Here is a 72,089-nt window from a genome sequence, read left to right as displayed (position 1 = left end):
GTTCAAATATACACACCTATGGCTACTGAAATGTAAGGTATATCAAATGTTATTTTGGTGTATTAAAATGCATCGTTGTTTTAGAATTTCCGAACGAAAGGGCTGGTAGACTAGGCTATAGGTGCTTTTACCATGTAGACATCTACCTTGTCTGATTTGTGGAACTATTACCTACAACCCTTTGGAGGTGAATAAAGAATGTAATTGGGGAAGTTGATGTGAGCGATTGTATGGAGACTAGAGCTCATAGTGCTGTAGACGCCAGGCTGGCATAGCCTGGGCATCTGAATTCTCGTTTGTGCATGAATGTGCGTGCATGGAGGGCGGGACTTATGGTTGTATATGTTCAAAATCTGCCGGCCGTTTTGCGAATTCCGTACCCAACCTTTAAATACCGGTCTCCACACATCCTTTGCCTGAAACCCGTGACGGTCTTCTTCAGGTTGGCAAAGAACGCTTCAACGTTGTTCTTGTTGAAGCTTGCCAGCCTGTGCTGGCTGGTGTCCTCTGGACGACGGAGGGAGAGGCTGCCACTCCGCTCCAGGAAGCCAGTGAACCAGTCCTTGCCCGCCATTTTCTTGGTTGCCCACGGTCCAGGGAAAGGGCAACCAAAGTGGACAGCCAACTCGTAGGCAAATTTTCGGACCTGAAGGGGTCATAAAAGGGTTTTTTTTTACTTAAATTGTTGTAAATGGAGTCTGTAAAATATAGCTATCTTATTGTGTGTGTGTATGCTATTTATTCACAAGAACAATAACAGGAACAGCACCCTGCATGTGAATGGTTGTGTGAACAGCGGACAAACAGTTGGTTCATTTTTTTGGTAGGGACAAATTTACTCTCTCAAAAATATTGGTATGGACATTTCCATCCGAAAACCTTTGTCATTTGTTCCTGTCCTTTTTCCAAACACTGACCTAATAGATGGCTGCCGCCGCAGGTATTCCTTTAACTTGCCCTCCTGCTCGAAGTTACTCTATTATGAGGGTTGTAGCCGGGGGCCTGCCTCTATTCCCTCCTCTGCTCTTCGCTTTAGGTAGCGTGCCAATGTTGAATGGCTAATGTTGTTCCCCATTGCTGCCTGTGGTAACTTCCCTGCAAGCCCTGGCATACACCTCTCCTGGAAGCTGCCCACGGTTTGTTTTCCTTCGTCTTACTCTCAGCATTCTCTCTCACTGTTGAATATCTGTGGATTCATGTCGTTAACACGTTTTGTTCATTAAAAAGATGTGTTTATTTAAAATACATGTTGTTCATTGCAAAACAGTTAATTTGGTGAATTATACAGATATTGATCGTGCAGTGTGACCACAATTACGCACGGTGGCGTGAGTGACATTCAAGACAGCTGTACCAATCGCCCCTTCAGCCACTACTGACCCTTAAACCTGTTTTGCCTCTTAACTTCAAAACTATGACATTGCACAATTTAGGACCTGTTTAAGTACGAATTCATCTGTTGTTTGACCATATTAATATTGCATGACACAAAAAATATAACTTTTGATCACAAAAAAACTACCGCACGTAGGCCCGTGTGGAGAAGAAGGTATGGGTGGGAACTCTATACGCCTCTCAGAGAAGGATACATGAGGGCAGCTTTGCTCTGCTAAGGCAAAAGACCTTAACTCGCCGGAGTGTGAGTGTGTGTTATTTTAATGTCCTGACAATTGAGTTATAGGTATAACATTGTCATTTTCACATTTTATAGTGTATACCTCTATTAATCTATCTACCAAAAATTGACCTTTGACCCTTCTTACAGAAGTTACTGTATTCTTCCTCAGCATTGCTTACAAAATAATAATCGGTCATGACAAGGCAAAATACCTTAACTTCTATATTGCATAGGCTACTCTCTGTGACAGGCATCAACATTAAGAATTGAGAGTGTTGTGATGTTTTAATACTGATAAAGCATGCATTTCTGTTTTAATGTGAGCCACTTATTAGGGTCAGACTCATTGGCTTGTTAATTTGGATTTAACCTAGAACAGCATAGGCTATTTCAAAATCATCCCTTGTAGCAGCATCTTAATGTTGAAAGCTAGTCTGCTGAAAACATAGTAGGCATTTGCAATTATCCTATCAGGAATATAACACATTTTGATGATGTGTAGGCTAGGTTTTTTAGAAAAGTATACTGATACATTTCAGGATAGTATGGAAACGTAGAACCAAATTCAGAAGATGGAGTTTTGATAAGCCGACAGCATATTTTAAAAACTCGTGGTGGATTTCATGGATTTACGTCGTATGGATTTCAACAAAAGGGTTCAACAGGATCAACCAGCATTCAACAAACGGTAGGCTCTAAATTATACATTCGTGCTGCTAGTCTGTGTGTGTTTGTGGAAGGTATTGTTGCGATTCCAACCAATTCGCGTAGTGTTCTGTCGATTGAATGTCATTGGCAGGCGAGGACTAGCCTGAGAAGTGCTATTTCAGTTGAATAGAAGAATAGAATAGAATATATACTTTTTTGATCCCATGAGGGAAATTAGTTTCTCTACATTTAACACACATAGCACACACGGTGAGGTGAATCACACACTAACCCAGAGCATTGAGCTGCCTGCCCAACCAGCGGCGCTTGGGGAGCAGTGAGGGGTTAGGTGCCTTGCTCAAGGGCACTTCAGCCGTGGTGGACTGGTCGGGGATCGAACCGGCAACCCTCCGGTTACAAGCCCGACGCCCTAACCAGTACACCACGGCTGCCCTAGCCTGTGAATTAAGATATCATACAAGCCATGCTCTAACGCACTGCTTGTAACTGAATAAGTTGTTGATTATGGCTTGCAAAGTTGTTTGAGAAGTAGCCAACGATTTGCATCGTTAGCTAAATGCTACCGCTAGTTAGGCTACCAAACGTCAAGTTGATGGTCGGTCAGAACAAGGCAGCGTCCCGTAACTCTGCACCGTAACTTCATTCGAGTGTTCAGGGGCAGCGTGAAAGGAAGCCAGAAAGCAGTATCTGACGTTACAGGCTTCTACCACAGTTTCCCCTTGGCTTTTTGAAGTTCAGGACTCAGGAGCAGCGTGAAAGGAAGCCAGAAAGCAGTATCTGACGTTACGGGCTTCTACCACAGTTTCCCCTTGGCTTTTTGAAGTTACAGCAAAACATAATCTTATTTCACCCCAAAAACAACCGAATTAAAACTTGATGTTTGTCCACATGATAAAACGGATGTTTATTAACCCAAACATTTAAGTTACGGGCTTTTTCCGTAGTGCGGCAGAGCAGAGCTCCTCTTCAGAACCAGATAATCACCTCACTCCCCGCTCTGAGTCCATCTCTTATTCAGTATGACTATGTGCAGCTTTTATGACCTTAGGAAAGCCTTTGCCTAATGTTGTTCAGCCTGAAGCACTCGGCCAACTGCAAGAGGAGGTTCGAGTTTACCAAATAGATGTTGACCTGCTACCTCTGGCCAAGACCTATGTTGAAGACAACAGCAGAGTGGATGTGGACTGGTGGAGTCAGGTGGCACTTTTGAAAACTACAGAAAGAAGTGTGAGGTACCCAACCCTGATAAAACTTGTGAAAGCCCTTCTTTCAGTTTTCACAAGCCCCCTGGTGGAGGGATCCTTTAACCTAATGAACGACATCCTGGAGGCAGACAGGTGTACGTTGACTGTGGAGCCTTGCCATTGTAAAGTCAACCATGAAAGCCAGGAACTGCACAGCCTCAACAATGTTGTCAGACCAGCCTTTGAGGAAATCCTGCCTTTCTTCTTATGAAACTTACCAAATACACCTGCGTAAAAGAAGGCAAGCGAACAGGCAGTGAAAGAGAAAAGGATGGGTGAGGTCATCACGATGCGTTCAACAGCAGTAGCAAACCGGATAGTGAACTGGGCCAAGAAAACAACAAGGCTAGCTAAAGCCTTCTCTACTGGACCATCCTCTGCCTCCACTGGACCATCTACCTCATCTTAACCAACCAGACAACCTCCACTACACCCTAACTCCACTGGAAAAGCTAGACCTTCTCCATTCACTGTGCCATCCACCTCTAGGCCTGGTAGACAATCTTCCTCTGCACTAGCCAGCACCTCATCAGGATCATCCAGGCAGCCCTCCTCCTCGGTGCCATCCACCTCCACCTCTAGGCCACCAACTTCCACATCTGGAGCAGCCACCTCCTCTTCTGGACAAGCCAGGTTATTTCTTCTCTTTTATGGTCCAGCCTCCTCTGCATCAGCCTCAACAGCCTCTATAAAAAGGAAGAGTTCTGATGACTCAAAACCCACTAAAAAGATGAAGAAATAGATTACTGTGTTTGTGTATTTCTGTTTTACTATATATCTAACAATTTGATTTAACTATCTAATTTGTTACTACTTCATGTAGAAGTTAATATTTTTAATGTTATTTATAGACTTGATTTTCTAACGTCTAGTAATGTCTTAGTATTTAATTTGCCACTATTTATTTTAAAGAAAATTCAAAGACGTTGATGTTAAGAATCATTGTCCTTTTTTGAATAGGGTACCTTAAATTAAATGGTTGCAAATAAATCTTATTCTTCAAATGCCTGCCTTCGAATTTCATCCTCACAACATGTCACCTTGTGATAGTATGTAATTTTGTAACCTGTCAAAGACAAAGATTAGCAGCAAAACTTGATATCAAAAGAAATTTTAAATGCTACATGTAGCATATTGTAGTGTGTTTGACTACTATTTAAGCAATATAGCACGAGTGGGAGTGGGTTGTTGCTGGATATATTCCCATGGGTGTTGTTCGGCCGTAGCCACGAGTCCGAGTGGCGCAGGCAACAACACCCGAGGGAATATCCAGCAACAACCCATGATCACGAGTGCTACTGTATATTGCTTTTACACAACAATTCACAAAATTCACTTTTATACACAAACTAAATCATCTGAAAACACCCGTTATTGTTTGAAAAATGTCTATTTCGACTTCGTTTTTACGCATCAAAAAGTTCCATCTTCAATAGACAGCGTTGCCACATAACAAATGAACATTCCAGATCCCTCTCCAACAGGTCTTTTACCTCGTTTCCACCGCAGTGGTTTTTTCATGTCTTCGTTGAAAGTTACAATATTGAATATTGCCTACATTGAACGTAAAACATGTAGCCTAATAATGTTTAAGAATGAAATGGTCCAAATTAATTATTATTACGATTAGGATTCTAGCTCTGATTTTGTTGCGAGGCTACAGCACTGAAGCGCCAATGCGTCATTCTCCACCATTTATTTAGTTATTGCGTTATCAGAAGCCATAGCCTACATCTTTCACTGTAAGGTTTGTATTTCATGCATTCGCCTTTAGCAAAAGCCCCAGCAGCAGCGGAGTGGCAATTGGGATCGTTATTTGTAAAAGTTTGACTGGACTGTGCGACTGCAGCCTTACTTTGACTTTGCTGCCCTTATAGTCGGCAAGCAGGTTGCCTAGTGGGATGCGTAGTATACGAGTTAAGCCTACCTTACACTGCCAGACTTTGCAAAGATTTGGAAAAGATTTTTGAAAAACTACCCTCTCACATCTAAAGACAATTCATTGAGTTTTTAGTCACAGTCTAGTCACAGGCCAGTCTCAGATTAGGATTTTGCAAAGACTGTGGGTCACTATTTACAAGACTGCTGCTAGATTCCTTCAAATTATTTCCATCGTGCAATAGGCTACACGTCATCATTCACAGGAAATCACATGATAGTCTACTCATATCAAAGTATTTTTTTCGCGTTTCTGCAGCATTGTTTGATGTGTGACATCACTAACAGATACTAAATAGAGTTGTTCTGTCACGTACAACAGCCGACTAATAAATTATAAGAATTCCTTCCTGTTTGATGTTCGCGCAAGGTTACTATTGGTTTTTAATGTTCACGTCACTATTTGCATGAGCCACGACTGAAAAGACTTCCGATAATATCAAACATGTTTGATATTGTCGTAACGGCAAAACTAGAAAAAGACTGCCTCCGACGGACTTAAAACCGCTAAGATTGGCACCTTACACTAAACGATTTAGATGACGGGAGCGCGCTGCGATTTCAGTACAACTCCCAAGATTTCCGCCCGATTTTGGAAATTTAGTCGCCGACTGTTAAAACAGACCAAAATCGTGCAATGTAAGCCAGCCTTTAGGTAGGCTACAGACTGGGCTAGATTTTAAATGAGTGACCGCAATGTGTAGCCTAATATACCACTGGTTGGTGTAGCCTACAAGCAGGTGTTCAGATTGGCTGTCTATCGGTCTTTTACAAGGATTTTCTTGGAGCAGATCTTCCACACAGTAGCCTAGTCAGTATGTCTCTTAGCTGTCCACTTTCATCAGGCAGCCTATATAATATTTAACTCATTCACTGCCTTTGACGTCTTTAAACGTCAATTTAGACACATACGTTGACTGCCATTGACGTCTTTAGACGTCAATTGCCTTTTTCAATGGGGAGGGCTCCTGGGTGGGCTTGGGAACGATCTGGCAGAGTTTCAGGCTTGTAAACAGACTGTACTAGCGATCCCAACCGCTAGATGGCAGCAGTGCCATTTGGATGATTAGTATCTGCCTATAGTGCACATGCAGACAGCATGCAACAAGCAAAGACACTGAAGATCGACCACAGTGGATCTAGTTTGCACGCGATGCAGGGAATAAATATGCTTACTTCTTACATCAAGGATGGAAAACACGTGAACGGTATGATCCATTTACATTGGATATTGCTATATAGACTAACAACAACTTTGCTAGTGCTAGCTTGCTAAGTCTACCGTCCTGTTCAGAGTCTTTAGCGACCATCAGAGTCCCTAGCAACCTTGACGAGACTGACGAGATAACAGTGCAATCGTGGTAGACATACTCCTGAATCGCTAACGTTAAAAAGTTGATTTTCACAAAAAGATCGTTTTCTCCATGTTTTGGTCAAATACAGGTGTTTTTAGCAAAACTAACCCATGTTCTACTGACGATTACTAACGAACGGAAAGCGATAGAAACAAACCGTTTTTTCCTGGTGAAAGAAGAGAGTCTACTCTTTCATTTGGTACCTTCGGTGTTTACATAGTCATAAAGCTCACCGTTCGGTGGATCTTGGAAAAACAGTCAAAATGCTGTAAAACGTCTGGCAGTATGGAGCGCTCTGCACTGAAAATCGCTGGCAGCCAATGAGTTAATAAAAACGAGTTCTTCCCTGCTTGCTGCCGTGTTGTCACTCACTACTATCACTATCATTCACTATTTGATAAATGCGCGTGCTGTGAGTAGGGAGGGAGGGCCGAGCCCATTCTACGGGAGGCCAGAGGGAAGCGTTAGCGGATGTTAAAGAGAAAACCGATTTTAATTCAAACAAGTTGACGTGAACTACACACTCGAGATAATCGATAAAATCGTTTATCGCCCAGCCCTACTCACTGCCATAATCTCCCTGGCTGCAAGACCTGCGTCGGACAGTTTCTGGATAGCTGTGGCCCACATGCTGTAATTTGTGTATCGAACTGATGTGCCTGCTTCCTGGCACAGCCGAGGAAGCATTTTGCCCAGTTGATTTATGCCGAGGGGGGTTGATGTGTACCAGAATGGGTCGGATGGTGAAAAGACCCTCTTTGGTTACATATACAATGCTGTCGCATCTGGGGGGATCTTGCTCAGGTATTCGCGAGGCGACAGGGCAGAGTAGATTGCCTGGATCCCCATACATCGCTCCCCGTAAGTTTTCTTTGGCCCTCTCCAACAGGTCTTTATGTTTTTTTGTGTCCTCGTTGAATGCCATTGTGAAATAAGGACAGCCGTTTTCATCCTGCTTTGAATTAGTTGAACGAGTCGGGTTTCAGGTGTCTATTGCCCTCACTCCCCCTGCGGCCGAAATGGAGCTGAATGTCGTACCACACCTTGTTTTAAAGAGTTCTGGGGGTTGCTGGATGGAGTGCAGCAGAGCCTCTGAGGATAGCTTGGTCCACTGATGATATTGGTGGGTGGTGTGTTGATGTGTCCCTTCCAGCCTTCCTCATTTGCTTAAGGACGCCTCTGAACACATTATTTGTAGCTGTGAACTCGACGTCCTGCATCAGATTGCATCAGATTCCAGATCCGTGAAAGGGGGGGTTATTTATGTAGCGATTGAGCCCTGCCCGAAGTCCAGCATAACTACTAATGCCATAGAGCTCACCTTTGGCTGTTCTTATGGTGGCGTAGGGGAGACTGGGTATGATTGTAACACTTTTTTTCATCAGCACCTAAACCCACCTTTTTTTTTAGCTACACGTCTGAAACTTTTAGGCAACATACCCACATTTGTCTACTACAACTGGCAACAATTTAAATTTCTACAACTACACCACACACTTGATTGTGAGATGACAAATACAAGGTGGTCCTTTGTTACAACCTTCCCCACTACTGGGGTAGGTTCTAACACATACTGGGGTAAGTTGTAACAGGTAGACAAAATGCACAAAAACTATGGGTACTCCAAGTGATATGCCACAACAACATTTTTATTTCAAATTAATGGCAGCAACAATATAATGTGTGTGAATATTGGGAGTGTATGTGCATATTGTGTGTGTTTGTGCATGCACACGAAGGCATTTGTGTGTGCATGTCTGTATGTGCACATTCATAGGAGTGTGTGTGTATGTAATTGAGAGTAAATTAACATAAACATATTTACCCCCCTTCCACAGAATTAACAAATTAAATCAGTCACAATTGTGACAAGAACAAACAAATTAAATGCATTCCTTATGTCACAATTGTGACGAGAACAAACAAATGAACTGCATCATATCCACTTTAAAGGAGAATTCCGGTGTGACATTGACCTTAACTGTATCGAAACATGTTTTGGTGTACTCATATGTGTTGAAGACGCACCTTTGCGCACCCCCCAGCATTCCGAACTCCGCCGGTTTCAGCCGAGCTTGCAGTAGGCTTGAATCTATTAGATTGGGCATAACGTACCCTAAGCAGCTAAATCGCCATTTTTAAACCATTAAAACGGTTCCAAGTAACTCCACACTGCATTGGTAGACTTCTGAGGGTCCTGACATTTAAAACGAGATACTGAGAACTTTGGAAATGCACAGCATTGCACGGCAGGTGAGCTGGAGAGGACCATGGAGGCAGGTGAGCTGGAGAGGAGCCGGGCGGCAGGTGATCGAGAGGAGCCAGGTGGAAGATCCGAGTGCCCACGGGGACCCAGGTTCGAGTCCGGCCTGCGGTCATTTCCCAGTCCCACCCCATCTGTCTCTCCCACCCTTCACTATCCTATACAAATAAAGGCAAAAAAGCCCCAAAAAATATACTTTAAAAAAAATTAAAAAAAGAAGATCCCCAGAGGGATCAGGACGATCTGTGATTTGAGAAGGTGCAAAGTCACAGTCCTGGAAAATGTTGCAATTGTAAGGCTATATGCCTGTGCACTGAAAGCCCGCCTGTATATTCCTCGGTGTTGCGGCTGTCAGAAGAACAATCTTCACGATGCCTGGGATGTCATAGAATAGATGGTAATCGTTTTGCTTGGATTCCCCCTCATCCAGTTGTCACAGGTAGGGGGCGCTAGAGCCACCCCTACTTTCACCATCTACCACTGGGGAGAACACCGTAGCCTTCAATAATGCAGTCGAGAAGCTGGGTATAAAGAAAATATATTTATTTAAATGTCAGGGTTAAGAGTCTTTATAAAAAGAGGTGGACTATGTCCAAAGAGCAGTCCCTCCACATGGCCACCAGGGGGTCACCCAGTCAAGTCTCCGTCTCAACTCAAGGAGCTCCGGTCCCAGTCTCTCACCCTGTCCGGTCGCTGTGAGCAAGGTCAAGGTCTTGGTAGCGGCCAGAGTGAGCCGATCCACCTAAGCCCATAAGGTAACAGGTTCACACATTAGAGCACAGCACATGCATAAACGTTTCCACCCACGCGTCATCACTGCACACAATACACTCCACACGATCACCACAAGGCTGTTACATCTGGAAGGGGCAGGAGGGAGCAAGACCTGCGGGCTGAGGCCTGGAGGCAGGGAATGGGTGGTGCTCATTAAAAGTCTTTAAATTATCACTACAAGTCACAGAGGGGCGATAGCAGTCAGTTATAGCAGGTTAGCTTCACGGTAACGGGGAACAATGGCAACTTCATGGGTCACGGGGAATAATAGCAGTTCAGTTCATCGGTGGCATAACCACGGCAGACACTTAGCTCTATGGGGAGAAGCTTGTTTCCCCCCTCGTAGCATCCATTCAATGGCGCAGGCTTTTCCGGCGTGGGCTTAACCCGGACTCGCTCGTCACTGGTGCAGGTCCCTGTAGAACATTTCCATCTTTGTCGTCGCGAATATCGCTCTGTTCCATTCTCTCCTGTGTGAACGTTTCCCCGACTGCCGTCTTGCAGCCGGGTTGGCTATGGCTCGTCACCGTTCCCCCTTCCCGTGTTCCCCCCGTGAAGACTTGCTGAGACTGAAGGTAGAGGCCATAAAAACCCCCAGCCTACCCCATGTGAGCCAATCGAATCAGCCCCTACACACCTGCACTCGTTAACCACCAACGAGTGCTGATTGAGTCAATCAGTGTGCTACCAATTACTAGAGTTCCCTCCCCCACTTTTCCCAGCTAATCCACCCCGTGACACAGTCATCACTTGCCCCATTTACCATCCTTTTAAATGGACCAAACACACTTCGATCAAGCAGTTGGAGTTTATGGCTGCAGTGTGGTGGGAATGTAAGAAGCACAATTCCCGGCCCCAGCCGTGGCGCAACTGGCTGGGGCACCTGGCGCCCCGTGGTCCTTTCCGGATCCCACCCCGACTCTCTCACCCATTCACTTCCTGTCTCTCTCTACTGTCCTGTCAAAAATAAAGGCACAAAAGCCCAAAAAAATATACTTTAAAAGAAGCACAATTCCCTGGCCTTTGCAGAACTCCACAGCTCTCACAGAGATGTGAGAGGAGTGGTTGTCAAGGAGGAGCGACACCTTTCTTTCTGGACTGACCTTTGTATGCTTCACAAAGTGAGCGAGGAATGATAGGAAGTCATCTTCCTGCATCCAGCCTGATGCATTAGCACTTCCTGCACTCCCAAATGGCCCGCCATGAACAAAGTTTTCTTTAAAATTCTTACGAGGGAACACAAAAAATGGGGGATGGTATTCCCCAGCGCTTGCACCGCATAAGCCACTGACACAAGTGTGCCCCTCTCCCCCGACGTCATGGCACCAACCTGCTTTACACCCCGGCGTGCTACAACTCGGGATGGTGCCTGGACTGTTGTCACACCGGTTTAGTCAACATTCCATATACCACTTCCATCAAAAGTGTTTTTATCCATCACCTCTGCCAGCCGATTGAAGAAGAGCTCCACATTAGTACGATTGAAACTGGTGGCCCTTGACAGGCTCGTTGCCTGTGGACTCCTGCACATCCATCATGCTCACCTCTCGTGGAGTTAAACCATAGTATATATCAGCTGCCTGGCTTATATATTCTGACAGAATCTCCTCCTGCTCTCTGTTGAAGACCTGGTTAGGACTGAAGTAACCTACACGAGGAAGGTCCCTCGATCCCTGCTCCTTCAACTCTTTGTATTTTCGCCAATATCTGCCTAAGGTGACATGGCAGATCCCATGGGATTTTGCCACTGCCCTGACCGACTTTCCTTTCTTAACTTCCACTGCTGCTCTTTTTAAAAGGCTGGCATCAACTCCACGGTTTGTTTTTCTCACCCAAGTTCTAGGCATTCTGTAGAATTATTAAAATTGCACATTTATCTCTTCTGCTTCCTATCCACGTTTGCTGGACAAATATTTTTTTTTATTATTACTTTATTGCAATCCTTTTGTCATTCATGCTGTACACATTCAAACAGTCTTTGCATTTATCCATACACATTGAATCAAATCATTCAAGGAATATTTTATGATTGCATTTTTTTTTTTTTTTTATAACAAAAAGGAAATAGGTAGGAAGTAAATAAATAATAATAATAGATAAACAAATAAATAATGGGGGGAAAAAAAGAGAAAAGAGAGTAATGTCCATGTGGTGTGTAGTGTGTATGTGTGTGTGTGTGTGTGTGTGTGCGTGCGTGCGTGCGTGTGCGTGTGCGTGTGTTGCATCCAGTATCTGTCACATCATGTTATTAAAATAATGTTCTATTTTGTTTATTTTTTCCTCAGGATATAATTTATTCCATTTGTCTAAGTTATCTCTTACTTTAAATGTGAGTTTTTCCATTTCTAAGACTTTTTTTAATTAAATTATGCCAATTATCTAAGTTTGGTGATTTGGGTTGTTTCCAGGACATTGTCACCTGTTTGAGGGCTGTTATCTGTACTATATTAAATATTTTTTTATCTATTAGTGCTATTTTTCCCAATATATTAATACCCAGGATATTTTCCCAGTCCAATATTTCTTTTCATTCTCTCTCTGACTTATGTTTTGAAGTATTTTGTATATTTTTGAAAGTCTCTCCTTTCCAGTGTGTCTTATTACAGTGCATGCAAATGCACTGTTCTGTTCTTCCTGGGCATCTTCTTCTTATTCTCCTAACCAGGTCCTATTCAGCTTCAACCGTTTAACGTAGAAACTTGGTTCAAACTTTGTTACGTAGGTCTTGAAAATAAGACTAAGTCTATGTATATTTCAGTTCTGTAAACTTGATACTTTTTGAAATATTAGCAAAATATTTTTCCCCATTGACTTTTCATAGACCTCTGAAGCTGCCCTTTTTGCCCATATAAGGAGATCCGGGAGTTAATTGAAGCCAACTGCCCATATATGGCAAGCTTTTTTGTAGGCGAACTTCAGAGGTCTATCGCACTGCACTGCTGATTAAGCTGATTTGCACCTGTGTCAAGAGCCAGATGCTCAAGGCCCTATCAAGTTTAATTGACAGCCAGTTAAATTGAACCTGCATTATCAGCTCTCTCTGTCTACCCATTCACTCATACACACACACACACACACACACACACCTGACTGCAGCACTTCATATATACCACACTTCTCCATGCACTCCACAACATTCTCACCTTAACCTAACTCTCCCATTTCACTGCATCATAGAAAGCCATGCTCCTTACATCCACTTACATCCACTCACACACACACACACGCACACTCACACACACTCACACTCAGAGGTGGAAAAGTCAAGCTTCAGAGAGTAAAAGTCCAGTCACATATTGGTTCTATCTGTGCACTTAAACACAGGTGATCTCACCAATTAGCTGCTCTGCCTGGCTGAAGAGTTACTACTGAGAATCAGCTGGTTGGTTGGACTTTTCCACCTCTGCCCCTAAGCCACATACATACAACACACTGCCCCCCCCCCCCCCCCCCCCTTCCCTCACCTTCCTCTGTCCACAACTGTTTGTAAATTTAAGTTTGTTTCACATTTTATCTTATGTCTTGCTTTTGCATGCACTGGTAATTTCCTCGAAATTACGTTTTCTAGTTTCAATTAAGTATTGCAACAAAGGATTCTCTGTTGCTCCTTGTGGATTTCCGTTGATATAACTCCTTATTTGTAGATACTTAAAGAAATGTTTTGAGTCTAAATTATATTTCACTGTAATACTATCATATGAATCCACTGTGTACTTTGTGAGCATTTGTGAGAACGTCACTAATCCTTTCTTAGCCCAGTCATCTAATATTTTATCTGTTTTACTTGGGATAAAATTTGGATCATGCTTAATTTCTCTAAGTAAAATGTATTCAGACGGTATGTTAATTACCTTACATAATCGTCTCCAATTCAATATTGTATTCTGAATGCAGAAATTGTCAGTATGTTGTTTCTGAACCTTCTGACAAACCTGTCCGCTGGACAAATCTTAAAGGAAAACTATGCAGGATCGGCGATTTCATCGTTTTTGCTCGTTTTATGCTTGCATATTTCTCTGCAGAGCTTCCCCTACAGCTTTAGCGTGTATATTTGACAAAACTCCTCAATTGGTCAGTCTGCTGTGCCTTTTCATGAGACTTTACGTGACACTTCCTGGAGTACACTCTTAGAAAAAAAGGTTCCACATGGAACCTAAAAACGTTCCATCCTTTGATACAAATAAGGCACCCTAAATGGTTCCAAATGGAACCTTTTACAAAGGTTCTATGAGATGAACCATCAGGGGTGCCATTATTTTACATTCTAATGGTTCTAAATGGAACCATAACTACCACTACTGGTGTGTTTTATTACTACCACTACTTATTATTATTATTATTATTATTATTATTATCAGTAGTAGTAGTATTATTACTTGTATTAGCTCATTATTATTCATATTCAGTCATTGTGCTAATTAATGAGAAATAGCATATAATGTGTACAAAATGTTAAGTAAGGGATAATCAACGACGCGCCGTGCGTTTATAGGAAAATAATGCACGTTCGAAGTGGTAATAAGGACCCGACGCCGCAGGCGGAGGGGACTTTACACTTCGATAAGTGCATTATTTTCCTATAAACGCACAGGGCGCGGAGTTGATTATCCCGCTTATACCACTGCTACTATCAGTTTCGTTTATATTGCCGCTGTCTTAGATACAACATTGCTGTTTTTACCGTTACATTCACATTGGCAAATTAATATTCAAGTGTAATAAGCCCAAAAGAAGGGAACTACTTCATAGCCGTGCGGTATATAGAAAAATAATGCACGTTCCAAATAGCGCATCACAATAGGAAATTTGACCAAGCAGTGGTATAAATACAAATAGACAACATCAATAAAAAAAATTGACACAACAGTCAAAATATCATTAAAGTACTGTATTCAGTATTTCTACATTAATTTGACATTTAATTAATATACATATTAATTGCTTTAGCATATTAATATCTTTTGTAATAACAAACATATTTACATTCATTTACATATTCATTGCAACATTTTCTCTACACGCAACACTGGAGTGGAGGGCTTAGACATAGACTTAGACAGGTTAAAGTGTCTCTCAAAGAACAGCAAAGTGTGGGTTTAGGGTAATGAACATCAAAAAGAAAATACAAACAAAAAATACATGCAAGGCCTAAGGAGGCATCAATGTCAGGGGAGGGGCCAATGACAAATTCCCCATCAATCTTTATGGAAACCATTACTTGGTTTCACATCGGATCATCATGGTTGGCGTCGGTGCTGGTGGTTCCTGAAGAGAATACATTATACTGTAACTTCCTTTTTTACTGCACTTTAAGTTTAATAACTCCAACATTTCATAAGAGGCAGTTAGAGAAAAAACTCTACTGTATTGTTGCTGGTGGCTCATGCCACTAGTTTAATGTCCTGTACACTGTCCCATGCCACTCATCTACTGTCTTGTGTACTGTGCTGTGACACTTGCCATTGATGCAAACCTAACCCTGAGCGTAACCCTAAACCTAACCTGACACTAGACAGTGCACAAGACAGTAGGCCAGTGACACGGGACAGTGCACAAGACAGCAATCGAGTGGTCCGCGCCAGCAGCAATTAGTATGATACACTCACAGTAGGTATGTCACATGATACAGTGGGTGAGAGCCACGGGAGAGTAGGCAAGTGTCAGAAGACAGTATGAGTGGTGCAGGACAGTAAGCCAGTGGTTCGAAACAGTACACTGGACAATAGGCATGTGGCACAAGACAGTTGATGAGTGGCGTGGGACAGGTCACAGGACAGTTGGTGAGTGGCCAGAGCCACTAGCAACAGTACAGTACCGTTATTGCTCCTACTGCTACTGGAGAGATTTAATTTAATGGAAGCAGACATCATAATATGGCTTACCTCATTGATGCAGTACAGGAATTTGTTGTTTTCTTTCATCAGTGTCGGCAGGAGCATCACGGCAGCATTGTTCAGCATACCTGAGAAACAACAATGAAAACATGACTTGCCATTAAATTAAAGCCAACTTTTTCCTTCAACTGATAATTCAATATTGATAGTTAGAATTTAAAAGATAATTCACTTACATTTTGATTGCAGCGGGTCTGCCTGCTCACCTGACTTTTGCCAGATCCTGTAGTTCGCTGTCTGCTTCACACAAGGATCTGGGACTTCTCGATAGGAGATGTATTTCTAAAGGCGGGTCCTTGTAAAACATCCTCGCATGTGATTCGATAAATCACTTGCCTGTTATCTTGAATGACGTGCTAGGCTTCTTCAAGCTCTTGCCAAACCCGGTCGGAAGAAGAGTAAAAACATCCTTGCCACCAATAAATGTCTTCAAAACTATTCTCTGTTAATCTTTTAAAGAATGAATACTCGATAGATTCGACAAAACGGTTGAAATAGCAGAATCAATGTCAGCACAAGACTCCTCGCTGCGTGCCGCCATTGTTATTTGAATCAAACACTCGCTTCGGCGCTCCTGATTGGTTGCTTATTTTTTGATCACTGGCCCAGGGGTTTGGATTGCCCTCGCGTCCAGACCTTTGTGTGGAGCTCAGCGAAACGCCTCTGGTGGAGCATGGCGGAACTACAAGGGTCTGGCGAGAGTCAGGCTATCTGCCTGCGACATTGTAGCTGTAAATGATTGCTTAAGTGGTCCTTTACAGGTCTCAATGATCTTTCCAGCAGCATTGTGCAGGTAACTGCTAAGCACAACGTCCAAGTCGTGGCCAAATCGTAACTTCATTTCGTGAAGTAGCTACAAAAAGGAGAGTACTTTTAATCTCAAAAGAAAAGTGATTAGCCAATCTCGACCATATTTCTTTACACAGATAGTTGTGCACTTGCTGATTAACCACTAAAAGTAACGGAATTTTCACATCTGTTCCTATCTTCAATGCTAAAACCAACTGTTGACTATGGTCATCAGCAAATGCAATTAAAAGTATTGGCTTACCAAACAAGGGATCCTTAGGAAAGGACACTGCTGTAATTAGGGTTGCCAACCGTTCCGTATAATACGGAATCGTCCCGTATTTGACACCTAAAAGTCTTGTTCCGTATTGAACTAATACGGAACGCTCTATGTTCCGTATTTTTGAGAAACTGCTCAATGCACACATACTACAATAAAAAAAACACATAAAACACACACAAAAAAACTCCCTGACACAACATGGAGCCTGCTGGTCCGCAAGGCATGGAGTGAGGTCCGGTGCTTCACATAATTAGCTGCGCAATTGATCTGGATCAAGCAACCGCGGCCCGACAGAAAAGAAAACAAAGTTTCTGCAATTAGGAGGAAATGCTGGCTAGGTTGATGTGATTAAACAGAGTCATACAAATAAGTGGTGGTATGAACGTTCATTGAATGCATGCGGTTGTGCGTTTGCGCGACAGAAACTGAAACTACACAATAACGTTGTTGGCAAAGCTCCGCTTCAATCTGGAAGACTATAAATTAGGCTACGTAACGACATTTAACAACGTGGATTCTTGCATCTTCCATGGAAACAGAGCAGAGACTGTACAATACATTGTTTAGCATTGAGTATTGTTTAGTCAAATTTGAATATAACATGGTCAAAAGATTGTATCTCCCGTTTGTATTCATAACCTGTATATTTAGAACATAGTTTTATTCCACCGTTGCGTCCGTTAACATCGCTAAAACTGTCTTTACCGTGGGACTACTTTCCGCCACATATCAACTTTCTACTTGCAGGACAAAACTGCCGTTACTAGTTCTAAATGGATAGTTGCTATGGCCAAAAGCCAGTCGTTAGTTCTAAATGGCTGGTTGCTACGGCCAAAAGCCAGTCGTTAGTTCTATCTCTGCCGTTGTCAAGCGGGCATTTCCCAGGATTCTGATTAACTTTAACTTTGAAAGATCGCTACTTTTATAGCCTACATGGCATCCAACTAGCTACAATCAACCTCTGTGATATGCTACAATGTTACTATGGTTCTGCACGTCTGTATTTCAGCTTGGATGCAACGTGACAGTTCATTTAAACTTCGCAACGAGTTTGGCGAATTAATATTCAAGTGTGATACGGGAACTACTTCGAAGGTAGCAGGTTATACGAAGTTAATGGCCACCCCATTAGCCAATCAGAGAAGAGAATTCCATTGTTGAGGGAGATAAGCCTATTTACGCGTTTACCATAGACAAAAGTTGGTATTATGTTCCTGGATCTTTACATTCAGGCATTCAAATGAAATTTCATTATAAAGCATATCATTTTTTTCTGCATTTGCCTACCAGAGTAGGCCTATGATGCTTGCATGAGGGAAACATCCCAAAACAATAGCACCCATATAATTGCTGTTGTTTTCAGAAGTATTTCTCATGCAACCATGCAAAAGCTATTGAACTGTTGTAAATATATCTTACATTATTAAAGCAGGCCTCTGATGTGCATAGGACATGTACACACATGCATAGCACTTTAAGAACTTTTAGCATTTCAAATATTGACTGCTTTGAAGTGAAGTGCATGTCTAACAATATAGCATAATAATAATTGTGATAATTGTAATCATAATGATAATTTGATGTGGGGTGGAGGTACGTGTAGGTGGGCCCCAATGACCCCCGCCCCCCCGCAGTATTTTTGTTCCGTATTTTATTTTCTCAGAGTTGGCAACCCTAGCTGTAATAGTTCTGGAGCTGTAGAGGTCTTATAGAGTTCAGTTCGTGCATGCAGTGTCCTTTCCATCCTCCACTTGATGTTCTCATAATTAGGTCTGTTGTTGTGTAGCTCTTGTGAGATGGCTTTGAAGTGCTCATCAATACTGTGACTATCCTCCGCCTCCATTGGTTCGGTTGAGAGCTTGGGAGAAGTGAATAAAAGGAAGAAATAACAGAAAGAAAATAAAATCAGTCTATAAAAAATAATTGCAATGGGAACATACTAAATGAAATAGTCTACAAAAGACGATTCTTGTTGACACCCTACTTGTCGTTTCCTATTGGGGCTTGGTCTGGTCACCCCTGCTGTTGTGTTCTGATGTTTTTGTCCATATTTCAACTTCATTTTTAGGACTTTGTCCATGTGTACAAGTGGTCTGCGCTCTTTTTTGAATTTGTTTTTCAGGCACTCCAAAAGGGTTCCCTTAGTTAAAAGGGGATATCAATAACATTGTTTTCAGTACAGTACATCTGCAATGAACCAAGCAAAGCAACAACAAGTACACCAACATAATAATAGTAATGATAAATAATACTAACAAATCCAGAGAGGCTTCCGTCCCTGATAAATGGATACCGCGTTATAAGTGCTCCCAGGACATCACTGTACATTTTATGGCTTGGATACCTGCATTGTGAGAGGAAATAAGATCAATCACATCTTTCCTGTTAGTAAGTAGTACTCTTAGTAATATTTTAATTGTAGTTGGATTTTTAATCCTCTTTTTATACGTCGGAAAAAATGAAAAACAAAAAAGTGAATTGTAAAAATGTATGTACATGCATGTTTTCATACAGCACTCACACAAAGGGATAACGGCCGACGAGGTGACCAGTTTAATGGAAATGGCGAGGTAGAGCCGAAGGACTCCACGAAGGGTTACCTCCACTGAGTCACTCTTTCCATCGAACTGGTCGCCTCAAGCTGTTATCTCCCATTTGTCTTTAGGTACAAATTAAATTAAAAGTATTTTTACGAATCATGTGCATGAACTACAGTAAACAAGGGGGTGGTGGTGGGAGGGGTTACAATGAAATACAGTACTTTGCTACAGTTGTTATTGTTACCATTCAATCTACTTCAAAGGTAGCCAGTTAAAAAGTAAATTGCCAATCACAAAAACGTACCATGTATAACGTGTCATGTCATCAAAAATGAGGGTAATCAGAGCTGTGCGAAGATGTGACTTGTCTTTCTTGTAAAACGCAGGGTCTTTTCTAACTAGTGCCTCTCTGACCTCTGGGCTGAATACAGGGAGAGTATATAAAGCAGGCCAGGCTGTTGTTGTGGGGATTGGAGTCAGAGTAGTTTGGGTTGGTGGGGGTACTGCAAGATTGTCATTTCTGAGAAAAACACACAGGCACACACACAGGCACACACACATACAAACAGACAGACAGATAATCAGACGGACTGGTGAAATTACCAGTAGGCCTACATTCATGGTATGATATGCATAAATGTAAATGTAGCAAATGTAAATGTAATGTAAATTTTAGACCTAGTGAATAATTGACTTTGACAAAAAACAAACAAACAAAAAAAACAAGCAGCACTAAATTCACTTTACAAGCAATGGAAGAATAATAATTATTTAAGTATATAATTGCTTTCAGAATGTGAATAGTACCTACCGTGTTGGAGGAAGGCTATTTTTTTATTTTTCCAATTCTGATATAAATTTCACTTGCTGTTTCAATCGGGGAAAGAGGCGCGCCACCATAGTTTCTGTCAAGCCCAGCAGTGTTTCTCCGTCGATTTCTTCATCTAATAAGGAACACAAGAAAAGGAAATTATATAAGCCCTATAAAGACAAAATGAAGATTAGAAAAACTAAGCCACCCAACATTTTTGCTTTACAGTTTTTTTCTGAATGCTTAAGCACTAATCGTGATTCTTGTAGCACAATTTCTAAACTGTTACCTTGGAAGATTTGCTTTGCTTCATGAAAGTACTGTGCTGTGGGAGGCTGAGAGGAGTCTGCTGCCAGGGAGGGAGGACTCAAGTCATCTCTTGGTGTGCTGATGATCTTGGCACTCCTCGGTTTAACAGTGGAGCTGAGACATCAGGAAGATGTAAAACGGGTAAGCAACACTTTTATTGACACTTATTATATGGCTCTCTAGAATGTTGAGGGAGCTCCCATTCACTATTGTAGAGAGGGGCTTACGATTACGGATGAAACTGATGAAACGTTGCAATACCGAGCACTACCACACAAAAAAGTGGGGGCGCTATGCATTCATACGTAAAATAAGGACGGAGGTATGAACATAGACATATACAGTACTTTCATGCCAGTACATGCCAGTAAGGACACCGCAAGCCAAATGTTGTGTTTGGTAATTGTATTTTATTACAAAATATTGATATGCCATAATTCACTTCATACAATCTTAGAATCAAACAAAAGTCCACAAGTGACTAAAAAGTAGTCTGCTTTTTTTTTTTATCCCGCAGATTGATTGACCCATACCCAACAGAGAACAGCAGAAAAACACACACATACCAGTCTAACAGCATGATGGCCAAAGGGGCCTTTGCACCTCCTCTCTTCCTTACAGGAAAAGGCACAAAGTACAGCACAATCTGCTCTTCACCAACTGCGCCGTCTCTCAGAAAGGCATTTGGGGGGAAACACAAATGAAACCTCTCAAGGGATGGGAGAGAGTTCATAACAGCATCAGCCAAGTGGCCAAGTGCCCCCAGAAGAGCAGCCAGCCTCTACACACAGGCAGGAGCAGTGGACTGTGGAGTGGGCTGTTATGGGACTGTTTGTCCCGCAAACCTGTTTCAGATGCGGATTGCTTTATGGCTGTGATGACAATTAAAGAGGAAACCTTAAATCATGACCAATCACTCTCCTCAAACAGAATAACATATCCAAAGACATCAGCCGAAATAGAGGAGGATAATACAATCCATCCCATTTGGAAAGTATTATTTCTTTTGTTTTATTCATGTAATTCTGACTGGTGCCAGTAGAGGATGCCATTCACTACCTGCTGGTTCAGGAGAAACTAACTTGAGCCTTGAGACTTCAGTGTTTCTGAACTGTGCTTTGTTGAAAGGGAACTTCCATTAGGAGACTCGGTTGCCCCCTTCCTGTATACATTTCATCAGAAAACACAGAGCTGTGGGACGAGCAAGACAGTTAGCCGCCAGCCAACAACCCAGTGCTGTGATCTGGTCTCTGAAACATGTGGCTTTGACCCCTAAATCCTAGCAGTAATGAAAACATATGTACAGTAGTGGCTTCAACTGAATGCTTCAGAAGTGGCACTGGAAATTTTCTGCAAGGGCCTGATACACATTGCATTTGGAGTCAAATCCCACTGGTTCTCATGTTGTCCATGCTTGTGACAGGCCTATGTGTTCCTCCCTGAGTCCGACACTATTCTACATGAGGGGTGGCTTCATGAGGCAGATGGAACAGTGGTATAATGGTTTATGTATACAAATGTGTTGTATTCTTTTCTCTTTGAAAGTCTGAAAGACATCACAAACATACACAAACACACAGAGATAAATTCTCTCTCTCTCTCGCTCTCACACACACACTCACTCAATGGCTCTACTCATGTGAGGTAATGCAGGGGAGATACAAACTACTACTCCATGGTCCCACCACACATGTGCAGATACACACTCACACCCTCTCTCTCTCACTCACACACACACACACACACACACACACACACACACACACACACACACACACACACACACACACACACACACACACACACACACACACACACACACACACACACACACACACACACACACACACACACACACACACACACAACGTACTACAAATTTACTTACTGGAAATATTTTAACAACTAATCACAAAAGCATTCTGTGTGCAACAAATAAATCACAATCAAATCAATGTGTGTGTGTGTGTGTGTGTGTGTGTGTGTGTGTGTGTGTGTGTGTGTGTGTGTGTGTGTGTGTGTGTGTGTGCATATACCTGGGGCTCTCAAGTCAAAAAACTCTAAATGAGAGAGTGTGGGACGTACCACTGAGGCAAGATGTGATCAATTCTCTCAATATGAACTCTGACCCCAGATCTCTCTCGTCTCCCAAACACTAGGCGACCTCATGCCTACAACCCTACACCTTAGCTAATCACAAACCAAAGACGAATAGATGTTTCTTCTTTTTTGGATCAAGTCTCTCAGCTCAAACAGCATCCATGTTCCATGAGAATTGGCTTCAGTTAAAAAAAAAAAAAAAACAAGCAAGCAACTCTTTAAACAGAGTCGAGTCTTCCTCAACTGTAAGGGCTGTGCTCACAGTTCAATATGTGGGCCAGGATCTGCAACAGAGAGACAGAAAGAAAGAAAGACAGAGAGAAAGTAGGTGTATGTATGCCAATGAGTGTGTGTGTATGTGTGTACATAGGTATGTATGTATATGAGTGAGACAGAGAGAGTATGTGTGTGTGTGTAAGTGATTGTGAGAGAAAAAGAGAGAATGTGTGTATGTGAGTGTGTGTGACAGAGAGAGAGAGAAACGGGAGGGATGAAGAGAGGAAAAAAGGAAGGAGGGAGAGAAGATATAGTTATTCATCCATTCATTCATCCATCTCTAATCAGGTCTTCAAGGCAGACTTGTATCAGGCAGGCAGTGTGTGACCTCTCCGGTGGACCCACCTTTGTGTGCGCTCTGGTTCTCCTCTGTGCTGCTCCCTCCACTCTCCTTATCCGTCTGGAACTTTCTGTAGAAGCGCTTCACCTCCTTGTCGTAGTCACTCCACTCGGCCACGATGCGCACGGCCGCCTGGAGCTTGGGCTCTTTGGTCTGGGGGTTATTGCACTGGGGGGAGAGATCAGACTTCAGGTCATGCTCAGCGGAATGTCGTCGTGCACTAGCAGAGGTAATGCTAATATGTGGTGCAAAAGTCTTTGTGGTCAGGACCAATTGTTTATCCTACCTCATTTATTTTATTTTATCAATGAATATACAGTATATGAAATATAAAAATGGCTAACTGATTAAATGGAATATGCGTAACTGTTCAAATGCAAAAAAAATCCATTATGTAATTAAAAGTCTGGGATCCAGTGTTTTAACCAGATTGATTGTACGGGAACAATATTACTCTTTTACTTTACTTTGAGAGAATAAAATTGAACAGAAGGTATCATCAAGGTGCCATCTACCCACCAGATCGATAGTCTTGGCCTTCTTCTTGGACGAGTCGTCACACCAGGTCTCACACCACAGCCACTCCTGAGGGAGGGACTTGATAGGGACCTGGTGGATCATGTTGTTGGGCAGATCCTGAGGAGAGCAGCACAGCTTGCATTAGCACTGTGCAGTTCAGTCACCAGATGGAAATACAAATATGTACAGCAAATAGACTATAAAATATAGTGGAAACAATATAAAAACAAACAGAAGCAGTTGAGGCAACAACATTTTGTGACAATCTCTTTTGATGCTGCCAGTCATCCAAATGGTTAACATAACTACAAAGTATCTCACAACAAAAACTGTTCAGCAAATGTTCAACAAAGACATGATAAATATACAATTAACCAAGAGTAGTGAAGAGTTCAAATGAGTGGTCATATTTGGCAGGTGAGTGGGAGGCTGCCTCACCTGGTCCAGGTTAGAGAGACTGTTGGGATCTTGACTGAGTCCCTGGTACTGTCCCCTCAGACGGTCCCCTGCAGCAATCTTCCTGAACTTCTTTAGGTCCACCACGTACAGGGCACTGCACACACAGACACACACACAGACAGAGAGAGAGAGAGAGAGATGGGAGAGAGATAATGGACTCATTATCACACAGAACTGGCTAATATAAGGTTACAATTAGGGAAATGGCCTATGTAAGTACATGTACCGGTAAGTACAGCAATGTAAATATTCAAACACGTCATTCATTCACAGTGCTTTGCAAATGAGAAAACAAGGACAATTCTCCTTCAAATAACAAAAAAAAATGTATAGTCATGAAGTGGTCATAAGGTATAGACTATAAAAGTGTAGTTAAACACTTCAGAGCATATCACACCATACCGTAGTAATAGTGTGTTTCAGAGATTTATGAAATCAATAGCGTCTGAGCTATGAGAATTCACCAAAATATGACATTTTCTGCTCCCCACAGCAGCCCATAAACGCTCCTGCTGGTGAGATAAGTGAATTATATCAGGAGTGGCCATTCATCTGCACTGGCCCCCGCGCTACTCGAAATGTCAAACCAACACCACACCAAGACGTCACTCAAACTCACTCCCCCCTAGTCTGTCTGTCTGTCTGTCTGCCTGCGTGCGTGTCTGTGTGACTCGGTCTTTGGTTTTATGTGCCCTCAATGGTGCCTTCAAGGCACTGCTCGCCTCAGTTTAGGGGTAGGATGAGGGTTGAGGGGGTTATGGTTAGGAGTAGGGTAAAGGTGGTGCCTTTTAGGCTGTGCTGCCTGGAGGTGCCGTTGGGGGCAAAACACAACATTGAGCATGTGACTCTCTGGACCAGTGTACCTGCAGATGCAGTGTACCAGTAGAAAATGGTACAATCAACACCAATAATCTCCCTCAGGGACACGTAGAATAATGAGCGAAGTTTGAGCAACACACACACACACACACACACACACACACACACACACACACACACAACACAACACACACAACACACACACACACATACCTTTGTCATAGACAACAAAAATCTAGTGACAGAAAGGCAAAAAACACTGGCAAAGGTCACTCAAATGGACACAGCACCCACCAAAACCCTGCCGACTCCTCACTAATGAACACATTTAAATGTCACACACACACACACACACACACACACACACACAAGACTGCAGGGTTCTGACCTTTAAGCCCTTCCTGCCGGCCCTTACCTGATGTGGTACTTGCGTCCGGCCAGGTGGCTGGCCCAGTAGCCAGACTTCCAGAAGCGGTAGCCGTCCATCTCCCTGCGGCTCTCACAGAAGGGGGTGTAGCCGTACGGCGCCCCCTCCAGGTCAAAGTCACGCAGCTCCTTCAGGTCAGTGCGCACAATCTGAGGACACATGGCCAGACAAGCGGCTATAAGCGCTGTATGGCAGAGCATCTACTGTGTCTTACAATATGTACTGTGTCCTGCAGTATGTACTGTACTACTGTATTCACCTTCAGCAAGCGCAAGTCACTAAAAACTGCCTCTGCCTCTCATTCCTGTATTGTTGTCTACCTTTTATATATAATGATGATTATGATCAGAGTAAAATAAAAAAAAATACCATATAAGTTCTCTAGAGGGCAGTAGTGCACTGCACACAACTCCTTGCTCTAAGCTGTGGTGGGCTCCAGATGCTCCAGATGCGTTTTAACATAACCCGAGGCTAAGAACTACCAGGTAAGAACAGGTCACTTTTGAAAACCTGTAGATGCACAATGCAGTGTTCTGATTTCATCGATCGCTCCTTAAGTTACTTGGATAAGTTGCTTCGCAGTATGGCCCTCTGGTCAACTGCCATCCCCAGCATCACCGTGTACCTGGTGAACTGACCCTCTCTTGGCTTATGGGAGCGGTACCTGGTCAGCGTCCACAAAGAGGATCTTGTCCACGGCCAGGGGGAAGAGCACGTCCAGGAAGAGGATCTTGTAGCCCCAGATGATGCGCTGCTTCTCCGTCTGCTGGTGCAGCCAGCGGGGCCACTTGTACTGGATCAGCTCGTACTGGAAGCCATACTCCTCGGCCATGTGAGGGATGAACTCCTGAACAACACACACAGAGAGAGAGATGAAGAGAACTCCAGAATGACAGACAGACCCAAAAAACAGAGGGGGGAGAGAGAGAGAGAGAGAGAGAGAGAGAGAGAGATGGAGAGATGGAGAACAGCACACAGGGATGTCTCCTGACTCCTGATTCCAGACAAAAAAAAATAAAACCATGAAAGAGAGAAAGAAGGAGAAAGAAAGAAAGAAAGAAAAAGTGAAGAGCAGGCTTGACCCAGCTGTAGGAACTATTAATTGGACATGAACTTTATTTGCAATAATATTTGCAAGATGATATACCATCTTCTATCTCATAATGAACAAAATGGCAAATTTTCTGTAACACTGCACCAACTCAATATTAGCTCTTCCCAGTGATTTTCATCATTAAGACCAAAATTAATAACTTTGGGGCTCTCTGGTTCCAGATGATAACGCTCAATAATATGACTGAGGAAATGAACCCCCACTATTCTCTTTCAATCCGACACGTGCAGCTGTTCACAGTGCCACCTCCAGCGGATACTTGCTTTGAATGCTGGGGACAGGTAGTTCTTCAGGAACCAGAACTTGACGGGCGTCTTTGTGTGCTTCAGCACGGAGAGCATCATGATCCTGCGAAGACAGACACACGGACAGAACAATGTCAGCTCCTGGTCATCAGACTTGAGATGGACTCTTCCCTCTCCCCTCTCTTTATTGCCATCTCCCTGACCTTCAAGTGAAATTAATGCAATCAGCAGGAATGATGTCGGGGCTGATTGGAAGTGGCAATTCCAAAGATCACCCACCCTCCGAGAAAGAGATGGGAACTGAAAATCGAGCTCATCCTGATCCTGAGGGGAACCCTCCAGCATTAAAACCAAAATGTCGGAGAATGTCACCATGTCGCTGGGGTCACGCCAAAGCTTAAGACTAACTTTCCTCTTTCCTACTCTTAAATAAAACATCAGGGACAGACTGACATTTTCACAGAAAAAAAATCACGGCTAATTCTCTCAATTTGTTGCGTTCTGTCATTGTTTCAGCTTTGGCCTGAGAATGTTAAATCAATGACTGATCCCCAGGTGCCATTTCACACCACTTGATCGAATAAGAGACATTTTTAATGAGTGTACCCAGGTGGAGGTGGTCCTCCTCTGTCTCACCTGAGGAAGCGTTCATACAGGTGCCCTGAGGCCACGGAGAAGATGTTGATGACGTCGTCCTTCTCCTGCTTGCTCTCGTCCGCTTTGCTGCCTCCCGTGAAGCCTCTGTGGACGTGACACACTTGAGTTTAAAGCGTGAGCGAGAAAGGGAATGAGAACCTGAGAGCCTCCATTACACCCCCCTCCACCAACACACACAGAGACGCAGCACAACAGCTCAACAGACTGCAAAACAATTAGGGGGGGAAAAGTCGGCCATCAAGTGCTCAGAGATTTACAATCAGTTTGATGATGACGTCTGGCAGTAATGTCACGCTCGTACCGTGTGAGAGACTCCCAGAATCCCGAGTCGTTCTCGTGGGTGCCATCGCTCAGGAGCTCCTCGTTCATCTTCTCCGGCTTCTTCTGGACCTGCAGCACCGAAAATACGCACACCACATTAAACAGCGCCGGGCCTCAACATCCATATTCTTTTATGGCTCTTCACTTCAGCAGACCGTACCACATGCCTACTGGCCTGCTCCTACTGTATATAGAGGAGTGGGCAGTTATCTGCTATTTGTGTACTTGTAATGTATTATGAACAGTGAGAGGTTGGAAGTATGATGTCCAACTTCTCACTGGTCTGAAAGCAAATGTATTCCCTTTTTTTGAGTAAAACCCCCCAAGTGACATTCTCACAGACTATTTATTTCTCTCTTAACTCCACTATACTTGTCTCTTCCAATGATAGGTGAAACTGTGTCCAAAAGGAACGATTCCACTACTAGAAGGTACACACGTTTTGTCAAGCCCAGTGGCATCATGCTGAATGATGCAGGCAACACAAGGGCCTTAGACAAACACACACACTGACTCAGAGCCTCCCAACAGAATATGAACTCTCTCACACACACACACACACACACACAATACAAATGCACAAGTTGCCCCATACTGAGACTACACACACAAACACACACTCACGATACAAATGCACAAGTTGCCCCCATACAGAGACCACACACACAAACACACTCTCACTCTCTCTCTCACACACACACAAACACACACACACACACACACACACACACACACACACACACACACACTCACACACAGATGGTGATTAGAGCTGACAGGCTGTCCTGTGTAATAAGGGGGCTGAGGGGAGATCAGGCTACCTCCCTTAAACTGCTGCAGCTCCTTGCTGTCTGAAGCTGCACGCATAGAGAGCCTGCCTGTCTATCTGCCACCCCGTCTGTCTGCCATCTGTCTGCCTTCCTCTGAGCCTGTCTTTCTATCTGTCTGCCTTACCCATAGTCCGTCTTCCTTCATTAGTTTGTTAACTTCCCCCTTCCCTACACGTCTTCAAACCTGTCTGTATATCTAGACATCTCCTTGTCTGTCTACCGAAAAAGTCTGTCTGTTTGTCTGTCTGTCTGTCTGTCTGTGTGTCTCTCTCTGGCAATGCCAGGCAGAGTGACTCCCACACAACAGCACATAATGGACCGTGAATGAAGCGGATTTGTTCTCATTAACAAATGCAAGTGAGATAAAAATCACATTTCTGTTTCAGGGGTCAATTTAAAAGATCAATAAGAAAACGTAGGTGCAGCTCAATACAAAGGTGTGTAAAGCCCATAGTCCTCCCCTTGGCAGCGGCAGCCAGTGCGGCGTCTTGTGAGAGGCTGCTGCTCACCTTCACTTTGATGATCTTGCTCTTGAAGTTGTTGAGGACCACGATGAGATCATCAGCGTCGGCCGGGGAGTCGGTGCCATCGTGGCTGACAGGGGACAGTAAATTATTTAGATATCTCTATGACCTACACACACACACACACACACGCAAAAAGAGGACATACACACACAAACAGAAAAACAAAAGTAGCAAACTCTCACACTCATACTCACTCACTCACACACACACACACATAAATAAACAGACAGACACCCCAGCATTGTAAGTACCTGTAGATCTTGTAGATGTCTTCAGATCTGCCCTTGCGGAGTTTCAGGACCCAGGCTCCTGGGTTAGCCTTGAGCTGGAAGTAGCCCTGTGAAGGACAGAGAGAGGTACACAACATCACCACCACAGGCACACACACACCAACACAGGCACGCACAAAGCTGCAACTCTAGAGAGAACTCTCATAGGCCTGATAAGAACATCCTCAGGACAGGCTGTGGTGCCTGCTGCTATTTTGAGGCCTTTAACGATTCACAATTTCTTCCATGATCCTGCTATTCCAACCGCAGTGTGTGTGTGTGTGTGTGTGTGTGTGTGAGAGATAGTTTTAAGAGAACCCATATGCAAGTTCATGAAAGAGCACCAAACATGAGTACCCAGAGGATGCCCACCTGGCTGGCGTCTACCCCCGGACTACAACATATAAAACATAGAAACAAAGAATCCTCAGTCCTCACTAGTCAATAAGTATGACTGTGTGCAAACTCATTTTTTCTAAGTTCCAGCAAGCAGGTTCTGTTCAGTTTTGAACAACAAAAATAATAATAACAACAAAACACTCCCAGATGAGTGGTATTCTACTTTAGACTACTGCACATTTCTGTGCTGAATGTGTAGTCTCGGACAGGCCTTAATCCATGTCTGGTGACCATGTAGCAGACCCAGGTAGCAGACCCAACCCTGGTATGTGGAGCCAGCTGCTTTAGGGTCTCTGTCCCCTCCTTACCAGGTTGGCCATGACTATGGTGTCCACGATGACGGGGTTGCTGGCCGTGCCCAGGGTGAACTGCAGGCCACGGGGGGGCTGCCCTGTGCTCACGTCAAAGCAGTGGCCCTCCAGCAGCAGGTACTCCAGCTCATACTCCGCAGGGACAACACTGTCCACCTGACACACACACACACACACACACACACACACACACACACACACACACACACACACACACACACACACACACACACACACACACACACACACACACACACACACACACACACACACACACACACACACACACACACACACACACACACACACACACACACACACACACACACACACACACACACACAAGATTATTATCCTAATCACTACCCGCATGCATTTACGTTCAAAAGTTCTAAACCACATTTGGTAGACTGTGTTGTTGTTTTGGGTGCATATGTAGCAAAACTTTTACCATGAGCAATATTGTGAAAGCACTGTGTACATTTACAGTAACTTCTACACAACACACTAAAGAAACTGTTCCCACAAGCGCAGAAGCGTGCTCACCTCCTCCAGGTAGATGTTGTCCAGGTCGTAGCGCGTGTGGACCGACTCCACCATCCAGCTGTCGGGGGTGTTGATGTTCAGGGTGAAGAGGGGCGACTGGGGCATGTCCAGGAACTTGGCCATGGGCCCCAGCGATAGGCTGTTATCCGCCTGGAAGCTCAACTCCGGCTCCAGCACGTAGCGGTAGAAGCTGAGATCACAGGGGAGAGGCCATAGAGATACAGCGTTAGAGAGAGCCAGAGCCAACGCAAGTAGTGCACGGAACTGGTATGTGCCTTTACATTGTGCATAGGTAGCACTTTACTAATGCACAATGTAAAGGCGCATACAAACACCCTTAAATTATTATTATACATACATATATTTATTACTAATCTAATCCTCCTCAATCTATGATTATGCTGCCAGCATTGCCACCATATAGCCAGGTCTGCAGTCTACCTCAAGCATTAGCCTACTAGGAACATAAAGGTTGGGGGGGAGGAGGGCTAAGGGCTTCACTGAGGTTCACTGCTGACACATGCGCCAGCCAGCAGTGTCTCACCTCTTCAGCGGCATGTCGGAGAGTCGGGACTGGCAGTTCATGAAGATGCGCAGGTGGACATTGACCAGCTGCTTCAGCACCTGAGGAGATGAGAGATGGCACAGGCTCAGAGAGCGCCCCTCACAGGCGGACAGCGGCACCACAGGGGCAGAGGGGCCAGCTTCTGACCACAGGAAGTGATGTGTGAGTTTAAAGGGATGCTCTGAATCTCACCAGGAGCAGAGGCGCCAGCTTCTGGGCATCTCTGGTCACGGGGTCCACCACGGCAACCACGTCAAAGTACACTTCATCCTCTCTGGGCCTGATCTTCACAGCACTGCAGGGGATGGAGAGACAAAGCTTAGAGCCCAGGATGCTGATACTCTTCCTCCCTAGCTATCACATGAGAGCAAACAAAGGGTATAAAACCTGCTAAAAACAACTAATTCAGTATGTGGAAAAAAAAACTAAAATGACACAAGCAAGCAAGACAAAAAAAAACAAACAAAAAAACCCCAGACAAAACGATCCAGACATAAAGCCATTTGGAAATGACCCCAGGAGTACAGACTGGGGGGAGGTGAGTGTGGGCCATGTGATTAAGTGCACCCGGCCTCTGGCTGGACTCTACCTGTATCGGTCATCGGCAAAGCCATACTCCATCCTGGCCTCGCCTTTGGGCTGAGACGACAGCAAAGAGTCCACTTTCATCACCAAATCACTGGCCCTGAGAGAGAGAGACAGAGAATGAGAGAGTGAGGGAGAGGCAAGGATACAGAGAAAGAAGAACAGAGAAATAGAAGGGAGAAAAGTAGATGAAGTTCGAGGTAGAGTGGAGAATAAGCAATGGGGGGGGGGGGTCATTTAGAAAGAAAATGACAGTACACAGCAGTCTGAGCAAAACGTACCTGCCGAGAAACTCAGAAATAAAAGTGTGAATGTGTGAACAGGTACACTCTCCATCTCTCACACTTGTCATCGGCGACAGATGCCATGGAAGACAGAGACACGTGATGCCACATCAAGTGCCACCCTGCTAATTGGCAGGCAGGCAGAACTTTGCCGAGGCCATAATTAACGTCTCGTCACTCGCGCACACTTTTCTCTCTCGTTTCTTCCGGAAAACACTCTAAAAGTGCCGCATCTATAATGGCTTCTTTTTTTACCCCAGACTGACACACTTCATTAAGACATAGTAATTACCGCCGAGATTACACTTTTAGAAAGTGTGACATCCTAATCGCATTGCTCCAGGAAGAGAGAAGGGAAGTTGAGCGGCACATCACACAGCACTTCTAAGAAGTTTGAGGAGCTGACCCAGAAAGGGACTGTCAACTTCTCTCCGCATGTTTATGCACACGAGTAAAACTTCCACAGGAAACGTACAAGGTACAAATGTGAGGCTAGAATTCAAAGTGAAATGAAAAAGATTGGCTTGGGTACAAAATGATGAAAAGCTGACTGGTTGACATACCTGTCCTCTTCCACGCCGAGTCTCTGGACGATAGTCTTGATTCGCTCTCCAGACGTCTTCAAGATGATGCTCTCTAATAGCAGGAAGTCATCTTGATTAAAGACCTCCCCTTCCTCCAGAGGACCAATAATCTGCAAGAGATAGGATAAAATATTATTATTGATATAGCACTAATCCTGATAATGATGATAATAAATAAATGAAAAAGTGTGACATTTTCATCCGCGTTCCCACAGTTTGACATAATGGACAAAATTAAAGGCTTTGTAACCATGGCAGCTTTAGAAATGCATTGGCTCATTACATCACCACTGGTCACTCACCCGTCCATTGCTGATGACGGCCCTCTGACCCTTCTGCAGCTTGAGGACATCCCGACAGTAGGCAGCATGGGACAGCAGGAAGTCCACCTTGGGGCCGGCGTAGGCGCTCTCAAACAGAGACACATCCATGCCCTGCACCACGGACACAAGCACCAGTGCACAGATTACACAACAGAGCAACTGGATCTTTGATTATGCATTACTCATAGTGGCTTACTCAACAGTTGAAGTTACAAGTGACATGATCTTTAGCTCGCTGCCTAGAAGTAGAGACCTACAGTATATTTGTGTTTGTATGGGGGGGAGGGGTAACCTGCTACTACAACTACCCAATAGAAGCAGGGAAATTCAACGACTGTAGCAGAGAGGGTTTGAAGCTGAGCAGTTGGCAATCAAGGACCTTTGAGTAGATAACACTAGAGCAGTGAGGTTTTCGTACCCCAACAGCAAAGTCGTTGATGTCTGTCCCAGCGTGTATGGCTTTAGCGGTCTCCTCCTTGGCCATCTTGGTGATGAAGTTCTTGGCGTTGTTGGCGGTCTGAGTCTGCATGGCTGCCCAGATGGCGCGAGCGATGCGGCTGCTCTCGTTGGAGGGGTTCTCGCTGGGGTTGTTGATCATGCCCAGCCGGACATTGTTACTTGATTTCTGCCCAGAGCAAAGCAGAGTGGCACGTAAAAACTCAGGGATTCAACTCCATTACATGAGCCATGGATCATCATCCTGCAGATCTACTCTTAGACAGGAGGCAAACGTCTGGCCAGTTTCAGTGAAGGGCACACGATACACAGTAACACAATTTCACTTCAAATACGCACAAATGCAACAGCATTAAAGGGGCGTTATGGGAGACAGTCACATAAGTCAGAACATGATCAGCACAGAAACATAGTTACTCAAACACTGTAGAATAGATGGATGAGCGGCTACATGACGATGGATGAATGGATCAAGAACGACACAACTCCATCAGGGATCCATCCGGTGTCTGAAATAAGGGGAAATACCAGAATGGCATCAGCTAGTCATTCCTGCCATCTGGGCGTCTTACCATGTGCCTGATGGCGTCGTACAGCAGCTGTCTGCCTGAAGGCTGATCAAAGTCGCCCACCACCCAGAACGTCACTGGCCGGATGATGCCATCATCTGCAAATACACAAGAACACAAGGTTGTGGAAGATGGAACTGGGAAATGGGACATTTGTATTAGGGGTGTAACCTCCAGGTTTAGGGAGCTTTTAGGACACGGGATCTCATCAAGTATATAATACAACAATTAAGGAGTCATATGAACTAGGTGATTAGCCCAATCCAGGAAGGAGATGGATGAAGAAACTCGTAGATTTGGAGATTAATAGGTCTGGTAAAAACATGGCAGGACTTTCCCTGTCTGAGTCTGGAAGTTTCCACCTCTAATAAGGAGTGCATGATCGTGTCCAGGGTTAAGGAGTGCATTATAAAAGTGACTAACTGTAAGAGACAGGTCAGTCATCACAAATCTATTTAGACAAAAAGCCGTCACAGAGTATCAGTGGACAGGCATATCAGGCATGACATGCCAGGACAGGCAAATGCCAAGTTAACAGCCACAAAAGACAGGGGACTCAGATGTCAAATAAAGACGAAAAACAGAAAAGAAGAACTAGAGGACTACAACTAGAAATGACCAATGACTAATGATTCTGATTTCAGTCTGGTGCAACATGCCTTTTCCTCTGTTACAAATACAGGGATAGAAATGGCTTGCAGTCGAGATCTCTTTCTCTCTCACACACATACACACACACACAGTTAAGACATAGACGGTCACACACGAGCACACAGACACACACACACACACACACACATAGGGGTGGTGCGTATGGGCATGGTTCATTAACATCCACAGAAGCGCAGCGGGAATGTAATGAATCCATTGGTCGCGGACGGCACAGGCTTCAGTTATTAGTCACGTTAAACACACGAGACCAGATGAGTCAAGCGCTTTTAAGGGCTCAGGCAAGAAGAGGCAGTTACCAGAAGATTCCCTGGAGGACATGCCTTTAATAGCACCACAAAGAGAAAGAGAGAGAAGGAGAAACAAGAGGAAATGAAAGATAAAAGGCCCATCATTTAGGGGGTGCACTGCAGAGAGAGTACTGTTTAAAAATAGGTTTGACAAATCTCAATGCAACAATAGCGCCTGTCTATTTAGCCATTTTCCCCCTTATGCACATTCTTCATGTCTCTGTATAAGAGTGTGTATGTGTGTGTGTGTGTGTGTGTGTGTGTGTGTGTGTGTGTGTGTGTGTGTGTGTGTGTGTGTGTGTGTGTGTGAGTGTGAGAGAGAGAGAGAGAGAGAGAGAGAGAGAGAGGGCATATGGAGTGAGCATAGTGACTTTGTCTGTGTGTGTGTGTGTGTGTGTGTGTGTGTGTGTGTGTGTGTGTGTTGAGGGACCAAGCGGTAGAGGATATCATATCTATCATCAAACTCTCATTGGGTCCCAGAGTTGGCCATTTCACATGGGTATCGGTGTCGGCTCTCTCCTTACCTTTCTTTGTCATGTAGTTCATGCTGTTGGCCACCGCCGTGTTCTTCTCTCTCGTATCCAGGACCAGGAAGCGGGCGTAGTCATCGATGAAATGGTTGTCTGGGGTCAGAAAAGTGAGAGGGAAAAAAACTGTTGGAAGCAGATTCACATTTGGAGAAAATCACACTTTTTGGCTTGTTTCTGACCTATCCTCTCTGATTCATGGTATTAGTTACTGTGAAAAAATGAAGGGTTATGAATGAAAGTTTCATTCACAATTCAGATTCATGCTTTTAGATCCTGATTTGTATTCAGGGCTGGAACAAATTCCTCATTTCTATCTCCCTCTCCGCAGACAGATTACTGTTTTTACCCCACACTAGCAAAAACACATTTCACTCTGAATTCTAATGCCAGAGATGGTCCCCAGTGGCCTTCCAGTAGTACAGCTCTTTCAAAAACACAATCCAATCTTCCCAGGGCAGCCCAGTGTAAATCATGTGCTTTTTATGAATGAGGTGGCAAAGCAACGACACCAGCCCTGGGATCTCTAGACTGCCATAAGCCCGATGTGACTTCCACACTCCCAATGATAATGGGGACCAGAGCAGCGCTGAAAATAAACCATAAGGCTATGCCTGGACACATTCCAAACGTCTGCAACTCTGCATGCTCCTGTGATTTTGCCCACATTATTACTAAAATAACTTTTGCCTCATAAATAAAAATAACTTTAGCTCAGACTTTAGACTAAGCTAGACCCCCTGAGTGCTGAGGATAGCCTGTGGACCATGAACGGGTGGCATGATGACAGGCTGGCATGCTGTGGGCACTCACTGGTGTGGGAGAGGTCCAGGTGGTGCCTGCTGGTGGACAGGATCCTGGAATTGATGCGCGGGACCACGTTAGGCTGGTTCATGATGAAGTCCACCACATCGTGGTCACTGGCCAGCTCCCCCTAAAGAAAGAGAGAGAGAGAGAGAGAGAGAGAGAGAGAGAGATTGACTGAGTCTAAACCTTACAGACCATCATCTCCACACACATCTCCCTCAGACCTTCATTTTCTGCCCGTCTTCCCCCACAACAGATTCATGCATATTACAACGTTAAAATGGCTGTCCAGCCTGTGTCTGGGACTGACCAGGTAGACGGCCCTCTGGAAGAAGGTGGTGGTCTCCAGGATCTTCTGCATGGTGACGGTCTCCATCTCGTCTGGGTCCAGCTGCTCCCTCTGGTAGGGCATGCCGTTGTACAGCACCACTGGCAGGGGACCCACGCCAGTCTGCTGAAAGTAGGCCTTGCCCTCCTGAAGGGGGGCACATGGGCATTATACCAGACCAACGGAACCCCACAAACAACCTCTCTGGCTTAAAGACCACAATCTCACAGAGATCAATAAACACGCAACTGGTTGATTTTTTTTTTGCCGGAAAAGACTCAAAAAATGAAGCACCAAAAAAATAAATACATAAATGACTGATGAATTTGAAAGTGCAGAGGAGTTCTGAGAAATCTATGCTTTTGAACTCAATCGTGGCTCAACAAAAACATAATTAAAGATGCTGTTGATTCAGTAATCAACCATTTCCATTACCATTTCAATTTCATTGAAGCAGTACAAACATATTTACATTTTGATCCACTGATTTGACCAGAAAAGAGTGGCGTGTGGCATTACACTAACGATCAGCAGCCCGCTGCAGTCACTGAGTGCTTTGGCTGCGGAGTCTGACTCAGCACTGGTGGTGCCGCTCACCTTCCTGTTTTTGTCGTAGGCGGAGTCAGCGCCCAGGATGCTGGAGACCTCCACATAGGGGTAGCTCTTCTCCAGGACCCCCACCACATGCTCCACCTTCAGATGCCCACCCTTGGGGACCTTGGTCAGCATCTGGGGGACATACATGCATATATACATCACTTCAGCGCTGTGCTCAGAGAATGCTCTTACTGTACTTCAGTTCAGTCAGATGTAAACCAAGTCCTTTATATGCAGTCTTTATGAAACAGTGATCATACTGCGAATATCTTTCGAATATCTTTCATTTCCATAGCAGTATGAGCAACTGATATTGTTTTCAAGAATAAAGCTCAAGGACAACATGTATGGCAGGTAATCAATTACAACAGCGCAGTGTCTTAAAAAACATGACGAGTGTGCTTGTGAGGTGGCTTGATTCTTGTGAAAATTTGATGAGGTGATCCACTTTTGTTTGCAGACTTACACTGATGATGGCGTCAAAGGCCTGCTGGTTGTCCACCTCGTCGGCGATGTAGTTGAAGGCTCGCAGCATGGCCACTCCAGCGTCCTGCATGCCGTCCACGTCATCCTCGTCGCTCACCACAAACACCACACCGATCCTGCACAACAGCATGGCATACCATTGAGCTGGGCCACAGAGAGGCTGTCCAGTATCAGCACGCTCTGACCCTGTCTATGCACACCCTCAGCTGTGGACCCTTCCCAGAGGCCAGCCCGCGGAGACACTGACCTGAGAGGGATGTTGTTGCTGTAGAACATCTCAGCCACACTCAGCAGCTCTGCAGAGTTCTCATGGTTGGGGTCCAGGAGGATCACCTGAAGCGCAACCACGCACACACACGCAACCACGCACACAACCGCACACACACACACACACACACACATTATTACCAGGCTGGCGCTAATCATTAATCTTGTTGATCTTAATCCTGGTAGACAGGTCTGTATTCTATTGACCATCACAGTAAGTACAGCCGCAGCACTACATCAGATCAAATCATTTAGCCTCCACGAACCCTCAGACCCTCCCTGTTCATACTCCTTTAGAACAACACACGGCAGCAGTACTGACCAGGTTGTGGAAGTTCTTGCGGATCTGGCGGATGACCCCGGGGAAAGTGGGCCGCAGCAGCTCCTGCACGTTGTAGGGCCACCCGGCGTACCTCCGATCCGTCTCCAGGTTATTGATCCACTGCAACGAGAACAAAGCTTTCATCCATTTGTTTCCCAAGTGGGCAGAAGACGCTGTGTTCAATCATTCCCAAAAGCTCCTGGTCTGAATTGATCATTGCAGCTGCCTTGTTATACCACAAGACTGCACACACTGTCCATCTCTGGTCTATTGATGTAGGCCAGGTTATTGATCCACAACACACGAGGAGAGAGTGTGCGTGTATGTGCCCTGCACTGTCCCAAGTCACGGTCCAAACTCACATTGATGGCGGGGCTGCGGATGTCTACGGCGTAGTCGGAGTCGGAGGGCTGGACGTTGAGCTTGAGGATGTCGTGGATGAAGGGTGTGTCGATGAGAAGGCTGCGCAGACCCTCCATGACGCGAGCCTCGTTACGCAGCACCTCAAACACACTGAGGGAGCATATCACAATTATTACCACAGTTACAGATGCCGCATCACAATCATAATCACAGACACCACGTCACAAGGACAACCACAATGAGGCAACATGTCGCAATTACAATCATAGATATGGTGTCACAATCTTAATCACAACCATAGAGACCACGTCACAATCATGATCACAATTACACATCCAGTCACAATCTTAATCATAGTCACACAGCATCACAATCACAATCTCAGACTGTAGAATGCATCATTATTATGATCACAATCACAGACACCACAACACAAACACAATCATAATAACAAACACTGCATCACAACCATCCTAACAATAATAAGGGATGTCACTGTATAAGGACTCCCATGATGAGTGAGGCATTAGTGTGTGTGGTGTGCTAAGATGAGCAAGTAAGAAGTGAGTGCTGAAGATGCTGGTACAGTCTGTGCATAACAATTACAGCCACAGACAAGATCTTCATTAGGTGTGTCAAATGACTATTATATGAGTGCACGCGCGCGGTGGTCTGAGGAAAGATACACTATAGTGCGCTTCAGTTTCTCCGCTGTCTGAATAATTCATCCAGACAAGAATAGCGAGAGCGGTCACGCAGATTAACGCCGCGGTGGGACAGCCGTCCACGCTGCAACCGCCGGCCCCGACACGCCCTGACAGAGCGAGCGGGAGAGCAGAGCCACTAATGAACGTGTCACAGGATAAACAACGGGAGCGGCGGCCTGTGTTTTGCGGCACTGCTGACCTGAAGATGTCCTGCGCGTCCAGATCAATGTGGAGGCCGTTGATGAAGAAGGCCGACTCTCCTGGCTGCAGACCCAGAGTGCCTTTGAAGAACTGGAAAAAACAATACATATCAATGACGGATCAACCATACCCCAACATTTAATGTCATGGAAACTGCTGTAAAATTGGATACAAATAGTTTTATTAACCAAAATAACAGTACAAGATGGAACACTTTGTGATTAATGGACAACTAATACAGACATTTAAAATGAATTACTTCTAAAAAGACTACTGGCAAAAAACTTCATCCAGACATTTACCCAGAAGGACACTGTTACAGAATGAGCTATTGACATGACTTAAATAATGGCTGTTGGAGAGGTAAGACTAGCACTAAAGATGGATATGTGACAAGTTGTGGACTGGGCAGTTAAATGTGTGAAAAATAATTGTGTGTGACAGAATCAAAAAAGTGGCGTTCAACAAAGACATTAGGCTACAACAACGCATTGAAAGGAAAGATGAGAACTGCAACACAATATGCAAACACACTCGGGTAGTACACCAGCAAAAGCCCCTTAAATTAATGGTTTTGCAAATAATTGTATGGAAACCAAAGCCAAGGAGATCTATAATTCTGCCAGACTGCTCTGAGCCAGGGGGCTTTGTGCATGCGAATATTACAGCATTTTCCATTCTCTTGTTGGTTAGTTTGCAAATCCAGCCTCATTACCGCAAGATAAATGCCATTAGGGGAGACAAAAAAAAAGAAAAAGAAAAAGAGAGAAAAAGAGTCCATTTGTCATGTTTCATGTTGTGCAATTACTGTACAGGATGAGAAAGAGGCCTATTACATGCCCTCATTACGGAGGCAATGAGAAATGACTGCAGTCAGTAAACGCAACTGCTAAAACAATGAAGGAAGTGTGTCTATAGGAGTCACAGACAAGTTAATTACTCCATCCGTTTCTCTCTTTCTTTGGCTGACAAGCACTGATAAGACGTGGTCCACGAGTTGAAAAGACAGGGGAGGGGTGGAGGGTGAGAAGAGGGTTGTAAACACACACAAAAAGAACGGCTGTTTGTTTTGCTTGCATCGCATGGTGAATCAGTGAACTGTGTTGACAAGAAGTCAAAGCTTCTTGTCAACACAGATGTTTCACAAAATGTCACTGTTTGCGTGCCATTAGAACGTGTTTGCGAACTCATTTGCAAGAAAACAGCAACCATGGTCTTGACAGCTTCTCTTGCCACGGTTTCAATGTGGCAGTCAGGTTTGTTCTGGCATAACCAAATTTAGGAGTCAGCTACACAGCGCAAACACACAGGGATCACACAGGCCAATAAGGTTTCAACCTTCAACCACTAACCTTTTGGTTTTCTTCAACTTCTTTGCGCATCTCTGCGCTCACAGCCGTCTTAGTGATAGACCTGGAGAGGCACAATAAAAGAACAAATCCTCCCATCAATCCCTTCACAGAGACCTGAGGCCACACTCATAGCTAAACCAGCCTTTCCTGTGGATATCTGCTCAGGGACAAGCCCTGAGCCTCATTTTCCTCCCCAGTGCCCTCAACTTCAGCTGGCACGTGGGAGTATGTCACTTTACATTTTAGTAGGTATCAGTCATGGTCTCAGATCTATCTTCATGTCCTCCATATTCACTTGTCAATCTACTTATTTGTGTGTTAATGAATTTATTTATATTTGATGAAATGAAGTTATTCAGATTAATAGTCTAATCTATTTCTATTGTAGAGTTAACTATACAAGTTTCACATGTCTCCACAATGGGCTGTTCTGCTTGTTAACTCACAACACTGACTAAGTTAGCTGAAATATTTTTACTCCCTGGTGTTGGAACAGTTTAGCCTTGGAGCGCTAAACAGTTGCGCCCTTGCCTGAATCTGCTGAAGAACCCTATTATCATATTCGCTGACAGGACAATTTTTTACCCCAAGTTAATTAAATACACTCGCTTTTTTATCATTATTACATTACAATTAGGCACAAAGCATGAAAAACTGTCCAGACACTATTTTATGATTAAAAATCCCAAACACATTTTTTTTCTTGTTTCTGTTTTACCCTCGTCAGCAGATGATTAACAACCAATTTAAACAATTTGAGGGGTTTTTTTACACAGTCTATTGTCTGACCTTGATAGATGACGAGCAAATTAAACACAAACACACAAATACAAACAATCTGCTACACAGCAGCCCTCTATTAGTAACCCTACCAACTAGAACATGTGTAGTGAGACCTTGAGGCCCACATCTTGATCCCGTACAGATGGCCCTGCTGAGTCTCAGCTCCATCATGCCATGAGCACTGAGACAGACTGGCGGCCTGAAATTGCCTCCATTGAGAACAACCAGAGAAGAAATTCATCTTATGGTTGCCGCTACTGTGCTTCCTTTGCCAGAGTGTGTGTACAAGTGTTAAGACCCTGCTGGTCAGTCCTGGGGTTGCGCGCCCTCTGGTCTAATGCCTGTGTGGGCTCTGCCCCTTGTTTCCCTGATTTGCAGAGAAAGGACCCCATTGGTGTTTGGAGTAATGGGTGGTGCTATATAATCACGAAGGAGGAATGGACGCGTTCTCTCTGGCTCTCTGATCTTGGCGCTGCTCTCTGCTCATTCGCTTGGGCCTGCTCTCTGCGCTCCATGGCTGCTCCTCTGGGGAGAGCCGCAACCCGTTGCCAGCTTTGCACATAGACGTCGCGTTTTACACTCTTTGTTTGATCACCCCTAGACACTTTGCATTACACTTTTCTTTATCATATACTGACTTTACTCTTTTAATGTTTCAATAAATATATTCTATTTAAAACCTTTAGCTACAGTGTGGTCCCCATCTTTAATGTCACGGCTACCTTGAGCCCGGTGGTTGTGACATGTGGGCGACTCGTCCGGTTTTTTCGCCGGTTTAAAAGTTTGGATTTGGGAAATTTCGTTCGATTTTCCTAAAAGTTCAGTGAGTAGACGCCGTGATTGATTTCGCCAGTCTACGTTTGTTCAATTGTGCTGTCGCACGCAGTATTGGCTGCTATTTTGGCGAGTCTAAGCTTTCATTCATTGCATAGGCTCAGCTGATTGTGTAATTGGGGGAATCCCTGTAGCTATTGGGTCATTTTAGTAGTGACGCGTCGTCTGAAGAGCGCTTCGTTTCCGTTTTTCGAACAAACATTTTGAGTGCATGTTCTGTGGATTAGTGAATTTTGTGGTTTTTTGATGCAGCGAAGAGAAAACATAGAACAATTTGGACAACTGGAGCAACGTGAACACCCTGCCGTAGGTGAGACCGCTCAAAAGTTTTGTTTCCTTTATAGTTTATTTGTTAAGTTTGCGTGTCAAACGCGGGGGGGTTGTGAAGCCTAATCGCTACGACACGTGAAGACTTAGGTTGTGGACATAGGTTTTTTCTTTTGGGGGTTTTAGATGCGGGGAGCTCTAGGTCTAAATTTTAGCCCTTCGTTGCATTGAGAGCCACGTTATATTGTCTGATCTGCGCGTAACGCAAATGTTTGTTGTTTGTAGCTGAGAAAATTTGAGCGAGTGCTTGTTTGGTTACACCTGTTCCGTTTCAGCAGGCTGTTTTGTTTGGCACATACGTAGGCCTTTGAATAGGTAAGTGCATTTGGATTGCCAGATTTTTGTATAAAATATTTGTAGCCTACTGTTTGTAGCGTGCTGACTGTTTTGGCATTACATTGACGAAATTGGTAGTCTACCGTGTTTAGATGGAGTAGACCGTTTTAGCGTTTGTAGTCAAATGCTAATGTGTTCTGGCATAATTTGATTGAATAGTAGGCCTAGTCTGATTTTTCGCTGTTGAGCATTTGTATCGTGTTTGAATGGATGTTAGTACGTTTTTGGCTGCACCTTCATTAGGTGGATTAAAAACTTTAAATAAAAAACAACTTTTTAAAGTAGCCGAGCACTATAATATTCATTCCGCAATCTCGAAAAGCATTACAAAAGAGGAGTTGTTACAGTTCATTATGGAGAAATTGGGTGAAAGAGAGATTTTTTCTTTAGACCCAGCACCAGACGTTGAGGGCCCAACTCAGTCGTCAACTCCCCTTGGCACTCTTGGTGCTATGGCAGCATCACCTAGTGAAAGTTCAGCTTTGTCTTTTGAACAACAAATGAAATTGCTTGAAATGCAACAAAAAAGAGATGAGTTTTTAGCAAAAGAACGCGAACGAGAACGGTTAGAGCGAGAAAAGGAGCACGAACGAGAACGTATAGAGCGCGAACGTAAACAGTTGGAGCTAGAAAAAGAGTATGAACGTGAACGGCTAGAGCGAGAACAACATCGACTACAGCGAGAAAAAGACCGTGAGCTTGAATACAAAAAAATTAAATTAGAGGAAGACCGTTTGAAATTGGCGAGAGAGGGACGGACACTGGGCGATAATCCTGGAGGCCCCCCCTCACAGTCAAAAATCTCACACATGGTTAAGCTTTTACCCAAATTCGATGAACGTGACCCTGATTTGTTTTTTAGTCTTTTTGAAAGGTTGGCAAAAGATCATGAGTGGACTGATTTAAATTGCATTTTGCTGCTACAGAGTGTAATTACAGGAAAGGCACAGCAGGCATACATGGCGTTAGATGAGGTACAATGTAGAGAATATAAGACCGTGAAACAGGCTATTCTGAAGGCATATGAATTGATTCCTGAGGCTTATAGACAAAAATTCCGGAACTGGCGCAAACAAGATAGACAAACACACTTAGAACTAGTGCGTGAGTTGTCTAGTCTCTTTAATCGCTGGCGTTTAGCTGAGGGCGTCGATAATTTTGCTGAATTGTGTGAGTTGGTAATAATGGAGCAATTTAAAAACATCTTACCGGATCGTATTACCACTTACATAAATGAGCATGAGGTTAAAACTGCAGCTGCAGCTGCTGTGCTGGCAGATAAGTATGTCCTGACTCATAAGAATAATGCCCGTACAAATACTGAGGATTATCGTACCCGTCATTTTAGTTCTTTTAAATATGACTCCAGAACAGTGAAACATGATGCTAGTGCAGCGAAAAAGGATTTTACATCAACCAAACATGACACTGCACATCGACATGGTTTTAATGACAAACAAGTTGATCAAAAGGATCTATGTAACTACTGTGGGGAGTCTGGGCATTGGAAAAATTCCTGCCCCAAGTTGAAGGATAAAAGACGTGGTAAAATTACACCCAAGAGTGTAGGTTGTGCTACCAGAATTATGCCTCCTGTTGGACAAAAGGGTGAATTAGCTAACTGTAATGTTGCCTCTTTGAGTTCAGTGAGTGAGAGCACTGTTCATTGCAAAGAGCTTCCCTTAGAGCAGTCACAAGTGTGTGCTAGTGATAGCTATAGTCCTTTCATTACATCCGGTCATGTGTCATTGGTTGGTAGTGACCAGAAAGTGCCTGTGCGAATTCTACGCGATACGGGAGCTTCTGAATCGTTCATTTTGCAATCTCTTTTGCCTCTCTCACAGGTGTCTGACACGGGGACATGTGTCCTTATCCGAGGTATCGGAATGTATACAATTTCTGTTCCGTTGCATCGGCTGGTTTTGGAGTCAGAACTTGTAAGTGGAGAAGTTGTTTTGGCTGTGCGCCCATCTCTACCTATAGAAGGCGTAGACGTGATCATCGGTAATAACTTAGTAGGTGGGCGTGTGTGGCCTGAGAGCTTACCGCCTCCTATAGTAAATACAACATCTGTTTTGCCGGTTGAGTCTGATTCATGTTCTGTTGACTTTCCTGAAGTGTTTACGTCCTGTGCAGTCACTCGTGCTAGGAGTCGTTCTCAAGGAGGGGAACAGGAACTAGAGGTTTGTAAAGACCGTGCTAGTTTAAACTTGTGTCTGTTACCACCTAGTCTTTCTCGTGAGGAGGTTGTGGCAGCACAGAAGGAAGACGAGGACTTGGTAGGTCTTTTTGCTGGTGCTTTGACAGAAGTGGAGATGCGAAGTGCAGCAAATGGATATTTTGTAGTTGACAACTTGTTGGTGCGAAAATGGTCTCAGTTCAATGGTGAGGTTATGGATCCAGTCATTCAAATAGTGGTGCCTAAACTATTTCGTAATGTGATTTTGCAGACAGCGCATGGTGATGTGGCAGGCCACTTTGGTGTTCGCAAGACACATTTGCGGCTGTTGCAGCATTTTTGTTGGCCGAGGATTAAGCGAGACGTTGCCCAGTTCATAAAAACTTGTCATATTTGTCAGCTGGCAGGAAAAACAAACCAGTCAATTAAGCCTGCGCCCCTGTGTCCAATTCCATCAGTAGGGAAGCCCTTTGAGCATCTGATTATTGATTGTGTGGGGCCCCTACCTCCTGCTAAGTCAGGGTGCTCTTACTTATTGACTGTTATGTGCCAGGCCACTCGCTACCCGGCAGCCTATCCGTTACGAAGTATTACTACGAAAGCTGTGGTAAAATCACTTACACAGTTCATTTCCACATTTGGCATACCACGTGTAATTCAGAGTGACAGAGGGACAAATTTCACATCAAAAATGTTCAGTAACATCTTGAAACTGCTACATGTAAAACAACAGTTAAGTAGTGCGTATCACCCCCAAAGCCAAGGTGCTTTGGAACGTTTCCACAGCACTTTGAAGTCTCTTCTGCGGGCTTATTGCATCAAGTTAAATCGGGATTGGGAAGAGGGTATTCCATGGTTGCTCTTGGCAGCACGTGAAGTGGTGCAAGACAGTGTGGGTTTCAGCCCTAATGATTTGATTTTTGGCCATCAAGTCCGTGGTCCTTTGTCTCTGTTAAAGGATGGGTTAGAGGAGGATAAGGCCCCTGTGAATGTGATTGATTACATCAGCGGTTTTCGTCGGAGGTTGACTCTGGCCTGGAAAATGGCAAGTGACAATCTGGCCAAGGCCCAACAGGGTATGAAGAGAGTGTTTGATCGTCGTGCTGTAGAACGTACATTTAGTCCTGGTGACCAGGTCCTGGCTTTATTGCCAGTACCTCGGTCACCGTTTTGTGCTAAATTTACTGGCCCCTACTCTGTTGCTCGGCGGGTGTCTGACTATGACTACCTGTTAGACACTCCGGATAGGAAGCGATCTAAGCAGTTGTGCCACATTAATCTGCTAAAGCCTTACTATCCCCAAATCCCTAGTCCTAGTCAAGGGGGTGGGGAGGTGTCGCCTGTTGCAGTGGCTGTTGCTGGGCCCTCTTGTCAATCTTTGGTGGCAGCGGAGGTTGAGGAGATTGGCCCTGAGGATGCGGTGCTGCAGCCTAGGCTAAATAATTCTGCAGTGTTGGCTAGCTTGGATACGTTATTAGACCATCTTCCATCAGATCAAGCTGATGAGCTTAAGGCGTTGATTTTGACTTTTCCTGTTCTGTTTTCAGATACACTGACGTGTACGGATCTTGTCAAGCATGACATAGAGGTTGGCGATGCTTTGCCGATTCGACAGCGTTTTTATCGAGTAGGACCTGAGAAACGTAAAGTGTTGGATGCGGAGGTACAGTATCTTTTAGACAATGGTCTGGCTGAGCCTTCTCATTCTAGCTGGGCATCGCCTTGTTTGCTTGTGGCTAAACCAGACAAGACCTTCCGTTTCTGCACAGATTACCGCAGGTTAAACAAGGTAACTAAGCCAGATTCTTTTCCGCTCCCTAGGATGGAAGACTGTATTGATCAGGTGGGTGCGGCACATTATGTTAGCAAATTCGATCTGTTAAAGGGATATTACCAAGTTCGGCTCACTCCTCGTGCTCAGGAAGTATCGGCATTCATCACCCCCTCTGGCCTGTATTCATACAACGTCATGAGTTTCGGATTGCGTAACGCTCCCGCCACTTTTCAGAGGCTCATGAATCGGGTTATTGCAGGTCTAGAGGGGTGTGCTGTTTATCTGGATGATGCTGTGATAGCTAGCGACACCTGGCCGGAACATCTAGCCCGTATAAGAGCTTTCTTTGAGCGTTTGGTAGATGCTAAGCTAACAATAAATTTGGCTAAGTGTGAATTTGCACGCGCCACCGTGGTCTACCTGGGGAAAGTAGTGGGTCAGGGCCAGGTCCGTCCAGTGCGGGCGAAGGTCTTAGCCATCGACCAGTACCCCCCGCCCACTACTAAAAAAGAGCTTCAGCGGTTTTTGGGAATGGTGGGTTATTACAGAAGCTTCTGTAGTAATTTTTCAACCGTGGTTTGTCCGCTCACAAACCTCCTTAAGGGAGGGGTGAGATATGTTTGGACGGTAGAGTGCCAACAGGCTTTTGATAATGTTAAGTCACTCCTCAGCACTACGCCTGTGCTGGCGGCCCCCCGGCTGAATAAGCCATTCCAACTTCAGGTAGATGCCAGCCAGGTGGGTGCTGGGGCAGTGCTTCTTCAGGCTGATGACTGTGACATCCAGCGTCCAGTTTGTTACTTCTCTAAGAAGTTTAATAAACACCAAGCAAACTACTCTACCATAGAGAAAGAGACGTTAGCCCTTATTTTGTCGTTGGAGCATTTTGATGTGTATTTGGGAGGGGGCATTCAGCCCTTGGTGGTCTATTCTGACCACAACCCCCTTACATACCTGCACACACTCCACAATCCTAATCAGAGACTTATGCGGTGGGCTTTGTTTTTACAGCCCTACCACTTGGAAATTCGTCACATCAGGGGTGTGGACAATGTAATTGCGGATGCATTGTCCCGCTCTTGGGTCATTGAGTAATGTTCTGTCTTTGTGTCCTCTGTTCCTCTTGTTCCCTTTTCTCCTGTTATCTTTTCCTTAAATATGCTTTCCAAGGTACCTGGATTGCCGGTGGAGCAGGAGTAGAGGTTTGGGAGGGGTGCTGGGGAAATGGAGATGGGGCATTTTTCACCTGGTTGGGGTTGGTGGTTTGCACACTGCTAAAAATGGGAATTATGGGTTTAATTAGAATTATGCAAATTCAAATGTTGTTACATTGTTATGCTAGTCATGGTTTTTAATAGTTTTTGAAATAAAATGATGAATTTTAGAAATATTTCAAACGTGATGTTAACTGTGTTAGGTGGCACAGGACAGTTGCGCCAGTTAACACAGTAAGGTTGACATGGGTGTTTGGTGGTACTTTACAGAGTCCCACTTAGGTGGGTCTCTGTCTTTAAGGGAGGGGGAATGTTAAGACCCTGCTGGTCAGTCCTGGGGTTGCGCGCCCTCTGGTCTAATGCCTGTGTGGGCTCTGCCCCTTGTTTCCCTGATTTGCAGAGAAAGGACCCCATTGGTGTTTGGAGTAATGGGTGGTGCTATATAATCACGAAGGAGGAATGGACGCGTTCTCTCTGGCTCTCTGATCTTGGCGCTGCTCTCTGCTCATTCGCTTGGGCCTGCTCTCTGCGCTCCATGGCTGCTCCTCTGGGGAGAGCCGCAACCCGTTGCCAGCTTTGCACATAGACGTCGCGTTTTACACTCTTTGTTTGATCACCCCTAGACACTTTGCATTACACTTTTCTTTATCATATACTGACTTTACTCTTTTAATGTTTCAATAAATATATTCTATTTAAAACCTTTAGCTACAGTGTGGTCCCCATCTTTAATGTCACGGCTACCTTGAGCCCGGTGGTTGTGACACAAGGGATTTACATAGTAGAGCACTAGAATTAAAGGAGTTACCAAAAGACCCATGGGGTAGCTAAGATCCATGGTGCATATAGCACAAGATCCATACTGTAGCTAGCACAAGATCCATGGTGCATATAACGCAAGATCCATGGTGTGTATAGCACAAGATTGTTGATGTAGCTAGCACAAGATCCATGGTGTATAAGGCGCAAGATCCTTAATATAGCTTGCACAAGATCCATGATGTATATAGCCCAAGATCGTTACTGTAACTAGCACAAGATCCATGGTGTATACTGTAGCTCAAGATCGACTAATGTAGCTAGCACAAGATCCATGATGTTATAGCACAAGATCCATGATGTTATAGCACAAGATCGTTAATGTGGCTAGCACAAGACCCATGGTGTAGCTGGCACTGAACCTATAGTGTAGTCACTGTGCATTGTGGGACTTATGATGGAATTAGGCTGAGACCCATGGGCAAGCCCTAAACATTTCCCGTAGCGCACCTGGCCTTGGTGGGGAAGTTCTGGCTCAGATCCCTCATCACGGTGAGCGCGTCAGCTGCTGGCGCAGCCAGGATTCGTGCCGCCGTCTGGAAACTGAGATCTGAAAGTAGAAAACCGTGAGAAGAAACCGTAAGCACTAAAAAAAGAAAAAAAAAAACAGAAAGTGATGAAACAAAAGCGATCTGTCCCCTGTGGGCTCCCCTCCATCACCACGGAGCTCAGCCCCAGCACGGAGAAGCAAGCTGTGGGACACAGCCGGCCAGCCAGGCAGGCAGCCTCACCCTGATAAAGCTATAATGAGCGCCGAGCCCCAGGAGAGAGAACGTCTCGGTCTGCCTGCAGCATTCACAAAATCAGCCAAAGGTGCTAGCATAACACCCACTAATTAAGACCTGGGGAATACTGTGGGGCAACTTGGAGAACACCTCTCCGCATCTATTGCTGTAATACAGCTGTACACATGGAAACCATGCAGGAGGCACAGCTGCACATTCTTTACTACACAGTCAGTGTGGGAAACCTGTAGGAACTTCAACAATTATTCAAATACTTTTATCAAAATTAACATTTACATGGTAAATAATTCAAAACACACCGGAAAAAAAACAGCCTATAGCTCCTTTAAAGTGGCCACGCACGTAAGGTGGAAACTTTGCTGGTTTATTTGCTTTCAAAAAGGAAAGTTGGATGACCTCAGAAGACCCACCTTGCATCTGCCACACTTTGAGGGGAGCCATTTCATTGGTACTCTCTACCAGGTGTTTCCTGAGTTCTCTCAGCTGTTCCTTCAAGTCAGGATACATAGTCCTGTGGGACATCGACAAGACATACATGAACCGGAAAAATCTGGGATCTGTCTCCGTTAAGAGATCTGCACACTGTAAAATGAAGATTATTCTTAAAGAAAAGCGGATGACTGCTTCACTCACCGTAGTTTGCCAAAGAGAAAACCCTGGACTTCATCAACGCCGTCTCTCTCTCCGAACAGGGTAGCATTGGTTTCAGCCCCTCCTGTTGAATGATGAAAGGCTTGTTACTGCTTCAGATCAGGATGCATAGTTAGCAATTTAATCTGCATATATGCAACACTGCATTGTGTGAAAACCAAACATTTCTAGACTGGGAACCACGCAAATCTGACGGCTCATTCAATCTACTCTCACATATCTGCCTGGCCCCTCTCCCACTCAAACTGATCTCGACCCAGCCAATTACAACTGTTTATCTGGCACTTAAAACGTACACACTTAAAAGTAAAGTAAAATGACTGGTATTTAGCAGATATATTCATCCAAAGCATCATCGACTCACAACAGCAGGTGAGGGATTTGACCCCCTTCACAGGTACCAGCCTCTTCACACAAACCCCTCATTAAAAAGCAGAGGACCACCACAGAGGTGAAGGTCTCCAAGGTAAGATTTCTGAGAGTTCAATTACCTTGGACCTGAGTGTCGTCCTTGGCTTTGTATTCCTGATTTTTAATGGCGAGTTCGACCCCATAGCCAGACAGGTACACTTTATTCTTGCTGGGATTCTGGTGAGTGAAGCAGGAGGGAAAGGCTCAGATCAAATAAACCAAATGATTCCCACCGATATTTAACTCTTCTCCAAGGAAAATGCTGTGTCTAATCCCACTACAACAAATGTGCAAAGTATCTCAACATTGTTCAGATGCACCCAAAACATAAACTTTCATACTAAGTAAAATGAGAAATATGCTTATCAAAAATGTCAACTTACGGCAACAAAATGGCGCAAGACGTAGACAATCAGACCCTTGTTGGCTTCGGAGAGCATCAGCTGGTGTAACCTGGAGAACTCACTGGTCCCCATTTCAGCATATAGGATGACTACAGGAGCCTCTGGGTTGGTCGAGGGGAATTTGTGGTCTCCTTTGAAAAGATATGGCTTTGGCCTAATGGAACAAAACAATAACAGCTCGCTTTTTCAGAAAGGCCAACATAATGAAACACTTCCTGTGCACTTAGCTTAATGCACTTAGAGACAGACAATTCCAGTGAGGGTGTTGTTGAGATTACCGTTCTAATGCAGTGTCCAACAGGTCTTTCAAGCGCTCTGTGTTACAACTCTTCTCTCCATGGACATTAAAGAAAGCAGGACAGCCTGCTGGAGGGGGCTCATTGGATGCAATCTGAACACAACAAATGAAATCCGTTCAGCTTGGTATGTATAGTACATGCTTTGAATTTCTCTCAAGCCAACACAACGTGGAGCACCAAAGAGTGAGTGGGATTGGGGCTGCACTGACAGCAGGCCTCCATAGAACTTAGTGCAAGACCAAATTAGCAAGGCTATCTAATAATATTATATTATTTATTCACAGGGGCAGGGCCCACACTTTCATGCCAACAATGGCAACACCAGACACCCTTCCACATGTTCTGTGCTGTTGCCTGTTCTGGATTAGGAATGGGGAGTAGGGAGTGTGAGGGCTGACCTGCTGGAAGGAGTGCACAGTGGAGGAGTACGCTCTGAGAGATAGGGCGAACTTCAGTAGGTTCAGCTGCACTGGGCTGAGCAGAGGCTGGGCTCGCTTCTGGATCAGCCCATAGTAGGACAGATCCGTGCCTACAGAATCAGAGCACAATGTCAAATACTGTGTGTGATGCTATTATTATCATCATGTTACGGTGGTGTTATTATTATTGTTGCATGCTGTTGCTGTTGTGCAAATGCACTTCAAATGGTACACCATGGCCAAGGACATAAGGGCCATTTGCACCATGACGATAACCTAAAAAGTATAGTCCTAGGTAATATGAATGACTGTGTCCACACATAAACTACTGAAAGACATGAGAAACAATATTGTTGGGATCACACACCACATTTTTGAAAACAATAAAAAGCTGATAGCCAATCCGAATCCATTAAATACTAGCTATCACATTCATCAACATGAGGAGAGATTTTCCTTGTCGGTTAGTGAGGATGCTTTTATCGTTATCGTTATACAGTAGTTATCACTCCTGGTGTGAACAGCCTTTAAATAACTAGAAAGTATGTAGACCTTCATTGTTAAGGTTACAGATAACAAAAGACAAATGTGTGTGGATTATCACATGCCACGAAAAGCCATAGCTTTCATAGATTTTAGAACGAAGGTGGAGATGTTTTATGGACTCACCATCATGTTCATCATTTTCAATATACTGATTGGCTTCCACAAAATCCCAGAACTTGTCCTGGTTTTCCTCAGCCAGGAATTCACTGAAATTAAAAAAAAAAACTGTTTGTCAGATTCATTTCAGAAACAAATGAAACATTACTAACACTTATCTAAACAAATAAAGACAAAAAATAATGCCAATTAATGCACACTTCATATTGAATAATTTACTATTCAGTTACTTACTGTAAGCAACATTATACCACTATACTAAACCACATACTATACAACAGGGTAGTAAATGTGTATCAATGTTGAAATTCCCTAGGTTACTGCTCAACAAATTAAACTACAATTGTTAAATCAACATTCTCTCACTAACTCCTACAGATGCATGAACACTGTACCTGTAAAAACCCTGAAAATAATGAAAACATCTCATTAAAAAGCATCCATACTGCAGATGAAATGTACCTGGCCTCTAAGAGGAGGGGGGTGGAAGGCCACTTTGTAGTAAGTGTTGTTGTGACAGCTTTTGAGTCTGCCCCAGCAAATACATTTGGTAGGAGAGCCAGCAATGCAAGCAAAAGTGTCCACATCCTTCCAGAGCCTGGATAAAAAGAAAGAGCAGCGTTTCCTATGTGTGACACCAAAGAACATACAAAGTGAAAGCAAAAGAGACTAGGCCTATTAATAGTACAGTATATCTGTAGCATATCAAAATCTGTTTATAATTTTGGAATATGTGGCACTGTCATTTTGGATTTCTAATCCAAAGGAAATAAATGGTCAGTTTCATTTCGTATAATCAAACGCCAAATCTATCCTTTCTAGTTGTCTTGGCCATAGACAGGTCTTGACAGCTCGGTGGGAAAGAGAGAGAGAGAGAGAGAGAGAAAAAAAAAACTTTCCTAAGCCAATCAAAACTCCTAACGTGGCCGATCAGCATTCAGACAGCCAATAAGCGTATCAGGCGAGTAGCACATCCGGATTTCGCTATGTCTTCCTCAACTTGCACTGCTAATGTCATCGTATCAACTTCTTGTAGTTAAATATGTACTACATCTCATAGAAAGACAGTCTGTTCTATACGTCATCCCGTTTTCCTGCAAGTGGTCCTTACATGCTTTGCACTAAGACTAAAATCAAAAGCGACTGCCTAACGTTAGTGGACTCCTCATATCTATGGAAGTCTTACATCCTGGTAGCATCGTAATAAATGTCATTAGCTAGTCTCAGCCGAACTGATATTATATCCCTTGGGTAGCACATTTAGACATTTAAGCAGAGTTTATACCCAGCATCAAAATTATACTCTGTATCATCATAGTGGTAAGTTGCTAGCTATCCAGAAAAGCAGGTTCAATCATTAGATTGCTAGCCATCTATCGCTAGCTATTTGGACGCGACCAACCCAATTTGAATGTTGACAGAAAGCATGTAAATTATGCGGTAACGTTTCAAACAAAGTAAGACAACAGATGAGTACATGCTTTGCATGCAGTACATTTTAGTTATGACAACAACGTAATATGTTTAACAGAAAAGCCGATTTACTTACCGACACCGGCTTCCAAACTTCCTACGGTGGTAGCCATGTTTGGAAGGTAATGTTAAACGTTGGGTCCTGGTGAAAGGCACTGTCAAAGGTGCTTTCGCCTGTTCAAATGTGACTGTTACCCATGTACCATTTCTATTTCTTTAATATTTAGTGAATTCAATTGTTAAATTATAAAAGGAGATGATCATTTTGTATTGCACACAAATGTCAAATTAGTCACATCTATTATATTTTATACAGGCAAACTACTAGTTATAGTGATGCCATCTTGGCTCAAAAGCACAATGCAGATTCTAGCAGATCAGATGCTAGAAATTTGAGTCGATAAACATTTAACAAAAATGCTATTACAAAAAGCACACAGTTCAATTAGCCTAAATCTAATTGTTATAAAATGTTATATGATATTGTAATATATGATTATTTTTTCACAAATTATATTTTATGAGCTACAGACTTATAAAAAACTGCTTGTCTAATAAAATCTAACCAAGTGTTTTAATCTTAGCCTATATCAAGATAAATAAACTAGTTGGCATTGTTTTCAGTAGAAAGACACTTACCAAGTGCTTTCTTTTGAAATCATTTGACTTAATTTAAGACTTAATTGACTTATTTTAAGTCAATTCTTCCTGAAAACAAGCAGAATTGGGCTATCTGTCCATGCAGTAAGTAAATTTGTCGTAAAACAAGCCAAATGATCTGTCCGTGCAGTAGCCTAAGTACATTTATCTTGATAAGATACAGTATATATATATATATATATATATATATATATATATATATATATATATATATATATATATATATAGGCTATATAATAAGTCAAAGTCTTCTTAAATTAAGTGAAATTATCTTTTGAGAGAGCGCTAGTATTTTCATACTTAAAACAATACCAAATAGATTTTTTCCCTTAATATAAGATAATTACACGTGGTTAGATTTCATTTTTTTGCAGTGTACACTCTTAAACATGCTGGGTTATTTTTTCAACCCACCGCTGGGTTGAGCCTGTTGAGCCTCATTTTATTGGGTTGTTTTAGCTCATGTTGGGTCATTTCTGTAACCCAGCTTATTGGGTTGATAGTTTCACGCTGCTGGGTTGACCATTACGGACGGTGTTGGCGGATTTTAAAAATTCACCCATACAGAGGGGGTTGAAGCGGAGCTGGGCTTGGCCTATTAGTTCTAGTGAAAGGAACTCTGAATGCTTCAGCATTAACCAAAAGATTTTGGACAATTCCATGCTCCCAACTTTGTGGGAACAGTTTGGGGATGACCACTTGCTGTTCCAACACGACTGTGTACCAGTGCAGCAATTAAGGTCCATACAGACATGGGTGACAGAGTTTGGTGTGGATGAACTTGACTGGCCTTTACAGAGTCCTATACACCTTTGGGATTAATTAAGCGGAGACTGAGAGTCAGTTTCCTCGCCCAACATCAGTGTGCGACTTCACAAATACGCTTCTAAAAGGAATGGTCAAAAAAGCCCATAAACACACTCCTAAACCTTGTGGAAAGCCGTCATAGAAGAGCTGAAGCTGTTGTAGCTGCAAAGGGTGGACCAACATCATATTAAACCCTATTAAGAATAGGATGTGACTGAAGTTCATATGGGTCAAGGCAGGTGACTCAATACTTTTTGCAATAGTATGCAGTTTTCAAGCCTGAGCTGCAGGGCAAAATCCAAATCGCCGGCAGATCAGGCAAGGTTTACCCAGCCTGACTCTGTGTCTGATTTTCATAAGGAGCAGGCCAAAGAGTAACCGATTTCGGAGCTTATCATGGGACGGATCCATTTCCATAATAGATATGACACTTGGCTGAGGTTTGCATTGTCTTGAGCATTTATGGCATATTAGACCTGTAGGCATGCAAGGCAAGTGAATTTATAGGCTAGCACATTTCACAGTTATTCAGCTTTACATTATTAAAAAGCAAAACATGATATAGGCTAAGCATAAAGGGCAAGAGACATATAAGACACAAAGTAGAATGATTAACAGGAGATGCATTTGATAGTCAACAGAAAACATCTGAAAACAGTTTATGTCATACCTAGATTTGAAACAGGCAATAGTTGGGGCAGTTTTGATGCATCCAGAAATTGGTTCCAGAGCAGCACCACTAGCTGCTTCAGTACACTTAGTTCTGACAGCAGGTCTTAGCAAGAAATATTTCTCCTACACAGATAACCTATTCTCGCTTGACCCAAAGTGTGGATATTTCATACTTAACGGGGCAACGCAGTGGAGTTTTTATTGGCCACACTGTATTTCCTGGGAACTCGTCAATAAATTAGGATAGTCATTGATAGCCCTTTGACCTTGACCTGGTAAACCCCATATCACTGAGAGGTTATGTTGTATATCTCAGAGGCTGGATGAAAACACTTGATGGAGGGTTTTGCTTAGAATAGTGTTATAAAATAGCTTAATAGTCTGTGTACAGGCATGTTCTCAAGGAATGGAGATATAGTGTTTAGCAAAAAGCAAAACACAAAAAAAAATAGATAATGGAAATATAGCCCTGCATGGTACAGTGAATGGTTTTAATGATGAACATATCAGACTATTAAATCTCAAGGCTTGCTGACTTTGTATAGATTTTGCTCTGTGTCTATCAAAAAACAGCATGACTCCTCTATATCTCATGAATAAAAATCACCCAGGCCTATGGGCTGTTTGACTGGCTCTGTTTGTATTTCAGATAAGACACCTGATCTGAGGCCTATGTGTGCATGGAGAGCCCAGGGGTCCAGCGATAATTGCCTGAAATCCTCTCTGCCCTTATCATTTTTCGGTGAATATTTTACTGCTGCTGAGGGGTGAAAGTGCATTGCCCATTTATGAGGAGGCCGACCCAGAATCCATTTGGCTTTACCTCTCTAGGGCCGATGCAACAAGGCCATACAGATTTATTTATACAGACTGTGGCGATGGTGTGGTGGGCATGGACCCCCTCCTCCCATCCCAGCACTGATGGGAAGGACAAAATTGCATGCGCCGGGATTGAATTAAACCGTAGATCAAGTGTGACAACACAGCACACGCTTATCGGAGTACAGAGGGCGTAGGGTGCAGTGGAGGGTCTGCTTGCTTTATGGGGTCAGGGCGATCCTCCATTAAAGTTGAACCAATGGCCGGTGCCTAAAAAAAAGGGGGGGACAAGGGCAATCTCAGTCACCTTGGTGGGACAAGACCTTGGGATGTTTAGTGCTGGATCTTGGGGGTATTCATTACAGGAGCCAGAGGGCAGGAGCAAACCTCGCCACCAAGCCATTACCGTGGGACTGCTGGGGGGAATAGATGGCTTGCATCGAGGATAGATCAGTTTTACTGGCATGATTCAGTGCTGGTGGCTGACCTGCAGAACACAAAGCTATTATGTCCTTGCGTGTTCCTGCTTGCTTGAGAAATAAAGTATATGTTGTGAAATAGCATACATGTTGTATGACCATGCAGGTATAAACCACCTCTGTAGCTTTAGATTTGATCCACTATGTGAAATCAGATATGATGTATTCACAGAGAATTGTGAGTCATCCATAACATGCTTAATGTCCTATTACTCAGAGATATGGCATCTGGTTGATTAAAGTGGCAAGCCCTTCAAATCTGCTGTATCAGAAACCCCCACTTCTAATTGAGAGCTGGCTGCAGGATTGGTTGGAGATATTTCTAATCACGCCGTTCCTTTCCCATAATGCACCTCTAATCCTCCCTAATTGCAGGATAGGAGTCGAGTAATAAAGGGAAATTAGTGTGGAAATGAGTGGCTAATGGTAATTAATAATTGTTATTAATGCTTGATTGGGTTTGATTTATGTTTGCTGGGAGTGTAAGCTGTCATGCTTCACTTGCGCCAAGGGCTGCAGCAGGCTATGTCTGTTCAGGGTGTACATGGCAAAAGATATCAGACATCAGCTCATTACCTCGAAGAAGAGCAAAGTATTCTGAAGGTCTTACTATGGCCGGATGTTCTTCATCATCACAGAATCACAGAAAACATTTTCTGAAGAATGAATTGTGTAGAGAAAAGGAAAATAGGCATATGCTATAGCACCCTCGATAATAACATTATTCTGTGGCACGAACGGTGCTAGTGACTGGTTGCAATGGCAGTAGTTCCTGAATAGCATGTTGTTTCATGGCTGTTCACTTTCACCATGGCTGCTGCGATATAGTGTGGTTATGATGCTGCTGCAGCTAAACTTGCTGGTGCTGTTCACATCAGAACAGCCTTTTAGCGGCTCATCCCTTTGCCTTCTCACTCAGTGGTCGCTGCTGCTCTTGTATGCCCTGCAGCTGGGGCCAGTGGTAAATGGCTGGCAGCTCAGTCTCCCTCAGTGGCCCTCCCTTCAGATCTCAGTCAGCATGTGGACTCTATCCAAGTGTCCAGGGAGTGCACTTCTTCTTTTGTGGGTCAGGCACATCAGCTCTCTCTTTCTCTCTCTCTCTCTCTCTCGGTCTGACAAACACACACACACACACACACACACACACACACACACACACACACACATCAGCTCTCTCTTTCTCTCTCTCTCTCTCTCTCAGTCTGACAAACACACACACACACACACACACACACATCACACACACACACACACACACACACGCACACACACACTGCAATTTCTTTTGAAGGTTAGGGCCAAACACACACATACATACACACACACACACACACACGCACACAGCAATTTCTTTTGAGACTTTGCAAAAACACACACACCCACACCTCTAGAGTGGGATAATGTTGAGTGATTGTCCAGTTTCACAGGGGACACTGAGCTGCTGATGCTGGGCCTTTTGTTCCGTCAGCTGAATGGGCCAGAGAGGACTACCGTGGGCCTGAGCAGCCAGCCAGCTCAACGCACCGTGTTGTGAAATCACTTGAGGTGAAGATAGCATCTGGAACAGGGGAGCTCTGGAAAGGATCCACGTCATTTCTGGACTATTTATTTTTCTGGAGTCTGCTGAAGAGAGAGCTTAAGGGAAATGGGAACTGGGAGTCCCAGGTGATACCTGAGTCCCATGGTCAGCTGTGTGTAGGTGTGCACTGTGTGTGTGTGTGTGTGAGTGTCTCTGTGTGTGTGTGTGTGTGTGTGTGTGTGTGTGTGTGTGTGTGTGTGTTTGTGCGTGCGTGCGTGCGTGTGTTGCCATTAGTAGATGTGAAGGCAATGTGAAGATACTGTACCTGGAAAAGATCTGTGAAATACCAGAGCTGCATTACCCAAAAGTGTTGTTATGTTGAAATTGTGTAAGCTAAGAGAGGCTGTTCTGTGTGATAGCCTCTCAATAATAAATGTGCACATAACAGTACTGCTTGCTTTTGGGAAAAGCAGCTTAGGTTCATGACTGTGTCAGGTGTCGTCTTCAGTGAGTTATGTGCTGAGCCAGTTCTGAACTGAAGGTTACATTTTCTGTCAGTCAGCTCTGTGGTTGCTTTTTCTTTTTCTTTTTTCTTTTTTTTTAACCAATAATAAGGTATTTTCCGATGTAATTCTAATTAACCCATTGTGAGAGAGGTGGTAGTCTCTAAATTGCCCAACAATTGTCATGGAGGAGATCATGAGCCCTGATCATGAGGAGCACGTTTAAGCACTAGCTATCACAGCAGAACACCACAGGACGTATTTTGTATGAGGTGAAGACTGGCCTGTGGATAGAACACTTTGCAGACCCGGATCATTTCTGACCCATGCCTTCAATCATTGTATTGTTTCACAGAACTTAGTCACATTCATGGAGTAGTCATAGAGGAATGAAAATAATTATTGCTGTTTGTTGAAATCTGAATATGTAATGGTAAATTTGAATATTAAATGACAAATTATACTGATTTCAAAGAGTACTGCAAAGAAATTCTGATTTTACATAGGAAATGAATGCGGGTCATTTGTGACCCATGTGTTCAAATGTAATAGCACATAAAAAAGTGTTAGAATTGAAGGAGTAGCCATCAATTAATGAAAATAATGATTGACCTAGAATATTAAATTACTTTTTAAACTTTTTTTAAATAGCTAAGAAACCCTAGCCCTTCAACAAAACTCCATAGAAAATGAATGCCGGTCACTTGTGACCCATGTTACTGTATGCATTAGAGGGGGTTTATAGCTCATGCATTAAAGGGTTAAGGTGATTTCCATCACACTTCTGCACTATTCAAGCCATGTGGCCACAAACCCCAAAGGGAGAGACCCAGCAAGGGAAAAAGAGACACTGAGTACTGTTTTGGGTAGAGCGCTCGGTCTCACTCAAAAGAATAGGGAGACGCAAGCAGTCCCTGGCTCGACTGGGACAGACTCTGACAGTGACTCAGGTAAGCCCATCTGCAACTCTTTTGAACTATGTGCTTGGCACAGAGATGATTTTTAAGGCTGTTAAAATAGCGAAAGTGAATGCAGACCTTAAATGTATATACGCATCACGCTTCAGACTGTGCACTTAGCCTTGGGTCATAAAATAAAGCCTTCAAAACATCTGAAGAGCAAACATTGACAGGGAAAAAGGCCTAATTACCTCCGCCAAGGAGGTTACGTATTCATCTGGGACCAGCGTTTGTTTGTCTGTTTGTTTGTTTGTTTGTTTGTTTGTCTGTCTGTCTGTTAGCAAGATAGCTCAAAAAGTGATGGATGGATTTCGATAAAATTTTCAGGGAAGGTCAGAAATGACCCAAGGAAGAAACGATTAACCACCGTCGGGATTCCGGAGCCGTTTATTTTTTTCGCTTAGTGGTGTAATGGCATGGTATGGCCACGTGGTGGCAATCTGAATAGTTTAGATTCAAATGTATGACAACAGAACAATACAGGCGGAGGTCTGCGCTCTCTGAGTGCTTTTCTAGTTTTGCTATTTGCCACTAGTGACCAGAGTAGTGACTTTTCTATTTGGCAGAGGCTGTATTCCAAAGGAACTAAACTCACTAGACATTTGAAATTGTCATACATTTTAAAATGAATTTCTATGTTCTGCTTTCAGCAGAGATGACTGATCTCACAACTGCAGAATATGACTATGACCAGACTTCCACAGATTACTACAGTGATGACTATGAAGATGAAATGTGCGTCAAGGAAGAGGTTCAGAAGTTTGGAGCGATAGTCACGACCGTGTTCTTCTCTGTGGTGATCATTTTCAGCGTGCTTGGGAACATATTGGTCCTTGTGATCCTGGTGAAGTACGAGAACCTGAAGTCCATGACCAATGCCTTCCTACTGAATCTAGCCTTGTCCGACCTCATATTCACCTTGGGGCTGCCGATTTGGGCCTTTGACGAAATCTACTCCTGGGTGTTGGGCGAGACTGCTTGCAAAGCCGTGAGCTTCATCTTTGATGTGGGCTACTACAGCAGCATCATCTTCTTGACCACCATGACCATCCACCGCTACATGGGTGTAGTCCACCCCATGTCCGTGGTCACCTCTAGAAAGAGCTTCTACTGCGTGGTCACGTCTTCTGTCGTGTGGGTGGCCAGCTGCCTGGCTGCCACTCCGGCCCTTCTCAAGTCCATCTATGTCAATAACAATTTCAACACCACGCATTGCACGTATGAAGACAGCAGATGGAAACTGGTGGAGACTTATCAGCGAAATGGTTTTTTTCTCATTTCTTTTGCAGTCATCGCTTTTTGCTACACCCAGATCCTTCTACGACTCTTTCGGCCCAATTCCCACACCAGGCACAAGACCGTGCGGCTCATCCTCATTATTGTGGTGTTCTTCTTCCTGGGCTGGGCGCCCTATAACGTGGCCCTGTTCCTGCAGTCTCTGGTGTTCTGGGAGCTGAAGCCTTTCAACGACTGTAGCGTCAGCACCACGGTGGACTATGTATTTTATGTGGGTCGTCTGGTGGCCTTCTCCCACTGCTCCCTCAACCCCATCTTCTACATGTTTATGGGCACCAAGTTCCGCAACCATCTGAAGAAGCTTCTGAGATCCGGCCAACACCCTCCAGCTTGATTGCAAGTTATCTGGCTCTGGGGCCCCATATCTACTACTTCCCTTACACCACTCATACTACAAAGCATTATACTCTTTTTAAAATCATATTTAATCTTTTTACATTTCTATGTTATATTCTATTTCTGGCTATATACACACACACACACACACACACATAAACAATGGCTGTATTTACATGGAATTTGTGTCTGCATATGTAAGCATCATATTCTTTTTTTATTTTTAATTTATTTTAAATTTTTTAAAGATTCTTTTTTAGGGCTTTTTATGCCTTTAATTGGACAGGACAGTAGAGAGTATAACAGGAAACGAGCAAGAGAGAGAGTAGGGGTCCGGAAAGGACCATGGGGCGGGAATCGAACCCGGGTCGCCGGCGTGTGGTGCAGGTGCCCCAGCCAGTCGCGCCACGGCTGGGGCCAGTAAGCATCATATTCTGTCCCGCATCCTGGTCTTGAGAAACAAAACTTGAGAAACTGAACTTTTCCAAAGTAAACTGGGACACTGTAGCATAGACCCTACAGGCGACTGACCCTAATGACTAGGTTTCTATAGTAATATACAGGGAATATAAAAGTAATATACAGTAATATACTTTTTTGATCCTGTGAGGGAAATTCGGTCTCTGCATTTATCTCAATTTGTGAATTAGTGAACACACACAGCACGCAGTGAATACACAGTGAGGTGAATCACACACTAACCCAGAGCAGTGAGCTGCCTGCCCAACAGCGGCGCTCCGGGAGCAGTGAGGGGTTAGTGCCTTGCTCTATTCATGTAAACACCATATCCTGAATATGATCAAAATTAAGATGGACCTCATCACCTGGATATTGAAGAACATGTAAAGGCAGTCAATGAAACTTTCCGTAATGTTATTTGTGGCGTTTCAATAATTCTGTGAGCTTGTTTAAAAGAATGGTAATGTTTTGCAGTGATGTCTCCTTTGCTAAAGATGAGTGTAAACAGTGAAACAAACAGTGGTGCAGACTAATTGTTGTGTATATATATTTTTTTGTTTTGTTTGTTTTGTTTTTTCATATACAAGTGGCTTCATGTCTCATGTCAAATCTCATGTCTAATGAACACTTCTATTTTAAGTGGTTATAAGGAAATCTTGATGCTTTTTAAGTGGGTATACTGTTTAAATCACGTAGACTACACCACTAGAATGTGTATTTTCATAGTCCAACATTTAAAACAAAAGTTTGATCAAAGGCTTTTTTAAAATATTATTATCATTATTTTAATTTCAGCAAGGTCATTGCCAACTGTTCCAAGTCCAGTCATGAAAATGCCTCTAAAATGAAGATTACCCTCCTGTCAGTTTTCTCATGGGTGATGACAGTTTTCTCATGGGTGATGGCAGAGTAGACTGCTCAGAGACCAATGTGGCTTGAGGCTCTACTATTGTTTCCTTTCCTCTCCTTTCTAGGACAGCAATGTATAGTGTGCACAGAGTATGTCTCACATGTCATGGTTCAGTATCAATGTCGGTCTGATGTGCTTTGTTTCTGAGTAAATGTTGTAAATGAAAATGAATGAGTAAATGAAATTAAACATATTTAAAATGATAAGAAAAGGTTTTGATCTCAATCTGACATTCTAAATGATGACATGGCATGTATAACCCCTGAAATGTGTCAGCTGCGTGTTACCCAAAGGATCAGAAATTAATAAATAGTTTGACCCGACCTAACTATTGTGCAATGGTCATTATTATGTTAGCCCCCTGTCAGTGTGGAGCCATTGGAATCATCCTAACTTTCCAGTGCCTTACAGTACCCTTGTTGAGAGGCATTGTATGAGGCATTGCAAATGACGATATCTCAGGACAAGATGATTGATTTTGCCCTGTAAAATTTGTCCAAATGATACAAATCATTAAATGGTGTTCTGAGGTTAAAACTCTCATGTGGAGATAGGCAGGGTGATGCAAATTTGCCAAATGGTGAATTTCAAAGGGTGTGAGGATTTGAGTACACACTTACCGAGCCCTTTCTGTGAGTCTGCATCAGTGCAGACTTCTCAAAAGAGACTTACCCACAACTCAAAGTGTGTTTACCGCGGAAACCATGGACAGTTCGGAAATTACAAAGGTACAGTAAACCACAGCATGACACACGTGCAGCAAGTGTCAGCAACGTTTTTGTTATTAAACATCGCCAAGGGACATTGTAATCTTGAAGTGAAGTGCTATCAGAGACGGTTAAAAAAGCATTTAAGTATTTACTGTAAGTATCTTTGGTGCTGTCTTTATTAGTCCTTAGTTCTCAGGGCTCACTTTGGGATTCAGTCAGCCTTTCACACTCAGTGCTGCTGTTACCACCACTGTGCTTATGGCATCAAGGGGCATCGGGGGCACCAACATTTTGCCAAGAAATATAAGTAGCGTTACTTCACACTGCTTTTCATTCTTTCGATGGTTTACAATGCCAAACTGCTGCAACAGCATGTTACATGCAATGATATGGGTCCTCTCAATCTCCACTATGCAGCAGATCTAATTTGAACGCAGTGTTGGGGAGTAACGCATTACATGTAATTGAGTTACGTAATTTAATTACAAAATAAATGTAACAGTAATATATTACAGTTACTGTAGAAAAATGTGTAATTCAATTACAGGTACTTTTGAAATTTTTCAAAATTACAATTTGAATTACATCTCAATATTGTCAGCTAAACCTGGCAAAGAATATTGTATGTAAAAAGAACTGTTTCCCTCCACAGCCATAGCTTGATACGGGACCTTCTGATATGCTCTATCATGTCTACAGTGCCATCAGCGTAGGCCTACATGCCTGCCTGTGAACGTGTTATGATTATCATTATATTATCCTCACAAAAAATGTGATGCTAATTCATGAATTGAATGCCCTTGCTGCCTTGTGCGCTTGTATAGAACTGCTCGGCAGCCTGTAGATCAAGGCCGAAATCTTCGCATGGATTTGGGGACTATATATATCATAAAAAAATCGGAAAAGTAATCAAAAAGTAATCAAAAGTAATTAGTTACGTTACTCAGACAAAGTAATTCAAATAGTTACACTACTATTACAATTTAGACAGGGTAACTTGTAACTGTAACACATTACATTTCTAAAGTAACCTACCCAACACTGTTTGAACGTTATGCTACTCCATTTAATTGAGACCACATATTGAGTGCGCAGTGGCAGATTCTAGCTGCCTTGTAATTGTTGATAATCTCCTTTTTGATATGGAATTTTTTAAAGGGATATTCCGCCATTTCTGGAAATAAGCTAATTTTCCACCTCCCCTCGAGCAAAACAATTGATATTTACCTTTTTCCCGTTCATCCATCCATTCTGTGGGTCTGGCTACACAACTTTTAGCTTCAGCCTAGCATAGATCATTGAATCGGATTAGACCATTAGCATCTCGCCTGCTAGCATCATGCTTAAAAGTGTCTTAAAAGTTTTCCGGTAATTTTCCCATTTAAAACGTGTCTCTTCTGAAGGTAAAAAGTGCAATAAGAAAAAGAAACCTGCCATTTTTCTTGGCTGATTTGACATGGAACTACACTCTCATCTAGCGTAATAATCAAGGAAAGTTGCCAATGTACCATGGGCGCAGTGATATCATGCACTAACCTACTACTGCTTGTTGCCTATGGACGTTAAAAGTTGTATCGCCAGATTCACAGAATGGCTGGATGAACGGGGAAAAAGTAAATATCAATTGTTTTGCTCGAGGGGAGGTGGAAAATTTGCTTATTTCCAAAAATGGCGGAATATCCCTTGAAAGGAAATCATGAAGGCAACAAAGACAAAGCTAGATGACATTTCGGAGTTATCCGGTTGCTGACTATTAATCAACTGTGAGCGTGGTTGTATTTACCATAGAACACACCAAGGTCACGTCCATTCCGTTTAATTTATGAAGTGAAATTTGCTGACGAGACAATTGTCATTGCCTCAATACGTGCACCGTCACATGTCTGTATCTACCATAGAGCAGTGGTTCTCAGTGGTCTTTATAAAGCTAACTGGTCTGGCTTTACCGCAATGTCCCATGTTCATTAAGTCGTGACCCATATATTATTTTTTGCATTTAAGCCAATGGATACGGTGAGCTATGATATTCCGGATAGTACAGCACGCAAAGTGCATTATAGGCCTACTTGTTTGGAACATACTGATGTTTGGCATTAGGCTGGGTGAACCCTGGCTGAACTTGAAATTTGGATTTTGCCCGGCAGCTCAGGCTGGAAACCTGCATATCTATCGCCTCTGTTTCCTGCCAGAACCTTTGGTTCCTATCAGAAACTAGCTTATCCTAAAGACTAGATCGTTCTGGTCTGATTGGTTGAAGGACTATCCAAGCGTACGGAGTCCCATTGATCACGCCTCTTATGCAATAGAAACAAAGTGCAGCCTCCTCATACTAATGTTCAATATTAAAAGATTGAGCTTAGTATGGTAATAGCCAGCTAAGAAACACTGCCATATGGGACACAGGTATTTCTTTTTTTAAGTTACAGTACTGTCCGTCAGGTGTCACGTAGCCTAGTTGCAGTAACATGGCCGTATCAAGTGTTGTTTAATGTGTTAAGTATAAATAGCCAAAGAGACAATTATACTTGCCTCAAAACACTGTCACATGACAGGTAGTTGCAGATAGGTGTAGGCTACCTCTGACATACCAAAACAATGAGAAAGCTAATCGTTAAATACAATCAAGATGCAATAGGGCCACCAATGCCTCTCACTGTAGGTAGAAAGTACCCTTCCACCCATAACAATAGCCTACACCTGATAAGGGGGCTCAGGCTTCCTCCTGGGTTGCCTTTTGGGACGCCCTTAGCAAAAATAAGTTTATGGAAGTGTACTGTTGGTATAGGCTATTTTTTGAGACACACTTAATTGATTTATGGTTTATGGTTTTAGCATATCCAGCCTATACTTGGTATATTTAATATTCTTATACTGATGGAAAAGTCTAAGTATGCTTAGCAGATTCTAATATAAACCTTCCAGTAAACTTATAATTTACTGAGGATACACTTTCAGTATTATAATGAGCATGAAGAGTGGTAGAGGCCTTTAACAGCAGTGAGCGGCAGTGGCTCATTACTATAGGTAGCCTAATGCCATTCCAGGGACCAGAAATTTGCAGGTTTGAGCCCAACTCCTCCTGAAAAAACACTTAGCCTTAAAAGTGCTGCTGATGTTTAGGTTGGCGTCTGACATGACACTCCACACCTTGATGCAACATTTATGTTAGCCGGTTACAGCTGGAAATTGGGCAGTTTCACGTGTAGTTGTCTGGCACAAAAAAATATAATCAGAATGTCTGGTGGAAGATATGCTATATAAAAAGCTATATAAAGGTTGTATCGCCAGACTCACAGAATGGCTGGATGAACGGGAAAAAGGTAAATATCAATTATTTTGCTCGAGGGGATGTGGAAAATCAGCTTATTTCCAAAAATGGCAGAATATCCCTTGAAAGGAAATCATGAAGGCAACAAAGACAAAGCTAGGAGATTTCGGAGTTATGCGGTTGCTGACTATTTATCAATTGTGAGCGTGGTTGTATTTACCATAGAACACACCAATGTCACGTCCTCTGTATTCCTTTCTTCAAGTTCCTTTTCATTTATGAAGTGAAACTTGCCGACGAGACAATTGTCATTGCCTCAATACTGTACGTGCACTGTCACATGTCCGTATCTACCATAGAGCAGTGGTTCTCTATGGTCTTTAGAAAGCTAACTGGTCTGGCTTTGAGAACCGCAATGTCCCATGTTCATTAAGTCGTGACCCATATATTATTTTTTGCATTTAAGCCAATAGATACGGTGAGCTATAATATTCCAGATAGTACAGCACGCAAAGTGCATATAGGCCTACTTGTTTGGAACATGCTGGTGTTTGGCATTATAGGCTGGGTGAACCCTGGCTGAACTTCGGGCGAATTTGGATATTGTCTGGCAGCTCAGGCTGGAAACCTGCATATCTATCGCCTCTTTCCTGCCAGAACCTTTGGTTCCATATCAGAAACTAGCTTATCCTAAAGACGCACTAGATTGTTCTGGTCTGATTGGTTGAAGGACTATCCAAGAGTACGGAGTCCCATTGATCACGCCTCTTATGCAATAGAAACAAAGCGCAGCCTCCTCATACTAATGTTCAATCTTAAAAGATTGAGCTTAGTATGGTGATAGCCAGTTAAGAAACACTGCCATATGGGACACTGGTATTTCTTTTTTTAAGTTACAGTACTGTCCGTCAGGTGTCACGTAGCCTAGTTGCAGTAAAATGGCCGTATCAAGTGTTATTTAATTTGTTAAGTATAGATAGATAGATAGATAGATAGATACTTTATTGATCCCCAAGGATAGATACTTATAAATAGCCAAATAGCCAAAGAGACAATTATACTTGCCTCAAAACACCGTCACATGACAGGTAGTTGCAGATAGGTGTAGGCTACCTCTGACATGCCAAAACAATGAGAAAGCTAATCGTTAAATACAATCAAGATGCAATAGGGCCACCAATGCCTCTCACTGTAGGTAGAAAGTACCCTTCCACCCATAACAATAGCCTACACCTGATAAGGGGGCTCAGGCTTCCTCCTGGGTTGCCTTTTGGGACGCCCTTAGCAAAAATAAGTTTATGGAAGTGTACTGTTGGTATAGGTTATTTTTTGAGACACACTTAATTGATTTGTGGTTTATGGTTTTAGCATATCCAGCCTATACTTGGTACTTCTGCTTAAATATATTTAATATTCTTATACTGATGGAAAAGTCTAAGTATACTTAGCAGATTCTAATATAAACCTTCCAGTAAACTTAAAATTGACTGAGGATACACTTTCAGTATTATAATGAGCATGAAGAGTGGTAGAGGCCTTTAACAGCAGTGAGCGGCAGTGGCTCATTACTATAGGTAGCCTAATGCCATTCCAGGGACCAGAAAGTTGCAGGTTTGAGCCCAACTCCTCCTGAAAAAACACTTAGCCTTAAAAGTGCTACTGATGTTTAGGTTGGCGTCTGACATGACACTCCACACCTTGATGCAACATTTATGTTAGCCGGTTACAGCTGGAAATTGGGCAGTTTCACGTGTAGTTGTCTGGCACAAAAAATATAATCAGAATGTCTGGTGGAAGATATGCTATATTAATGAATGAATTAGTTACAGTAGTTTACCCTCCAACATTCTCTAACAGCAAAGATGGGTCAATGTGACACTAACACATGAAGTTCAAGCTACATGTATTCGTCCTAGAGTATAGAGTATATTGCATGATTTTATGAAAGTATGCTGTATTGTGACATCGAAGAAGGTCAAATTTGTAGTTTCTTATGTCTCATTCCATCGCACTACAGATCCGATACCAGATCTGGTAAACTTACATAGTGTGGTTATAGCCGATAGAGAGCCGCGAATGTAGAAGTGCCATTCACCCTGTTACGAGTTGATGAACCACTGAAATGATTTTGGAAACATTATTTTATGGTACAAAAACTCTTTAGTGTAGCTTTAATGTGTGAGACCAGAGTAGTACTGTAGATACACCATGACTGTAAATATACCATGACCATTCAAACAGACATATGGACATAATGACATAATGACAGGAGACTGATAAAGTGCTTTTGTATAAAAATGAAATTCTTTTTCTTTATTGGTATCTTTAATGACCCAGTCTGCTTTGTGATGATTAGAAATATACCCAGAGAGTGACCACATGACTGTATGGGAGAGTGAGTTGGACAGTATAAACTCCGCTGACCTTCAGTTCTCCTGCGCCTTCTTTACTCTGTTCAAACTCGCCCAGTCAGCGCCCGTACTGATTATAGTCTCGTGCAAAGCCACGACTTCTGCAGCCGTGCAGGCCCAGTCTGGAGAAGGGGGAAAACGCAACGCAGTTTGTTTGCTTGTCCTCCGTTGCTTGTAGCGCTTAGCACTGCTCTTAGCGCTTCATTGACTTTGTTTGCGGTGCCAGAAAGGGTGGGACTTGCACTCCGGGGATTAATGCATTAGTTCCATTGCGCTGGGCAAGCTTAATAAAGTGCAGGCGCATATTCACAAAGGACAACAAATAGGCCTGCTTTGCTTTACTTTTGCATACTGTATGTCCTGGGTCCGTGGTCCTTGCTTACCTCAGACTTGCTGGGCTGGATTCAAAAGCAAGGAGATAGCACATGTATGGGCACTGTATGAGAGGTGGTGGCTAATAAAATGGAGGGATTGGGAACTCAATTCATCAGAACTAAAAATGAGGGGGGGGGGGGCATCCCCCAATCTTATCAGGACACATGCAAGCACACTCGCAAACTTGCAAACAAACGTGCACTCACACACAGACACACACACACACACACATTCTTGCTTACATAGTCCAGTCAGTTGATTCACATGAGGACACTCTGTGGAGGATGCACACAGAATGATATCAGAGACAACAGGGAACCAGTCATAAACTTGGGTCAGAAATGCACTGCCAACAGACTTGAGAACAAAAGCAACTCACAGCCATTCTCCTACAACAGAATTAGATCCCTTATCTATTATGATACATTACAGAGGGTTTCAGCGCACCATGAAAGCTATCTGAAATAAGGACAACATCGGTAAGCATAACACACTGCTTCTTCTTCAAACACATAGAAAAGAAGAAGAAGAAAAATACAATGTCAAACACATCAGCCAGACTGAAGAATTTGAAAGCAGTTAATTTTCTTGTGATTATGTCCCGAACAAAGCAGTATTTCAGTTCTTGGTAAAAGAAAAGTTTACATATATTTCACAAATAAGAAAAAAAGAATAAATTAAATGGGACCTATAGCCAGTGGTGTGCCCCTTCCCCTGACCTCCCACAGAGGTAACGCTGGGATAGAGCCTATCTGAGTCTGACCCAGGCCTGGCCCACACTAGGGCCGGATCCCCTCTAGGTCTGACCCAGGCCTGGCCCACACTAGGGCTGGATCCCCTCTAGGTCTGACCCAGGCCTGGCCCACACTAGGGCCGGATCCCCTCTAGGTCTGACCCAGGCCTGGCCCGCACTAGGGCTGGATCCCCTCTAGGTCTGACCCAGGCCTGGCCCGCACTAGGGCCGGATCCCCTCTAGGTCTGACCCAGGCCTGGCAGATCAGTTACAGGCTCTGCTGCCGTCTGCTTCGTTGCTGCTTGAGTGACTTGACGGCAGAACAACCAGCAGCTCCTCGTGCTAAGACTGCATAGGAGACTTAAGAGTGAGCTCAGACCAGCTTAAGATAGATTCAGTCCCTGAAGAGCATGGCATTAGATTGGTCATGGAACAATTTACACTACAGTTGATGCACGCACACACACATACTGTACACACACACACACACACACACACACACCACGAGTATGGTATAGACTAAAAACATAGACTAAAACATACTCCTCAGACTCCCATATGCGCACGTTAGCTAATTAATCAGCCTGACGTAATGGCGCACACATTGACTGTGACACACAGCATGCATTCGTAGTATCCAGTGTCTCTGTCGAACAGGAGTACACAGTAGTGGAGCGGTGCGCTGCTCTGAAGGCAGAATGCAGCAGCCCTCTGGCCAAGACAATCACCCAGACCACACCTGCTCAACTGCCTCTGTACTCCTACACACACACACACACACATCCATGCATATGAACACTTTGTAATGCGCCACAACACACACCTTTAGTTGATCCCTTGGTTCACAGACAACACAAATTAAAACTATGTTTTAAAAAAAGGTAAAAAGGAAATGTAATGCCTTCTTTGATCT

At 43.5% G+C, this 72,089-nt stretch overlaps 2 protein-coding genes across 3 annotated transcripts; one reads left to right on the top strand and one right to left on the bottom strand.

The window, feature by feature from the left end:
• Positions 1-20,877: 20,877 nt before the first annotated feature.
• On the bottom strand, positions 20,878-54,375 carry uggt1 (UDP-glucose glycoprotein glucosyltransferase 1). 2 transcript variants are annotated; one of them, XM_062517412.1, is made up of 41 exons: positions 54,337-54,375; positions 53,250-53,385; positions 52,794-52,876; positions 52,104-52,234; positions 51,685-51,797; positions 51,386-51,560; positions 51,083-51,179; positions 50,574-50,655; positions 50,351-50,451; positions 49,645-49,744; positions 40,929-40,989; positions 39,575-39,666; positions 38,668-38,818; positions 38,306-38,425; positions 37,964-38,049; positions 37,697-37,832; positions 37,231-37,362; positions 36,616-36,780; positions 36,312-36,432; positions 35,496-35,594; positions 34,981-35,004; positions 34,016-34,110; positions 33,406-33,612; positions 32,967-33,098; positions 32,644-32,774; positions 31,801-31,896; positions 31,404-31,506; positions 31,191-31,270; positions 30,647-30,836; positions 30,098-30,256; positions 29,373-29,458; positions 29,104-29,188; positions 27,745-27,833; positions 27,423-27,527; positions 26,805-26,889; positions 26,092-26,274; positions 25,416-25,576; positions 24,161-24,275; positions 23,723-23,839; positions 23,209-23,371; positions 20,878-22,871 (listed from the first exon to the last, which is right to left on the bottom strand). In XM_062517412.1, the coding sequence occupies exons 1-41, from the start codon at positions 54,371-54,373 to the stop codon at positions 22,846-22,848; spliced, it is 4,650 nt and encodes a 1,549-aa protein (XP_062373396.1). In that variant the 5' UTR covers positions 54,374-54,375; the 3' UTR covers positions 20,878-22,845. The 2 variants fall into 2 exon arrangements, with proteins under 2 accessions (XP_062373396.1, XP_062373397.1); XM_062517413.1 differs by lacking the exon at positions 34,981-35,004.
• Positions 54,376-61,333: 6,958 nt separating this feature from the next.
• LOC134064392 (chemokine XC receptor 1-like) lies at positions 61,334-62,308 on the top strand. The gene has a single exon (XM_062520314.1). The coding sequence runs from the start codon at positions 61,334-61,336 to the stop codon at positions 62,306-62,308; it is 975 nt and encodes a 324-aa protein (XP_062376298.1).
• The last annotated feature ends 9,781 nt before the right edge of the window (positions 62,309-72,089 follow it).

The sequence above is a fragment of the Sardina pilchardus genome, chromosome 2 (genome assembly GCF_963854185.1).
Source record: "Sardina pilchardus chromosome 2, fSarPil1.1, whole genome shotgun sequence".
Classification (NCBI taxonomy): domain Eukaryota; kingdom Metazoa; phylum Chordata; class Actinopteri; order Clupeiformes; family Clupeidae; genus Sardina; species Sardina pilchardus.
Note: the sequence above shows the minus strand (reverse complement) of the source record. Positions and strands in the feature narration are given on the sequence as shown.

Bases quoted from the DNA above. Each gene is read 5' to 3' on its own strand.
- LOC134064392 (XM_062520314.1), top strand. From the start codon at position 61,334: ATGACTGATCTCACAACTGCAGAATATGACTATGACCAGACTTCCACA.
- uggt1 (XM_062517412.1), bottom strand. From the start codon at position 54,373: ATGGCTACCACCGTAGGAAGTTTGGAAGCCGGTGTCG. The intron at 51,561-51,684 runs GTAATCTCAACA...TTGTTCCATTAG, and splicing joins TTGGACACTGCATTAGAACG to GCCAAAGCCATATCTTTTCA. The intron at 38,819-39,574 runs GTCAGCAGTGCC...ATGCTCCCTCAG, and splicing joins GACGCGCAGGACATCTTCAG to TGTGTTTGAGGTGCTGCGTA.